The 63,718-nt window shown below is 45.7% G+C and overlaps 2 protein-coding genes across 9 annotated transcripts in view; both read left to right on the top strand.

Moving 5' to 3' along the window:
* The first annotated feature begins 4,539 nt into the window (after nucleotides 1–4,539).
* EIF4E3 (eukaryotic translation initiation factor 4E family member 3) lies at nucleotides 4,540–27,350 on the top strand. The gene is made up of 7 exons (XM_032985681.2): nucleotides 4,540–4,650; nucleotides 14,974–15,046; nucleotides 17,607–17,701; nucleotides 19,690–19,750; nucleotides 22,878–22,944; nucleotides 25,337–25,492; nucleotides 26,015–27,350. The coding sequence occupies exons 1-7, from the start codon at nucleotides 4,553–4,555 to the stop codon at nucleotides 26,044–26,046; spliced, it is 582 nt and encodes a 193-aa protein (XP_032841572.2). The 5' UTR covers nucleotides 4,540–4,552; the 3' UTR covers nucleotides 26,047–27,350.
* Nucleotides 27,351–58,963: 31,613 nt separating this feature from the next.
* The window catches only part of FOXP1 (forkhead box P1), a 390,943-nt gene continuing 386,188 nt past the window's right edge, over nucleotides 58,964–63,718 (top strand). For 6 of the 8 annotated variants that reach the window (XM_042799335.1, XM_042799341.1, XM_042799336.1 and 3 more), the window contains exon 1: nucleotides 58,964–59,177. The gene's annotated coding sequence lies outside the window, so the exon portion shown is untranslated. Of the gene's footprint in view, nucleotides 59,178–59,696; nucleotides 60,079–63,718 lie in introns of those variants that run through there. The other 2 variants (XM_042799338.1, XM_032985747.2) reach the window with 2 other exon arrangements.

The raw sequence follows: 63,718 nt of genomic DNA, 5'->3' as shown, positions 1-63,718 counted from the left end.
TCCTGTGAATCATTTTACAGTATGATCAGTTATGTAACAACTTTAAGTGTAAGGTTTTACTTTTGTTTGACTTTTACTTAATGCTCAGCTGCTATTGGGCAATTGGGAATCTTGCTGCCTTGGGAGACTGCTTAAAACACTTTCCTTTGGATGCTGCTCTGTAAAAGCTGCACAGCAATTCCCGTGACAGTGATTTTGGAACCAATTTTGTCTTTCAATTTTGTTTTCACTTTTCAGGCTGAAGTTTCCACACAGTGTCCGGGCGACAGCTGATTTGATTTTGGTTTATAACTCGAGCAAGAACTATTCCATTGATTTTGTTTATGTAAAAAATATGTATTTACCCGTAGCATGTGGAAAAGAATTCTTGCACTTTTTAACAGCTCCACGGATAAAAAAGCAGATGTACAAATTCAGCACGCACATGGTCTTCTCTGAGATTTGTTCTAGCATCACTCACAGACAGTAAGTTAATAGGAGTCCTATATATACAAGGAAGTCATGGACACATGTGGGATGCCCATGAGCACATGAACTTTACTTTTATGTAATTGTGTAGATTTTGGGGTTTAGACTTTCACAATGTATATGTAGGAACTTATTAGTAAGGAAGGAAAGGATCTAGTTGAACTGTACTTTTTTTTTTTTTTTTTTTTTGGACTAGTGAACGGTTATGTCAGTTCTTCAAGCTAAGGAAAGGACTCCTTGCTTGACCTTGGTAGGTTCATGAATTTGGAGGGAGACTTGTATGAAGAGGAGCCTGCAGGAACCGGCTGTGTGAGGAGCCTCTCCCGGGCAGCGCTGCTCGGTACTGTGCGGGAAACCTTCTGTCCCAGTCAGGACTGGACTCAAGCCTGCGAGAAAAACAGGGGCAGCCAGCCAGTTTGTTTCTAACAAAACAAAGTTATGCAATATCATTTAGTTCTGACATGTTCCCAATATGCAGCAAATGAAGAACTCACTAAATACAGTATCTCTCTGGCCATATCATTTGAATATAACTTGTTTCCATGACAACCTCTGCTTAACAGCTTGGCTGATATGAAATCATTCCTAGATGAGGGAGCTTTTGCCAAAAGCATTGGGATTCAGCACTTTAAGATCATGTTTTAGGTTTTAAAAAACATTTATTTAAGCCTCTGGAAGCAAATATCAAATAAAATCTCTTCATCCTCACCTCTGCTTCGGCTCTCGGCTGATCAGTTTATCTTCCTGGGAACCTCTCAGAAGCAGATCTCGTGTTACTTAATATGCTTCTGAAGTCCCAGGCAGTGTTTCAAGATCAAGTGATCGTGACACCAATATTTGGTAGAGAAATTATATCTCATGGCAGTTGGCTCAGCCTGCGAGGCAGCGGGGCAGCAGCTGGGCACAGCAGCCAAGGCTTGTGCTTGAGCCATCCCTCAAGTCCATGAAGGTTTATGCTCCAACTAGCTCTGCCTTGGAGTAAAAAAGAGAAGCTTTGGCTGGAGAGAGGTCTAGCCCAACATTTCACACAGCTCATTTTGTATCAGGAGCACTGAACAAACAAACCCAGGTTATCTATTCGATGTTTTCTAAGGTGCGGTACCTGTCACCTCAGAAATAGCTGTGGAACACTTCCAGGGCAGAATGCAGTACGACTGCTCATATAGTGCTTGTTCCCTTCCTCCTTTCCAGGTGCTACATTGCATTAGAATGTAGCTAAAATAAGCCTAATGCTTTCCTAATATTTCTCATGCACGCAGGCACTGCAGTTGCCACAGTGATGGTACACAACTGGCAGCAGGAGAAAGGATGGTCCTGACGGTTTGAAGAGGCAGTCTGCCCCTTTGAACCTCTGTTGCTTTATATCACAGGGATTTCCTGCACTAGCTGGGAGCAGGGGCTCTGGGAAAAGCTACTGCAACAGACAAATAACGTTTCAAGCACATGTAACGTACCCATTTCTGTCAAGATTTTGGGATCAGCAAGGATTATAAGAGGAGGGATTTAAATCTCAAGTAAAACCATGAAAAGAGTTACGAAGTATTCATTGTTTCTTCTGGCTGTAATGTGGCTTCTTCAGCTCTAATTAGCCCCAGCATGGAGCGACTTGGGCCTTTGCTGTGCCAGAGAGGTTCAGATGCCTGAAACCGGGTGCAGGCAAGCAATGCTAGGAGCACACAGAATGGGGCAGGACAGTATTTTCCACTCCAGTTGTTTGGTTGGTTGTTTTTTCTCTCCCCAGTTGTTACCTGGGAAAATTTCAGCTGTTACCCATCTGAAATCAGATGAGCTAATCTACTGGCTGACTGCTGCTCTCAGCCACACAGTCCTGCTTTATAAGGCCTTAGCAGAAAGTTACATATTTACCTGGGTAACTCTGCAAGCAAAAGGAGAATATGGCTGGGAGACAGTGTAAGGAATAGAACTAGATGTCCCTTCTGTGGTGGTAAGCTTTAAGCAATTCATCTCACCTGTGCACCATTCTGTAGCACAGGCTTGCACCATAACATAGTGTGTTTACAGTAAATCTGCTTGAGAAAGTACAAAAACACAGGAGGAGGCACCACCAGGGTTTCTTTAAAAAGGAACCTTTCAGATGTGCAACAAATATAAATTAATTAAATTTGTAATTAAAGCTCTATAAATATCTCTCTGAAAATGCTAATAATTTCCTGGGATTTTTAATTTCTGAACTGATTTAATTCAAAGTGTGCTGGCAGTGTAAGGTGGTTAAGCAGAATCAGGATGCTGTTCTTGTGATCGTTTTACCTTGTGCAAACCATCTCGGGAGACTCGTTTTTGCCTCTGTGTCACGACTTCTTAGAAATCTCTGTAGGCAAAGGCTGTGCTAATTCAATGCATCCTGTGATTACCCTTCCTCCACAACCAGATTCATTTGTTGTTAGTTGAGGTTCCCGCAATGTACCTTGTGCCACTGTGAAGCCTGGTATTTACTGATGTAAACAAGAAATAAACAGAGGCTTTACATCTCTCATTTGGAATAATGGTACGAGTTCTGCTGCCTGGTACTCGCTCTGTGTCTCGGAGGTGTGGGGGTTGTACTTCTATATTGTTCCATGCAGCTCAGATTGTTTATAACAGAATAAGTTGTTTTCAACCTGAGCTATAATGTTTTAAATGATGAGCAGCTCTCTAATAATGGAATCTGGAGGTTTTCACTGAAGCGTGTGGTTCCTGTCAAAGACAGGTGCTAGATTCAAAGTTAGTTTTTGTAATATAGTCTAGGGGGTTTGGCCTTATTTTCAGAGCGAGGCTGCTGCATATCCAAAATGTAATACTTTGTTGGCAAACTCAGCAGATGACACCAAAAATGTATTAGGTATGGAGGCTGTCAATGGCCATCACAGAGGCAAGATGTGGCCCTTTAGGGTTATAAGAAATTAGCATTCTCCTCCTCTCCTCCTGTCTTCTCCAGCTCTTCTGAGAAAATCTGTGCATAGATACAGCCATTTATTGTGTGTTTTTTTTTTTTTTTTTTTTTTTTTTTTTTCGGGATTAACATTTTTGGTGGGCTGACCATTAAAATAGAAAACGCTCAGAGTGGGCATACCAGTGAATTTTTAGATTCCAAGCTTTCCCAAACGGTCATTATCTTGCCTTCTATTTAAAGAGCAGTAAATTAAATTTCAAGAGATGGTGCAACTGGTTTTCCAGATTTTATTTAATTTGACTCAGCAGTTAGCATTTTCCATCTGCACAACATAATCATTAACTTTTTTATTTCTTCATTGTCCCTGTACAGACTGCTTTTTATGGGTGATCTCTGCCCTTTCTTACTGTTAGATTTTTCTTTCTTTAAAGGAGTGTGTCTTTATTGATTTTACTTTTAGGATGAAGTATATATAAATTTATTCATCCTACTAAATGTGCTTGCAAGGAAACCTCTGTGATTCATGGTCTTTGATCCTGCTATCACTCATGTGGGTGTTTAACTTTACTACTGTGCATAGTCCCACTGGGGAGAATCTTAGTTTTAAAAATACTATTACAAAAATAATGTGAGGTTTTTAGCACGTGTCCATGCTGGATTATGAGGATCATCTCCCTGTAAAACCAAACATGTGAATTAAAGAGGCTGAGGAGAAGATGAGAAGACAGATCGATTATCCTCTCCAGGTCTGGAAAGGTTTATTGTGTCACTCTCTCTGCCCGTGGTCGGTTTGCGTGGTACTTATCCCTCCATTTTGTGAACGCTGAAGGGATTTGTGTCCTAAACCGTGGGGGTTTTAGAGAGATTTTGTTTTCCGGCCAGCATTGCCGAGCCAAACTGAGCCCGGAGGTTCTTCCCTCCAGGAGGGCAGCCCCGGAGCCCCGCCGGGCCCGTAAGCTCGGAGGGTCCAGGTCAAGGTCACCTCTTTGGGCTACGCGGGTGGGGGCCCCCCACCCGTGCCCTCGCGTGGGCCGCTGCTCCCCCCCCCCCCCCCCCTCCCTCCTGTCCTTCCCTCCCTTGCCAGAGTCCCCCTCGCCCCCCTCCATCCCCCTCCGGCGTCCCTCCCCCCGCCGCGTCCCTTGTCCCCTCCCCGCGGCCCGGCCCGCCCCTCGCCCCCCCGCCCCGGGCAGGGAGATGGCGCTCAGCCCCCCCGGGCGGGAGGCGGCGGGCGGGCAAGCGGCCGAGCCGGCGGGGCTACCGCTCCACTCGCCTTGGACCTTCTGGCTGGACAAGTGAGTGGGGAGGTGGGCGGGGGGGGGGGGGGGGGCGCGGACACGGCTGGCAACAGCCCCGCGGGACGCGGCGACCCGCGTGGCGTGCGGCGGGGAACTTGGAGGGGAGGGGAAGGGGGGGGGTTCCCCCAAAAGCCAGCCCGTCGGAGGCATCAGTTTCGCTCGTCGAACAAACAGATCGGGCAGCGGGAAAGGAAGCCTGAGCCGCACATGGGAAAAGCGCCCGTGTGACGGGCAGTTATGTCTCTTCCCATCTGAGGGGGAGCGTTAGCGTTTTCGGGGGCGTTCGTTAATGAAATCGCATTCGGAAACGCTTTCGGTTTTTGTAGTTCAACAGATCCAGGCAACGTCGGTAGTGTCTTAAACTCTAAATTTAGACGTGACGCTCGCAAGCCCCAGAAATAGAAGGCTAAAGGTTATGCTTTGCTGCTGCAGGGTTTGTACATCGCTGGGCTGTCCCTGATGCCCCGAGTCCCACCGACTCGGCTGTGAGATGTCAAATTTCATAACTCTTCAACAGTCAGGTTTGACTCCTGTAGATCAGCAGGAGATGATCCTGTAAGGCCAGGTTGGAGGGGGCTGGGATCACCCTGGGCTGGGGGAAGGGGGCCCTGCCCGGGGCAGGGGGGTGGGAACAGGTTGGTCTTTAAGGTCCCTTCCAACCCAAACCATTCTATGATCAGTTCTTGAAATCAGAAGTGATCTGTTTTGAAGGCTTAGCTAAACCTTATTATTTAACTGCGCTGTTCATATTACGTTTCGTGTGCTTGAAGCTCTAGTCTCTAATGGTGATGGAAAGCGGCAGCAGAGGGAGCTCACATTTGTGGGGTATACAGCTAGGCACAGGGGGGAAAGGACCAAAGCTAAAACTGAAATAGAAAGTTTAAAACCAGAATTTGATACTGTTTTTCTTGTGTGTATTTTCTGGCATCTTGTTTTTAGTCTTCTACATCTATATTTTCTCAATTTTCTGTTGTGTTTCTCCTCTTCCCCCCACTCCGGAAGGAAAGTTCTCTCCTTTATAAACCTTTCTACCACTCAGCATACTGCCTCATACTATTGGTCAAATGGTCAAATTCTCTTTTTTTTTTTTTTTTTTTGGTAACTTTTCAATTCATGACAGAAATAGCAGGAAACTGCTGAAAGCACACAAATATTCTCTGGTCCTGCAAATCAAATCCTATAAATAAACCCACAGACTTTTTTCTGGTTAATCCTTTTGAAGTCGTGGCGTAGTTATGGTCAGGTTCAGGATCCGAGTTGTGTTTTCTGTTTGTTTGTTTTTAAAAAGCACCATTTGGGCTGCTGTTTAAGCAAGCTACCATCCAGATCTGTTTGTTTACACAAGCCATGTGGAGATAAGCATGTCTATCTTTTACAATCAACGTCGTAAGTTAAAATGAATTTCAAGTTCCTGAGTTGCCTCATGATTCTTTCATTTATTTATTTATATTTATTTTTCCTGTCTCGGTTCCACTGTAATTTAGACTCTTAAAATTCAGTTATTATATAGATTTTTTTTTTTTTTAACTACTTCTTTCTGATCACATAAGTGCATTTAGTTAGGTAGTATTGTTGTTCCTTAATTTAGAGAACCAAGAGTGTATATGTAAGGAGAAAAAGGTGGTACCATATATACACAAAACTGAGTTTTGTTTACCAGCAACAGTGATAGAATAATGGCGGGAAAAAAAAAAAATAACAGCAGACAAGGCATGCTTCATACATTTAAAAACCACTTAAGGCATTAAAAAGCACACAAGAGATGCAGCCATGAACTTAATTTACTGTCATGTGTGGAGGTTTGCATGTCTCCACAGAGTCCCACAGAAGCAGCTGTGACATTTATTGGTGCACTCATGCAGATTTGATGGAGGGGTCATTGCTTTGGCTTGTACAGGATGGGCTTTCCATAGAATATGACTGTGGGCACTTTTTAACTTGCTTCAGTTAGTACATGGTGCAGAGCAGTGGTTTCCTCATGAGATTATATTGATTTTTGACTGCTACTACATTTTACCCTGGACTTCGACTGAAAAGCAGGAAGAAGTGGTGCTTAAAGATAAATAGACGTTGATATGGATATGTAGTTATCTTTTTCTATTAAATTACAGTGAGAGTGATCCATAACGTACATTTTAACATCTCAAAAATGTATCTTTTCATTAAGCCACACTGTTCAAATAAATATCCATCAGCTAAGCAGTACTTCTATAGCAACTAGTGATATGCTACCAAGCGATTCCCTTGGGGTTCATGACCTTGCTTTTATCATAGTGTCACTCAATACGTCTCTTGCTTTAGAAGTAAATGCCTTTGCTTTATCTACATCAGCACTAGTTTCTGTGAATGCCTTGGCACAGGCTTAACATCTGGAGGCTGGGATCCTGTGACCAGGTTCTGGTTCACTGCCATTATCTCACACGTGTCACGGGGCATCTGCGTTTCCCGTAAGTGCTGAGCCTTTCTTGGTATGTGTGTCTGAAATAGTAACCATCTGATATTCCTCTCTTGTATCTTTCCCTGAATATGCTTTAGGAAAGTGAACATGATGAAAGTGTTTGGGAGGACATTGTTCACCTGTTTGACAAATAAGGTCCCATTTATGATCTTCAAATGCTCGCAGGTCAGCAGTTTCAGAGAAGAAGGCAGAGAAGCTGTCAGGTGTTTTTTCTCTTGAGAGACAAGATTTCCTTTTTAACTATTAAAATATTTTAAGGTCATGTGCTAAAAGTTTTGAAACCAGGAGTTTAGATCTCCTATTTCATTTTTCCATTCTGCTGGTTTCCAAGTTCATACCTACTTGTCTCATTCATGGTACTTTTGCATGCAGTGATGTTGCCGGGCATGGGGAATTTCACCAAGTCTTGCAGATGCCTTTTGTGCCACATTGGGAAGGTGCTTCATGCTGGTGGCTCTTCACACTCACGTTTGTTTTGGTGAGGCTCTGGATTGGTGCAGGGTCCTGCTTGTAATGGCCTCTGGCTTTGAAATTAAAGAGTGACTTTCTAGTTTTTGCTACACTGTGTGGTTTTCCAGTTTTTTTTTTTTTTTTTTTTTTACAACAAAATGTCAATACGTATCAGTGAATATAACAAATTATAAAACAAGGATTACAAACCTGGTCACTATATTCATGTTGTGTAGCACCTTCAAGGGTGGGGTTGTGCAAAAGGAGAGATCAAGTGAAATGACAATCAAATGCTGGGATGTCCTGGAGAACAAGCCACGTTAGGCGCTTGAAACCATCCCTTAATGGATCTGGGGTTGCAGAGCTGGCTGTGATATTTGTGCAAATACAAAGAGGCGAAGATGATTATTTGCACCATGTCCACATGTACATCAAAAAGCATATTCTACTTTGTAAACCTTGCAAATCATGGTTGTTGTTTAGCCTGGGTAATGTATGCCATCTTTTGTTTAATGCTGCACCAAGTAATCCTTTCCCTACCCAAAGAACAGAGGGAATGTGCTAGTATTAGTAGCTGTCTGATTTTTCAGCCTCACAGTGAGAAGCTGGAGGTTTTGTCAGTGGTAAGAGTTGTTGGTCCAACGTGTGAGCATGCACATGCGATAATGAAGATGTTGCACATCCCTGCAAAAAGCCATGTTTTGAAGATCTGAGTTGCCAGTGCTGCTGACAGGCCACTTTCAGACGACGGTGAGGAAAATCCAGTACCCTTCTATACAAATTGGTGCTATCACAAATTGAGCACTCATCACACAAAGGCCTAGTACAGAAGTCCTATTTCTAGACAAACTTTGCCAAAGATGCTTCCATGGAATTCTGAGTGTGCAGCAGGGCAGATGGCGATGCAGGATCATGGCTTGCCTGCTTTGTCTTCTTGCCTAACTTCTAACAGTGTTTTTTAGGTAATTTTGTTTCTATTTTAAGAATAGTTTAACTCTTCTCTATCTTTGTGAGGGGAAGAATATGCTTATAAACATTGTCAAATATAATGTAATGTTATTAGTCTATTCCAGGGAAGTGGAAATATTCTTGCATAAACAAATTATCCTTATGTGCTGATTTTTCTCTCTCCATGTTTTACTGATGAGTTTATATAAAATAAAGTTTGGTAGATAAATTCTGATAACTGAACCATTTTCATAATAGTTGTGAATCTTCATAACTGAACACATCAGATATTGGAAACAAAACTTAATTTCCCTTCCCTATAGCAAAATCTTATTTATCTAGAATCATCTATTTAATCTATTAAAGCTTCTGAGTAGGTGGCTTACAATGAAAAATTACGGTTAATATTATAAGAACGTTCAACCTGGTAAATGCATTTTGACAGGCTTTGATGGCTTGAAATCAGTCTTTGTATTCAGAACGGATTACCAGATTTATTTAGTTGCCACAGCATGTTTTTCTGTTTATGCTTTGTAAGTAAATATTTTGCTTGCTTATACCAAAAGCAGTTGCAGCTAAGTAGTTACAGGGGTATTTTCAAATGTGCTTGGCAGCTTTTAAAGCTCCCGCTAAAGCCATGGTGAGATTCCCACTGGCAAACAAAGGCCAGTGTGAGCACATATGAAAAAACTTCTATCTGTAATTCTTTGCAGGGAAACAGAAGAGCTACAGTTCAGCATCAGACATTAACATAAGCACAACCACCTGGAGGTTTATTCATGGATAAAACAATGGAATTTATCTTTGTATCCTTTGTTCTTTATTCATGCTGGAATAATGAAGGAGTAGTGAAGCAAGCTGACACTAGGATTCAGTTTGTGTAGGTTATTCCTGATTCTGTGCTCCAATTTTAACTGATGCCCATACAGCTTACTGTGAGGTGCTGTGGGTCTGGCCTGATTAGGCAACTCAATTATTCCTGCTATTGCACTAAAATTTCTCCCATAAAGATTCTGAAGATTCAGAAAAGTGGCATCACAGGGTGCAGAGCAGGAGACCTGTTGAATATTTTATGTGCAGACTCTCTAGGGGGAACCCATATGTGCATTTGTAAGTTGTGTGGTGACAGAGCAACCATCTCCATCCCCAGAAGAGCTCTTGGTGCCTGGCTGATGCTGTGACTCATGTCCCCTCCTGTTAGCATGCTCATGGGGTTTTACAGGGCCTGTTGAGTTATTTGGAAATGAATTGTTCACTATGGCAATAATTAACAGGTCAGTATGGCATATTGGATTAATTTAATTGATGGCAGTAAACTTATCCAAAAGGGAGGAATCCTGTAGTGGCTTCTTTTCAAGGGTCAGTATTTGCAGGGTTCTTGTTTTGTAGTAGCATGTGTACTGGGGTTTTTATACAACCATCTTACTTTATTACTCCTGACTTACAATGTAAGTGTTTGCTGGAAGAGTTGCAGAAGCAGGAATTTCTACAGATTCCTTCACTTGGACATCATCTGCCATTTCTGCTAATGTAGTTTAAAATTATTCTGTGTACTCAGTTAAAAAAAAAAATAAAATCACCATTTCATGGCTTTCAAGACAAAAACCTCCTTCATTTCTCATCTGTGCTTATCTGCTGAATTTAGGGGTGGCTGGGATACCTAGCTGGCTGCACACTGGGTACTCCTCAAAGCTGCTCTATCACTCCCTTCCTCAGCTGGGTGGGAGAGAGGGAATAGAACGAAAGGCTCGTGGGTTGAAATAAGGACAGGGAGATCACTCAGCCATTACCATCATGGGCAAAACGGACTCAACTTGGGAAAAGTAGCTTAATTTCTTGCCAATCAAATCAGAGTAGGATAATGAGAAATAAAACCTAAATCTTAAAACACCTTCCCCCCACCCCTCCCTTCTTCCCAGGCCCAGCTTTGCTCCCGCTTTATCTGCCTCCTCCCACCAGCAGCGCACTGGGACGGGGATGGGAGTTGTGGTCAGTTTGTCACCCACTGTCTCTGCTGCTCCTTCCTCCTCAGGGGAGGCCTCCTCACACTCTGCCCCTGCTCCAGCGTGGGGTCCCTCCCACGGGGGACAGTCCTCCACGAACTTCTCCAGCGTGAGTCCTTCCCCCGGGCTGCAGCTCTTCCCGAACTGCTCCCGTGCGGGTCCCTCCCGTGGGGTGCAGCCCTCCAGGAACGGGCTGCTCCAGCGTGGGAACCCACGGGGTCACGGGTCCCGCCAGCAAACCTGCTCCAGCGTGGGCTCCTCTCTCCACGGGCTCACAGGCCCTGCCCGGAGCCTGCTCCAGCGTGGGCTTCCCACGGGGTCACGGCCTCTTTTGGGCACCCACCTGCTCCGGCGTGGGGTCTCCCCCGGGCTGCAGGTGGGCATCTGCTCCACGGTGGAGCTCCACGGCCGCGGGGCACAGCCTGCCTCGCCGTGGGCTTCATCGTGGGCTGCAGGGGCATCTCTGCTCCGGCGCCGGGAGCACCTCCTGCCCTCCTCCTCCGCTGACCTTGGGGGCTGCAGAGTTGTTCCTCTCCCACATTCTCACTCTCCTCTTCAGCTGCCATTGCTCTCCCACAGTTATCTTTCCCCTTTCTTACATACGTTATCCCCGAGGCTCTACCACTGCAGTTTGGATTTGTTAGCAGTCTGTAATTTTGCAGGGCTTTCTGAGCTTTTTCCTCTGTCTGTGATTAAAATACTGTCTCTGCCTTATACTCATCCATTAAGCCAAATTTGTGCAGGTGTAATTTCTGCAGTAAGCGATCCTGAACTTTTAAATTGACGCATGTCATCATTTTCTCATTTGCAGTCCTTTCGGTAGTTTGTTGGGCTTTTTTTTTAACAAAAAAGTTTGGGGTTCATGCTCATACCTATAAACCACTGACACTTTTCAGAGCTGGGTGAAAGACTGAGATAATGCTGTGTGATCTGGTGGGCATGGAGCACTTGCCAGGCAGGTTACTAGACATAAATGGTCACTCACCTTAACTTTTAAAACAGACAATTTACTGGTTGGCTGATGTTTTCTGCCAGCTGATCACATAGTTTCTCTGGAAAATGTTATTTGCAACTATCAAAATGAATCATTTTAGAACTTCAGAGTGGAATATTCTGTCTCTCTCAGCTGCTCTTAAATTGCATTGAATTTGCTAAATAGCTACTGTGATTATCTAGATAACCTTTGAAGGCTATCCTTCAAGAATAGATTTTAATCTTTCATTTGAGTAGATCTTACTATCAAAGCATTGCAGTGGCAGTATCGGTGTGAGTATAGAGAGCAATGATACTATATGTTGTACAAGAAAGTTAACCCCATATGTATTGGTGACTGCTAAGTTAGCAAGCTGTAGTGCCTAAGAGAAGTAAATTCTTGGACAGTGGTGTGAGACAAGAGGCAAAGTTATCTCAGGTTTTGCCTGTTTGTGTTCTATTATACATGAAACAAAGTGTTAGTAGAGAGGTGCTACTTCTGTCAGTAACAAGGGGGAAACAAAAGGGTAGTTTGTTGCAAATCCAATACTCTCTACTGACAAACACCTGATAAAGTTTTAGTCTGTTTTAACTTACTACTTTTTTTTGTGCATTCAAAAGCCATCTGACTGTTTCTGTTAAATACTTTGATTTTTTTCCTTTTGTTCCTTAATGCTGAATGTAGAGTGTAAGAAAAAAACCAAACCCAACCCCAGACCTTACTATGATAATTCCTTTTGAGCAGATTGATGAAAGTTTTGTTTGTTGCTGTTGTTTTCAAGTTGTCAGTTTTTCCATGGGAGTTTTCATAGTTCATGAGCCACAGAACTAGAACCTGCACCATAGTGATTTCTTGGGAGGATTTTTTTTTTTTTTTTAATAACCTCTAGTTACAGTGATTTTTGAGATTTGGACATGTAACACTGTTTTCTCACCAGTTCCTCTGTTGCAATGTACTCTCCTCCAGTGATCAACAGGCAAATAATAAAGCAGATGTTAGTTTGTCTGTTCTATATTGAAAGACTTGGGAGGGATTTCTCTGCTGGTTTTGTATGTATTTTAAAAGTAGCTTATTACAATAGGAGCCTTCAAAAAACCTTGGAGCTATTACTAAAGTTTTGAAGATGTGATGCTGTTTCAGTAGTTTTGCATATTAAATTTCTTCCTTTATATGAGTATCTGTTTTTTGCCCCAGAGCCTGAATTCTGTCTGTAACAACTGAGAGTTACTTTAGTGTTTTCCTATATTTCATGCTGATCAGATGTATCAGGGCAGATAGCCACATTGATGGGAGGGTTACTGGGATCTGGTTTGCCCTTATCCTTTCATCAGCAGGTACCTGAGCAACAACTATTTTTTTTCCCCTGTTTCTTTAAATCTCCATTGCTTCTGTTTCCAGATTTAGTCATTTTACACATTTTTGTTTCATCTTCTGAGATGCAATGGGAGGTTTGCTTTGTCTTTGATCTTCACTTTTCTTTAGAAATCCTACTTCAGCTTCTGAGGTGGGAAAATAAGTGTTTCCAGTTCTAACCAACTGAACGTGCCTGAGCAATTTTGACCTCATTCCTCCCAAATTGTGCCTGTGGGGGCATGTGCTGGGGATTGTAAACTGGGTGATATGATGTGCTATTAGTGCGGTGACAGGAGCCGGTGATGTCTGAGGACGTGGATGCACCCATCCCACGTCGCATGCACTGAGGAGTCGTGATGAAGGTTATAAATAGAATCGTAGAATCGTTTAGGCTTGAAAAGACCTTTAAGATGATGGGGTGCAGTCGGTGCTGTGTTTGCCTAAAGGGAGCAGCTCCGGGTGGGAGTTGGGAATAGTCAGTATGAGGGTGAGCTAGGGAAGCTCAGTTTATGCTTTTGAATGAATTAAGCTTCACCAGGTATTTTGTAAAATATTTTGATTGAACAGGTGACTTACTGGAACCCTGAGGTCTGGGCAATGAAACCAACCCAAATAAGTGCTGGTGGTGGAAGGGCTGACTGAAGTCTGGGAGGTTTCCTGCATGTGTGGGGCTATATGGCCCACTGGAGAGTGAGCTGTCCTCTCGTGGGATGTGTCCCGCTCTCAGCCCACACGCGTGTCCCGTCGGGGGTCCCGAGGGGCTTGTGGCGGGGGCTGTGACCAGGTCTGGTGAGCGCCGTGCTCGCAGGGCCCTGCAGCCCCCTGCCCTACCCCCTGCCCTCAGCCCCTTTCCCCCACCCCCTCCCTGCATTCCCTTCTCCCTGCTGGCAGCCCCCCCCCCTCCCAGCCCGCAGCCCCCTGCCCCTCTCCCTGCAGCCCATTTTCCCTGCCCGCACCCCCTCTCTCCCTGCCTGCAGCCCCTTTGCCCTGCCCGCAGCCCCCTCCCTCCCTGCAACCCCCCCCCCGCACCCCTTCTCCCTGCCTGCAGCTCCCCCCTCTCTTCTTGCCCGCAGGCCCCCCCTTCTCCCTGCAGCCCCCCCCCTTCTCCCTGCAGCCCCCCCCTTCTCCCTGCAGCCCCCCCCTTCTCCCTGCAGCCCCCCCCTTCTCCCTGCAGCCCCCCCCCTTCTCCCTGCAGACCCCCTTCTCCCTGCAGACCCCCCCTTCTCCCTGCAGCCCCCCCCTTCTCCCTGCAGCCCCCCCTTCTCCCTGCAGCCCCCCCCTTCTCCCTGCAGACCCCCTTCTCCCTGCAGCCCCCCCCTTCTCCCTGCAGCCCCCCCCTTCTCCCTGCAACCCCCCCCTTCTCCCTGCAGCCCCCCTTCTCCCCGCAGCCCCCCCTTCTCCCCGCAGCCCCCCCTTCTCCCCGCAGCCCCCCCCTTCTCCCCGCAGCCCCCCCTTCTCTCTGTAGCCCCCCCCCTCTCCCTGCAGCCCCCCCTCCCTGCCTGTAGCTCCCCCCCATCCCTGCCTGCACCCTCCCCTCTCTCCCTGCACCCCTCTCCCCGCCTGGAGCCCCCCCGTTCCCTCTCCCTCCACCCCTCTCCCCGCCCCCCCCCCCCTCCCGCCGCTGCCCACGCGCGCCCCCTCGCGGCCGTTCCTCATCCCGCAGCCTCCGCGCGTGACTTTCTCCTTTCTTTTTAAAAAAATTCTGCGGCTCCGGCTGCACCTTCACACGCGCAGAGCGGGGCCCGGGGTGTAGGAAATGGGATTAAAAAGAAGTTGGGGGGGGGGGGGGGGGGGGCAGGAGCTGGCGCTGCCTGGAGGTTTCCTCAGTGCCCAGCAGCAGGGCGGTGTGGGGTGGCCCTGGGAAGGAGCACCCTTACTCGTGGTTTAAAACTCCTAATTCACCTGCTGAATCAAAATACTTCACAAAACACCTGGTGAATCTTAATTTATTCAAAAGTATAAAAGCACTTGAATTCCTATCTTTAAATGAGTCATGGTAATTGGGGTTGGAGTTTATTATGCAACTTTGACGTGTGAATATTTCAACTTTGCACTCGTGATTCACTTTCCCCATCCATCTCCCTTCTCCCTGCTTATTAATAAATATTTTTCTTAATCTCTAATTTGTTTTCAAGGTCACTTCCTGGTTCGACAGCGGCAGAATATGCGTCAAATTTGAAGAAGATTTATACAGTACAGACAGTACAGGTGAGGTGTAGAGATTTGCTATAGGAGTTGCACCGTTATTAATGTAACTTCACACCTTACGTTTCATTTTTCCTCATGTGGATGAGTCACACTTGCAGCTTTGCTTACCTGTGGTATGAAACGTGTGTGTTTTTGCTTGTGTGTGGTATTGCTTGGTTGTTGCTTGAATTTTATTTTGGTTTCCAGGCCAGAAAAGGAGGAAGCATATTGGATTGATCAGTGAATCCACCTCTTCATACACTTACCCAGGTTTCCACCCGAGCCTCCATTGGATTGTTATACTTGATGTATTTTAAATATTTTTCATGCCTTTTCTCCATTTTATTTGTTTTTTTGTTGTTATTTATTTATTTATTTATTTATTTTAGAATACAGAAGATCATTACACAAAGACTAAAGTTTACAGCTTGTGGGTTTTTTTCTTCTTTCTCTCCTTGAGTATGAATTTAAAAAAAAAAAATTCTAGCAAACTGACTTGAATTAAAGTATTTTTAAATCATGCAATACTTGCAGCAATGGGAAATTCTGAATATGTCTCTATCGTCTGCCAGTGCCAAGCAGTGGGCATCTCTTACAAGTAAAATTGCATTTCTGTTTTAATACCACAGTTAGCATGAAATATAGAAAATTGGTATCTGTCTCACCTTAATGCTAAGCTGACTCTAGTTCACTAAATCTCTGAAATTCTAAGGTAATGACAAGCCTTTCTCTTTGGAAGAGCCCAGCCCTAGTGATCTATTGAAGTTTTAAATAAGACTCTCATTAACATCTGCACAACTTGTTACATTGCATGAGATGTTTCTTCCCAGCTAATTGGCCTAAGAAATTAATTGGCTTTTGGAGTTTTCTGGAGCCGAGGTTATCAGTGGAAGTTTTTTGGCATAAAGGATGGAAGTGTCATGCAGACCCCTGGGAGATGTTCCCTTTCAACTCTCTGTGTCAGCAGAACATCCCCATCGGTCACGCAATGAAGTGACACTCTGAAGTTACAGCTGACGACAGAAGTGGGGTTGCTTCAAAGCAGGCTGCAACGGTTCTTGTTGAAAAAAGGACAGCTTAAGGCCATGGACTGGTGTGCACAGTATGTGGTGTTATCTTTCTCCCCACTCTGAATCTACTCTTCATTATTTAAGTGATTAGCTTTTATTGGCTGAAAAACTTGAGGTTTTCTTCTCATCAGGTTGGGGTTTAAAGTGGAAAAATCTCCTTCAGGTCCTCTGGGAAGACTCGTGGATGAGGTTGTCGGAAGCTAGCGGCGTGGCCCACAGCACGCCTTACTGTGCTGTCGTACACATAATATGATCTTCCTTGAGAAAGGAAACCCAAAATCCTCATTGACTTCATCACTGCCCTTCATGGGCAGTAGCTAGTCAATAGGCAATGCCAGCCAGCACCTCCTGAACAATGTTTGGAAACCAAAACCCTCTAAACTAGGTCCTTGATTCAGGACATAAGAGCTCTCAGATCTTTCCACGGTCGTCTGCTGGCGTAGCTCTGCTCCTTCTACTTCTGTTGGTGGCTTTAGGGCTTGGCCACACAAACAGGTAAGAGTAAAATGAAAGCTGAAATGGGTGTTTCATACCAAGTTTTTATATTTTTAATAGTCTTCCATCTTTTCTTGTGCCTGGGTAATGGTGATGACTGGTAGGTAGAATTGCCAAGGGCCACAAAATTTTATCATGTAATGTAGCAATCTTTGTTTCTAAAGTTGTGCTAATGATTAAGTATTAGATAATGAGTTGCACTAATGCTTAATATTGCATCACTGCATGTTGATGCAATGTAAGTCTTTAAAAATCCTTTCTTATTCCCAGCTGTTGGATAAAGAAGAAAGGGGATTGGGATCTTTTCAGTCATCCTTCCCTGTTGCTCACCACTGCTTTTGAATGCCTTTTATCCACCCCAAACGTGTATGACAGCTTCTGCTTTTACCAGCAGAAATGCCGGGACATAATCCAATGGTTCCTGGTAACCTGGATCTTCTGATTTCTCCTCCATTCCTGTATTAATATGTTCCCCTTAAGTTCTTTGCATCTGTTTGAAACTTTTCACTGTGATCTAGACGAAGTAGTTGGATTGCTAGTTAGGCATTTAGTTCAGCAGAATTATTGTTTGTGGTGTTTTTGTAACTCAGGGTAATCATAATGAAGTTTTAGACTAGTCTTAAATGAAATAAGGTCAATATTTGATAGAAGTATATATTATTAATATGCTAAGAAAATTTTGAAATGTACTCGTTTGTTATGACATATTTAATGTAACTCTGATTTTGATGACTTTTTTTTTTTCTCTCTATTCCTAAGGACTTTGATTTTAAAGTAACCCACAGTTCAACTGCTTCTCTTCTTTCTAACTCCACCTTATGCAGAAATGGCATCTGAAAAAAAAAGAAGTATAAGTGAAATTGCAACAAGTTCTTTTCAGAGCATTTTATTATAACATAGAAGGTGCCAGTTGTCTAGGAGCAGGATATGTAATTGTTTTAGAGAGAATGAACAAGTAAATCTTCATGAAACTTTCTCTCTTGTGTTAATGCAACTAATATTTTTTTCTTTTTAAGGATTTCTGGAGTGTCTACAACAACATTCCTCCCGTGACAAGTTTGCCTCTGAGAAGTAGTTACCACTTAATGCGGGGAGAAAGACGGCCGCTTTGGTATGTGTGTTATAGTTGGACATTTCTGGGAATGGGCAGTGCAAAAACCTGAAGTGGTGAAAGGAAGCAGGTGTGGGATGGGAGTGTCTCGTTTCTCTTGCCTGCAAGTGCCTGAACTTAAGAGACCTACAAAAGAAATATCCTAAGGATATTGTTAAGCCTAAGAGTGACTTGTATTAGAATTTTTATTAAAAACACAGACTGTAATTTAATTGTTCACCTCTGAACATAAATGTAAGAAAGAAATTAAATTATGGAATAGAAGTTAAGAAATTAAAAGATTACTCTGAATTTCAATTCAAGAATACACAGAATATGTTACTTCTGTCCGAATTATTTTTAACTTGCAATTTTTTTTCTGTCCACTAAGGCTAATGTAATAATGATGCAAATGAGTGTTGGTCCTTAACTGTTCTTAACCTGTGCAAAAGTATGTTTCATGTGCATATAGATGCACACACACCTTGGATTAAAACTAATTTAAGGCATTATGGAGTGATTCATTGCAGCAAATTCCTACTTGATTGTAGGATTGTAGGATAGTAATGGCATGTTTTCCTTTCAGAAATTGAGTTTTGCATGCCTTCTTCCTGGTGCAGTTCCATCACATCTCAATTAGAGATCCTAAGTGCTTCCTGAAGACTTTTGATCTTTTTAACACCGTTTGCATTAGAGTTCTTTAACTTGATCATAGTGTGTCTAATTGGGTGGTGACTTACTGTAGGAGATTTATGTCCTAATCTACTGAAGAAGTAAATAATTTTTCTCAAGTGAAATACATCTGGAAGTCTACATTACTTTTCTAAAAATACTGTGACTGGTCTGGATAGCTGAACTGGGTTTGAAAAAATGTTCGTGTTTGTATAAATCAACTGGACTGTTGTGTGCAGGTCTTGGTGTCTTTGTAAGAATGAGTGAGAACATTTGGGGGTTTGTTTTTTGTCTTTTTAGTTTTGATTTGGTAAGTGACTATTAGAGGTGTGAAATGCAAAGACCTCTTCTAAAAATTATACATCTATTTTAAGACTGTCAAAGTAATTTTGTATTTTAAGAAAGGGATTGTGAGATTGATGTCATCAGTTATCTGCTAACTTTTCGGTACTTACTGCCAAGAAGCTTTTCTCAGATTAGAGTTATAGTATACTGGCTAATTGCAGCATTGTTTTTTAGGAAGAAAAACAAATTCTGAAGTAAGAAATGAGGACTGCAGATTTTAGAAGATGTCTTTCCAAAGCTTTCCCTCTCCTTTTCCCAGTGTTTCTTTGGATTGGTGGGAGACCATTGACCCTGGGGAATCTCTATAGGTCTTATACTGGGCTTAGATATTCCAAAGATGAATTTTAGGTTATTCCTTGAACTTTGCTATTACAGAGTTTTAACAGGAAACTAGAACTCTAATTAAAAGTACTACAAAAAAGAATTATGACAGAATAAACTTGAAGCTCACAGGTTTGTATGCTGTGACTTTGTTGTTATGAGGAAGTTTAATGGTTTTGTCTGCCCTGACCCTGGGCAGCTTCAGCCTTTCTTTTAATAAGGGCAATTAATTTCTAGTTGTCACAAAACTGAAATGAAGTGCTCTCATGTACTTTTGTTAAACTGGATAATCTTGAGAGTAATAAGCTGCTTCTGTGAAAATATGCTAGAGTTTTTCCAAAATACAAGGTTACCATAGTAAAACATAAAATTGCTTTGTGGCTTGTTCCCATATAGTGTGCAGCCACTTCAAAGACGGTCTGTAGTCAGGGAAAATGTAAGTATTTTCCAACACACAAAACTTAGGAAAGGGATTAGGTGTTGAGAGATACGCCTCATATGAACAATGAACAAATTATCTCTGATGTCAGAAGTCATAGCTTGAGTCATGCTACCTGGAGTTAGTAATTGCATTTTAAATGGGATTTTTCTGGGAAAATTAAACGCCAAGCATAGGTTTATCTAGATGTGGATATGAATGTTTACTTTACGGATCTATTTTCCATAACCAGGGAAGAAGAAAGCAATGCCAAAGGAGGTATATGGAAAATGAAGGTCCCTAAAGAAAGTACGGTATGTAATATTGACTTTTTACTTAGACATTGTTTAGTAAGGGGGTTTCTTTAAACTCCATCCGATAAAGCTGTTGTAAAGCTTCTTAGCTCTGACATCACTCAACACCATAACCAAACAACATTTTAACCTTTTATTTTAAGACAATGAGCAGAAGTTTCTTTTCAGGTAATTCCGTACCTCTTGCTTTTGATAACACTTGTTGATGTATTATCAAGAAAATGAAAGCTATGGTGCTATATTCCATTTCCATTTGGAAACACATTATTCTCTAATCACCTTTGTTCTCAAGACTGTTTGCTTACAGGCATGCAAAAAAAAAAAAATAAAAATCATTTCCTGATAATATTATATGCTAAATTATAGCCAGAACCTCAGTAATGCTCTTCAAAAGTCAACACACAGAGTCCAGCACAGCTTCCAGAGTTTCACTGAAATGCTCCTAATCCCTCTGTCAAACCCAGGAGGATTGTTTCTGCTTGGCACTGCTTGTTTGCACCTATGCGTGGTGGTGAGCAGCGCTGTGATTTTCTGTAGCTCAACATGGACTAGGGCATTGTTTCCAGTGACAGCTAATCCCAACCCATAGTTGGCTCCCAGTGGAAGATGAAAGATCTTGCTCATTCTTGCTCATTCTCTTCTGATCCCTCTTGCACTGGTGCTCATCAGATTATTTTGTGAGCCAGATTAATGCACTCCGATGTAAGAAAAAGTCTCTTATTTATTTTATTTTTAATTTGAATGTATGTCCAGGAAAGCTTTTTTGATGGACATAGGGGATAAAGGAGAAAGAAGAGTGGGATCATCCCTTTTGTCAACAATGAGTTGTCAGATCATCTTGTGTACATCTTACAAAACTGTAGTGCTGCTCAGTTTTTTTGCCACCACAGCCCTTTTTTTTTTTTTTTTTAATTGTGAAAGATAAAATCCATTCAGGCACGTAATTGTTCTAGCCCTGCTGAAACAACTGGGTTTCTCTTTGTGCTCCTAATCAAATGCATGTGAGGAACTTCTTCTGTGAACTGTCATGGTGAGGAGATTTGACCACTTCACATGTGGTGTTTATGTGTAAGTGTGTTCTGGATCAGGCCTCTAAACACAAAAAAGTGAAGTGTCAGAAAAATGTGACAGCCTTGCAAAAGGCATTAAATGCTGAAAGATGGTACTTGAAATTTCAGCCAAAAGTTAATTGATTTTTGCCTGTGGGCTTTTTCCCCATATGTGAATTGCAGCTTTCCTCCCCTGCAGTCCCAAGGGATCACAAAAGACTGACATTTTCTTTTTCTTCTTATAATCCAAGGTGTGAAGATTGTCAGAAGTGACAAGTGGTTTGGGGAGCCTGCATTACTGGGTGGTGAATTTAGGGACCTCAGAGGCCTTGTTTTTCAGAGGCTGAATGAAAGCCCCTTTTTGAAATGAAGGTACTTTTTGATCTCTCAGACTACGTACCACATGTCTCAGGTCAATTCTGAAAGGTTTAACTGAAGGTGAACTTCAGGCAGCTTTTAGTGCCTCTGTAAATAGTGTAAATAATACCTTGATGCCTGTTTCTCATTTTTTGGCTTCATTCTTCATCACGTGTGCACACAGCATCTCCTTGGCTAAGATGAACCATCTTGTACAGACCTAGCTCAAAAAGATGATACGCTATAGCAGCTCTTGGTGAGGATGTGGAGGGAGGAAAATGTAGTTTTTTCTAAATACATCACTCTTTCAAGTGGTACGAAAAACTGACTGACAGAACACTGACACTTAACTCTGCTCCGAGCGGCTCGCTGGCGGGAGGAAGGCTCCGTCCCAGAGGCTGCGGTGCTGGTGTCCCCAGCCTGCCTGGGGAGCACCGGGGGGGCCTTCCTTACGACCACCTTAAAGCTGCGTTGGATTAGATGATAATGAGTCACAGAAGTCCTTTGTATTCTAGAAGATGGTTTAGGAGTACTCGGAAACTGCCGTGAAAGCAGTTTATTAGTTTGTCATTTTCGTGGCTGCTTGCTTTTTGTTTTAACCTGGTGCATTTGGTACGTTGGGTTTTTTAATAGTGCTAAATCTTGAGCTAACTTCATATAGCAGAAACACGTTCATTAAAAGTGTCACGGAATCATAGAATAGTTTGGGTTGGAAGGGACCTTTAATGGCCATCTAGTCCAAGCCCTGCGCATCTTCAAATCGATCAGGTTGCTCAGAGCCCCGTCCAGCCTGGCCTTGAATTTTTCCAGGGATGGGGCATCTATCACCTCTCTGGGAAAACTCTTCTAGTGTTTCACCACCTTCATCACAAAAAATTTCTTATTTATATCCAATCTGAATCTACCTTCTTTTAGTTTAAAACCATTACCCTTTGTCCTGTATATGAAAAAGTCACTGTGATAATATAGACAAATATTCAGGTTGATGTGTTCTTTCAAGAAATAAATAAAATATTCTGTCCCTATAAACCCACACCTTGGACCATTACATTGGTCCAGATGCAGTCGAAGTTTTGTATGTGCTTTGATTTAGATGATAACAAGTGTGAAAACCAAACAGCAGTGTAATTAGTCTAACAGCCAGAGAAAAGTGGCAGTTAGCTTTTCCCCCTGTTTTAATTCTCTAGAGAACATCTCAATTTGTTGAAAGATGGACTTATTTCATAGTCAAGGCAAATTAGAGATGATGTTTAAATAGAAATCAATTTACTGGTAGAATTTTCAGGTACTTTTTCTTAAAGTGGTTAGTAATTCTTTTCTGTAGAAACAAATGATCACAAATGGAGTCTTGAGGTCTTTTATCATGGGAAATTCTTGGGAGAAATCTACTTTCATGCTTTACAGTAACTAGTGCACTCAGGATGAGTTGTGGACACAGATACAGTGAAGGTAAACTTATTGTTAAATATTTTAAATATTTATTAGAACAGTTCTGTGTAACTGTATTTTCAGGGTCTAAATTCATCCTCCAACTGTATTGAAGAAATTAATTATATAACACAGTGTGTACTTACAATAAATGTTCTTTTTTGAACAACCTCCTAAAGAGAATCCATTCAAAACTGAGCTAGCAAACCTAACTTTAATTTAAAAAATAATAATGTAACTGTAACTGGGTTGTTTTTGTTTTTTGTTTTTTTTTTTTTTTCTTTCCTCCCTAGGCTGCAGTTTGGAAAGAGCTACTATTAGCAACTATTGGAGAGCAGTTTGCAGACTGTTGTGCAGCAGGTAACTTGAAAATGATTGAAGCTACTATGACAAATTGAGTTTGAATGAAGAACATGGAAACACTTATGAAAATGTGGTACAGGGCTGGAAATCATATTCATACCCATTGTCATTAAGAGGAGGACAAGATATTCTTAGCACAAGACTCAAGCTCAGCAGCTTGCATCCCTGGGAAGCCAGCAGGTTTTCTAGTTATTAAATATCTATCTGTTAGCCAGCATTTAAATGATTAGTATTAATTTTATGGTGCCAAGACTCTGGAACTCCAAGTGACATGTTTGTACTATCACTGTTGGAAGCAACTCAATTAGATGGATTCCCCCTTTAGCCCTCATAGTCCCTTTCGGTTCTCCTAACAGGGTTAGGACTTGTCGGGGAAGCACTAGTGCAGACCTGAAGCAGAGGGAAGCTGCATGGTTTGCCTGGAGTGCCATTAAAAGTCCATGGCAGGGTCATAACACAAACCTGGCTCTCCTGAATCCCAGCTTGGCACTCTACCCAGAGGCAATTTTTTCATTATCACTTAAAAGTACTGCTTAGGTCAAAGCGATCTTTAGTGTAATTGAATATACATAAATATTCTTAAAATACCTTGCTGGTTTACTGGAAAACAGGCATTAATCATCCAGAGGCTCACATGTGATTTTGGTCAGAGGTAATAATTTAACAAAGCCACTTTCAGAATAAATATCTTCTCTAGGTTTGCAAGGTTGCACATTTCATTTGGAAATGGACTCTGGGAAGGGAGTGTGAACAGCAGCAGGCTTAAGATAGATCATCAGATGCTGCTTCTTAGTCATGAAGAGCGAGTGCAATTCTGTGACCATTTAACTCGTTAAGGTTGGCTGACAGAATTGTTTCTTGCTTCTGAGTGAAGTGAATGATAAACTTACCGATCCATTGGCCTAGAGGGAAGAAGTTCTGGGAACTGGTTACTCAACTAACTTTTCAGTTGAAATGACACTTCTCCATCATTTCTTTTGACCGTATTTACTTCTCTCCTAAGCATGAATAGCTGATTAAACTGGCTGTTGCAGTGACAGTGGATATCCCATGAGGAGTGTTTCTTCACTGCTCAATCGTTCTAGAGAAAAGAACTGTGTTTCTCAGATTTGCAGAGCTCTTCAGCAAAAACCTTTCAAACAGCTTCTCTTAAACCTAGCTAATATGGTTGAGCAGACATATTATAGTAGGCTGCTGCTGGTATATTCATCTTGGTGGTTTTGGTTTTTCTACGAAAGTTTTGTTGAGTGAGTTTCTCAAATAGTGTATTTCTCTCGTTGCCTTCCCAACTTTCAAAATCGGAAGATAGAGGAGAGAAGCCTCAAATCCTTGAGCTGTGAGAGACATTGCTAAGAGTTGCTTTTAAAAATCTGTAATATGCATAACTGAGTTGGTGTCAAGAAGGGAGTGTTTCTGCCGTTTATACTGATAGGGTGGTCTCAGGGTCAGTTTAAGCAAATACATGATATTCTGCTGCCTACAGAGTTGGGTTTTCCCCTTGGCCATGTGCTCTTGACACCACCTTTGTGTTATCTCACCTTCCTGGAAGGGTTCAAGGGCAGGTTGGACGGGGCTTTGAGCAATCTGGGCTGGTGGAAGGTGTCCCTGCCCATGGCAGGGAGGTAGAACTAGGTGATCTTTAAGGTCCCTTCTAACCCAAACCATTCCATAGTTCTATGATCCTTGTTACTGACCCATTCCTTTGGATGCTCGGTGCATCTGCGGTGCAGGGGTCACTGCTGGAGGCAGCCACCACTCCCAGCCACAGCATGGCCTTAGGCTGAGCTCTTCAAAGCTGTATCCTGAGAATTTCACACCAAAAAGGGCTACTTCAGCAAAGCACAGAGTTACCAACACTGGCAGCAGCAGCCTGACTGGCGCTTTTTTTTTTTCCCCCCCCTGTTGCTGCCTTGATAAAATGTAAAGGAAAAAGAGCAAAATCTGGACAAGTTGGTGTCTGATCTCCTCCAGGTGCTGTTCCTGGGGTTTTAGTTGTTTTACCCTCACCCCCTCATTTTTGCTTATAGACTAGATTACTATAGGTAAATTATCTTTAGTCGTTTGTATTACTAACCTTACTGAAGGCAGTCTTGTGATTCTCTTTTAATCAAGTATAAGAGTGCTAATAGCAAAGATGAATAATCATATGGCATTTTATTAAAACCAGTATGAAGTAATATTTCCAATAATTTCTACAAATGCAGTGTTTGTTTCTTTTTGGTAACTATTTTGTCTAGTTTGAACATTGGTATTCTCCTCAATGGAGATTGCTCTTTTTAATTTCTTCAGTTTGTTCAGCTTTTGGGCAATGTTTCATAATACATAAGTATCAAATGAGACATGTCTCACTTTTAAAGTATTCTTTAATGATGATTCCTCTTCTGTGCAGATGATGAAGTAATAGGGGTTAGCGTCAGTGTTCGTGACCGTGAAGATGTTGTGCAAGTCTGGAATGTGAATGCCTCTTCAGCAAGTGAAGCAAAAGTTTTAGAAAAGATACATAAACTCCTGCCACACACATCTTTTAAAGTGGCGTTTTACAAATGTAAGTATTTTGTACTGTTAATTTCCACCTTCATTAGAGAAACAAGATGCTGTGAGGGTATTTCCATAGGAATATCCCATCTGAGTCATCATTAACCATTTGGAAACGTAGCCTTTCTCATTGAATTAAAATTATTACTTAAAAAATGTACATGGTTTTGTCCCTTCAGTGTAAAAGTTAGCTACCATTCGAAACATAAGATATTGTTAGTTTAAGTGTAGAATATAGTTGGTTTCATGTTTAATGTGTTTGATTTGTAAAATGAGTGAGACAAATCCCTTGCTAACTCCCAAGACTACATGCTGTTCAATTTAAGTATTCATTTAGAGGAACAGTTTACACTAGGATTTTAAAGGATCTCTTATTTTAGGTTCTATATAAATGTATTATCAGATTATAGTATTCCCGAAGATCACTCATTGGCATGTGTCTTCCTCGACTGCTTTATTCATTGTTGTCTTCTCTTTTTTAATCTTTTCAACTCCTTGACAGAGTTTGTTGTTTTTGTTCTTTTTTTCTTAGCACACAGAGAGCATCGTGCTTTTGAAGGCTGACGGGGAAAACATTAAGAGCAGACTGTGCCAAGCTCATTCATTATTATTTGGTGTTTTGAGGTGGACTGGACAGGGAGAAGGATGGATGGAAGCCCTGCAGAAGCACTACTCACAGTGGCTCATTTGAGTTTCTAACATTTCAAACTGAGAAAATGAGGAAAAACAGTTGCCTTGACTGCTAAACGTGCAATTCATTACTTCTGGTTTGGTTGTTTTTTTTTTGTTTTTTTTTTGGGGTTTGTTTTTTTTTTTTCATTGTTTCTTTAAAAAGATATTTTGGCCACTTTTTTTTTTTTCAATCAGATTAGTTTTGTTCTTATTTCATTAAGGTAGCAGGCTTTCATTTCTTCTGTACTGTACTTAGTTAAATGCAAATGGGCACAAAGATGGTTTGCTGTAGAGGAATACTGGCTTGGTGAAATATGTTTTGAATTTTCATTTTAAAACATTCCTATCATGTTAAGATTTACTCACTGGTTTTGTCCCAAGAGAGAAAGAAATTGCACTGCATTTATTCTAATATTCAACGTCATCTGGTCTTGCACTAAGAATGGCACACGTACTGTAAAAGCAAATAGCAATTGGGACTAAACTTCTGTGGGATGATCTTAATGAGTGTTTTAATTGTAGTGATCTCAAAAGAGCCCCTGTTCAGCCTAGAATGAGACATCTTTCAGTAGGAAACCCCGCAAACTCCACACCTCTTATTTAAGAGGCGATGTTTTTTTTTTTTTAATGTTCTTATATTGTATGCTTTCTTATGATATTTTTCTGTACATTCACGAAAGTGCCATGAATAATTTCTAATGTATTAGACTAACTGGATCCATCCTGCACAGTTCTGTGAGTATTTTAGACCCACGGCTGTGCCCACAAAGGTCAGTATCAGAATTATTGTTGACTTCAGTGCAAAGGAAGAGATTCCATCATATGGTTCAAGCCATCGTGACTTCCTAAGTGACCTTTTTTTTTTTAAAAAAAAAAAAACAACCAAAAAACCAGAAAAGAAATGGATTTTGTGTTGCAGTGTGAATATGAACAGTTATAAACAGTGTTGTTAATCTTTAAACTTGTGTCTATATTAATTCTTTGAGTTGTTGGTTTATTTTAATATACTACCAAAGATTGATGTAGTTCCTCTTATAAGAAGCTGCAAGGTAGGGATGAACATACACTCCACTGAGCATTACTTCATTGTTAAGAGGTTTTTGCTTGGCAACTGTTCAACTTGCACTGATTTCCACATCTTTAGTATATTAAGAGGCAGCCATTAAAATCAAATAAATTTAAAAATAAGAATTGCACATTTGAGACTTTTTCTTTTTTACAACTTTATCTGTATTTATGAATTAAAACTATGCAGTTAATGAGCATTATTAATTAAACAAATTTTCTAAAATCCAAATGTCTTACTTCTGTAATTGCTTTTTGACATTAAATGTTATTGGTCCTGCTTTTTCAAACCTGTGTTTTTCAGTAAAACTCATTGTCTTAGAAGCTATTTTTTTCATAGTTTAAAATATTTCTAAATTTTTGTTTCTAAATCAGAAAGAAGGCCTGAAGTTTATTAGTAGTATCTCCTGTATGTATTCAGTTAATACTTGAGGTGCTTTTAAGTTGCAGTTAAATTTAATGTTTCAAAATTAAAAGCATAGAGACTATTACCAGTTTAATTGTATGATGTTTATATCTATATCTACATTGCAGTGACAGTATATGAAACACTCCAGCTAGCCTTGCTTAGATTAATTTTTACCACTGTATCTTTTCCAAGATATATCTAATGCTGCAAGGATTACTTTTTATGATATTACTCCCTTTGGATTACCTCTAAATTGTCTGAGATCCGTTAAAAAAAAAACAAAACCACATTTATATTTAACTACAAACAGTGTTGAAACTCAGTGTAGTTTCTCTTGTAGGTACATCATCACCCATCAGCTCCCACGTGGAGATACCCAACCTCCTTGAGAAATGAGGGAATGTAGGACGGTGCTTCCCCTGCGAGATGAAACGAACTTGTTGCCGTGGCCTCCACTTTTATCTGCAGTGAGTGGGGTCCCCCTTTCTCCAGGGAATGGGTAGAGGGGGGCCTCGGGACACCAGCTACCCGTGAAGTGCTAGCTGGTATTTGCAGGTGTGAGGTACGTGGACAGCCTCCAGGTCTGTGTGAGAGTCAAAAAGTGACTTTGGAGAAGCGAGGGGCAGAGAACTTGAACAAAAATGTTTTCAACAGCCTGATGAGCAAGATTTCTCACTTGAAATACTTGCCTGTCTTTGGAGGAAATGTGAGTGGAATACTAATGGAGAATTAATCACATATCTCACCCCCTGCTTGCCTTTACTTCTGGAAACAAGCCAGAGCCTCTTACCTCTCCTCCAGGTTTGTTTTGAGCATGACCATTGACTTTGGCAGAGTTGGATCTGTTGGCAGAAGTGGTCGATCTGATGATGTCACTGGAACTGGCTAATTTAAGATATTACTTTATTTATCCTATTGAAGGAAATTATTTTTATGTAGATGCCTTGCATGCCACTAATATTAAAGACCTCTCTGCCTGAGCATTGGATAGAGATTGAGAGAGACTTTATCCTGGCCGTAGGGTAGGGTAGCTGCATGTTGACTACCAAAGTCCACATTATGAACTGTTGTCAGTTTTTCATTGTTCTAAATCCCTAGTCTATAAAACTGGGGATTTTTTTCTGTATGGCTTAATTCTGATGATAATTTTTGATGACTATCTTCTGGCTAAAATTCAGTATATTGTATTCCACAATACAAAATTGGGCTTGATTCAAAATGGCTAATGTAAGCTTACAGGAATATGAGAAATTACATATTGGAATTTTGCAACAATTAATTTAAAAACTTTGTAGAATTTTTGAACCATCCTTTCATTCCTACTGATCCACATAGCACAGATATATTTATACCAAACGATGCTGAATGGTTAATTTTTGTAGTCTTTTAAATACTTATTATTTTCACCTGGAGATCTGCTTTATTGAAATTGCTTAAATGAACCACCTCCCCCCCCCCCCCAGCTACTTCAAAAACATATCAGTTGTTTAAATGGTTATCAAAGGAGAGCCTACAACTTCTTAGCAAAATTAATTTCTGCTGGTATTTCAACATAAAATTAAAACATTTAACTTCCATGGTGACAGACAGCAAAGAAACACCAGATTGCTGCATTAGCTGAATTAAAGAAACCTGCTCCTCTCTTGGGATGGGTAACGAGCCCCGGCTGCTCCCTGCCCACACCGGGACGGTGCCCCTGGGCTTCTGCTGGTGGGGCAGGTCACACTGAAGCCTTTCACGTAGTGGGAACACTCATCTCCTTTAACCAGGCTGCTTTTATGAATTCTGTGGGAACTTCATATCCTCCACAAGAATTACCCTCTGTCCTTGGCAGCCAGGTGAGGTAGGGGGAGAGCTTTGGCTGGCTCCAGAAAGGTTCATAGCACCTTCTAAAAGGTGCTCATGGCCTCTTCCCAGAGAAAGCTTTGATGCTACGTGGTGATAAGTGGAGGATGGTGGTGAGATGGCTGAAGGAGAGCTGCTGGCCTCTTACACGGGCCCAAGCACGGACTGTGCCCAGGGATGGGAGCAGCCTGGGGACACAGCGGGACCACCAGCCCCAGGGGAAGAAGAGATGCTGGCCGGGCTGTGACTGAAGCCCCCAGGGCAAATGGAGCCAGGAGAGACAGCTGAGAAATGGTAAGAGGAACGGATAGCTTTTTACTTCTGAGTATTACACTTCTTGTTTTGGTTTGCACCTTCCCAGGCCTGAAGATGGCCAGTGGCCTCAGGCGGGAGCCGAGCTCTGATTGTTCCCCCCCCAACTTCAGGGGTGTCTCTAATAGCTCTGCTTGGCTCCCCAGGCTGAGACACAGCTGCTGCTGGAGGGATTAGTTGGGAATTTCACTTAATGGGGATGAAGGGCTGTCTTCTGGGGCTGGCTAATTAACAGGATTCTGCTCTGGTAATTAAATAGCAGTTTGTTGAACACAACTTAGTCGATGAAATCTTTGGAAAACATAACAATTAGCAGGGAAGGAATGGCAGCTTTGCCTCAAAAGCCTATCCCCAACCAGTTGCTGGTATGGCTTTAACCTTTCATTCTCCAGCAAAGATGGTATTGACAGTTTATTTGGTTTTGCTGCTGTCATTGGACAGCTTGTTCTCCCTCTGTTGCAGCAGCTGGTTCCCTTAGGGTTTCATTTCAGCTGCAGGGGCTTGAGATGTTCCACTTGTTGCTTTTTCAGAAGACTCTCTGGTTCTGCCTTCTGGAAAGCCAAGGCTGGATGACAGGAGTGTTTGCCTCTCCAAGAATACTTTGCCTTCCTGCTGCAGCAGTGATGCTGGGGCTGCTGGCTCAGCCGTGCATGCCTTTGAACAACCTGGTTGTGCCTCTTCTGCGGGGAGGCAGGTTTCCACCATGGTTATTCCACACACAGCAACATCTCCCTCCTCTCTGAGCTGTGTGTGTTGGAGAGATTGCACGAAGCATGGGGGGTTCCCTCACCAGCTACTGGCACCAATTGCATGCACTGAAATGAGCTGCAGCTGTATATTAAGACCTCTGTGCTGAGCTCTCTCACTTTGTACTGTTGTTTGGTGGTTATTTTATTTTTTCCTTTTTTAACTGCCTTTGTAAAGTGCTTCAGGAAATGAGAGACATACCAGAATGAATTATTTTGATCTACGGTTTATTTGCAGCATGGAGATGCTTGTAGAGTTTTGTTGTGGAGAGCAGTGTTGAAAAAAATCATGGGTGGAGCAGGAGCAAGCAGAGGAGAAGGTGGTTTCATGTCGCGTGGTGTGCCTTGGTGATGCTGCTTGATGCTGCGGAGGAGCATGCCAAAGCATCTTCAATTTAAAGGCATTTCATGCTATGGGCTTTACTTGGTCTTTTGTGTGCTTTTACTTTAGCGTGGCAGGTTCAGGACAGGTTGGCACAGTCTTGTCAGTAATAATTAACTAAATACCTCAGAGTGAGGAACACAAAAGCTCCACGGGTCAGAAAAGGCTCAGTCAATGCTTTGCCTTTGTCAGTTGATGGGAGTACAAAAGAAATCACTTTTTACGTTCTTCCGAGGGCAGGATTGACCAAAGGGGATGAAGCTTAACAGTTGTCTTTAAACACAAACATGACTGTGACAGAGGAAAATTACTGATCCCGAGCAGCTTATATAAACCCTCTTGTCTGCACCCGCACATGGAAGGGAGGTGCTTTCAACTGGAAATCGTTCATGTCTTCATCTTTCTACTTCTCCCTCTCTTGTAATGATTCTCTTAGGACAACAAAGATGAGGAAATTAGATTAGACAAACAGTGGGAGATTCCACGGCTTGCTATAAAAGCCACCTCCAATCTTCACTATACTTTGACAGCTCTCAATTTCTTAATTTGACAAGTTAATGAAGACTGGATTATTTCAGAAGCCGTACGTAGCACGCTGCTGGGGAAGGGGGGGCTGTGCTCTGCACCGGGACCACCCACCCCAGCACCTTCCTCCCACCCAGGCTGCAAAACCCTCGTCCCTGGGAGGGAGGCAGCTTGTGCTGAAGCCTGGGGCCAAGAGCCGGCGTTTGCAGCTGCGGTGTTAACGCAGGGCTCTGCAAGATGCTCCCGCGCCAGGAGACAAGCGGGCTTGCCCCGGGCGCGTGTGTCATCTCCGAGAAGCCGTGCTGCAGCGTTTGACCTCCTGATGTTTGGCTTGGCTGGCTGGTACGTTGTTTCCTACCGCTCCCCCCCCCCCGAGGCTGTGTGCAGGCTGTGGAATGGGCTGGCCAAGCTAAATGCAGCAGGAGACATCCCGCTCGCACCCCCCAGGCACAGCATCCTCGGAGCGGGCAGGCGGGCATCCCTCCAGCCTGGTGCCCAGCTCCGAGACACGGGGTGGGAGAAAGGGCTTTAAATGTGGTAGAGAAACTACCAGCTGTTGGGAGGAGCGTCAGTGGGAAGTGCAGCAGTTCTGGAGAGGTCCTGGGGTGTCTTGGCACAGCGGCGAGGCCAGGAGCAGCATTTCAGGTCTTACTGCTCCCCCTCCAAACTGCTCGTCGCAAGCCCAGTGCCCACGATGAGCTCTGTCCCATGGACAGGCTGGGAGAGAAGGGTTTCTGTCAGTGCATTGAGGCTCCATAAATAAGCAAAGTGGAGCAGGCTGGAAGTGAAGGGCAAAGTAGGTGTCATTCATCATGCAAGGAGGCCTGGAGTATGTTCTAGCTCGTAACGCGTAAGGGAGAGCAGTGTTATGAATAGGCATGGGATGAATCCCCTTCTTTTTGGATCATGATTCTGTGTAATAAACATGCAAGACAATTTGTATAAAATACTGAGGATTCTTTCCTAGAGAAGTCATTTAAAGCTATATTTGCACATCAGGGAACAGTTCGTAGGAATGTTTTTGTAGTTACATTGCCATACAAGTGTGCAAAGAGAAAACAACGTGGCCAGCAAGTTATGGATGGTGCATGTAAAGCTGTGCAATGCTGTGATCATCCTGGGCTGGTAATCCCATTGCATGGCCTCCCAGGATACTGGGGAAGCATCCAGCCTAGCACCCCGTATCCCCGCTTCCCCCCATAGATAGGCTATCAGAGGTGTAAAGTGGATCACATCATAAATGCAATCTAAGGTAAAAGGGATTTTTTCCCGAGTGTCATTTGGTCATACAACAGTGTTTTTGGAGTAGAAAAATCCTGACCCAAATGTATTAGCGCTGCTAGCTCTTAGCAACCTTTACAAATAATATTTGCCTGTAAAAGGAGGGGGTTGACCTGCCAGGTAAAATGCAAAATGATCCCACAATGTGCAGCACAGGCACGGCCTGCATAGAAAGCCTGCTGACTTTTTATTTTTTTCCTTTGGGATAACTTTTTGAGGGGAGTTTTTTGTTTTGTTTTGCTTTCAGTGTTTCCCAAGTAGCTTGTTAGTCATTCCCCACACCCTGCAGCAGCAGCTGCACCACTCTTCTGGCTTTGTGTCTCAGATCCCCCACCCTCTCGCTGCTGCTGGGTGGCAGGGGGTTACCGGGTGGCTTTCCCAGGGTTTCTCCCAGAGGGACACCCGACCAGAGGGCCCCAGGAAGCCCCCTCTCTCTGTTTTTGGAGGCAACCAGGGTGATGTTTCTCCCCCTGGAGCCAAGCCAACGACAAAAGATGATGTGAGCACCCTTGTTGCCCTTGCTTCCATCCCTTTTTCACCATTTCTAGCAGCTCACAGACTTCATCCCCCCTGAGCACCCCTTTCTCCCTCCTTCACACATTTCTGGAGTCAGCCTGAGGACTCTGGGGCACACGGTCACTGCTCCTTCCCTGCCTCTCACCTAAACCAAGGGAGAAACAAACCCTCTGCTGATGACCATGCTGCCCTGATGTGCTTCCAGGAAAACTCAGATTTTCTGGATAATCCAAATCCTACTGGACCCACAGTCTTGAGAGTCGAAACCAAACCAGAAGGATGGATGCAGCCCTAGGGGCTGAGCCCAGCCTCGGTAATGTGGAATACCTAGCTGGGAACCCTGAGGGCAGGGCAGGGTGCTGCACCTCTTCCTCTGTGGTTATTTGCCCTAATTATTTTTATCAGACATAGACCCTGGGTTTTTCTGAGGAGGGACCTGTTGACCTGGCTCTGACATGGAGGGCAGCAGACTCTCTGCGGTGCTGACAGCCCATCTCCCACCCTGGCATTGACCTTTGCAAATGGGATCCTGAGCTAGCTAGAAACAATATCTGATTTTCCTGGGTTTTGCTTGACCAAGCAGAATCCCCTCTAAGCCAGTTCTGTGTGTGCTGCTGCTCCAAGGAGCAGAAAGCTTCCCTCCGCTGCTTGAATCCAGACTTTAATCTTTGGGATTAGGTCTCCCTCTGATCCTCCTGTGAGGACAGGACGAGCGGAAGCCTTGAAAAATAGGTCTTTTGAAAGCGTGGCTCTCCCGGCACACCTAACCAGCTCACCAGCATGCCACGAGACCAGCAGCAGCATCTAGTTTTGGCATCTGCTCATTCTGCTTCTCCTCTTTTGCAAAGGAGCCGTCCCTGGCTGCCTGGACAGGGGTGCTCCCACTGTGCACCCAAGGGTGCAGGACGGAGCAGGGGTTGCTCGGTGTTAAGTAGCCCATGGGCTCTTACTATTGGAAACTTCTCAGAGCTGTGAGGAGGTGGGAGTGGAAGTTCAACATTTGCAATAGTTTTACTGTTCGAAGCCTGCAATGACTTCCAGATTTAAGTATAGTTTTTATCTTCTTTTTTTTCCTCTCTCTACTAAAATAAAGGAGTCATTAGAGTTGGTCTGTAATATGGAAGACACATGTTTGTATAGTGTTACCACTTATATAGCAGCAGTCTGGACTGGAAAGCTGATCATCTTCTAAGAAAATAAATTATCTCTGCTGCTTGTGCTCCATCCCGGAGCTTCCTTTGAAGGTTCTTAAGTTTTGCCCATAGAGTTTTTGGTAATTAAAAACTTATTTAATCTTTGCCTTGGTTTTTTTTTTTTTTTTTTTTTTTTTTTTGGAGGGTTGATAAATTTAAAACCTTAACATACTCAACCAGAAACTACCTGCAAAGCGTGGGAAGGGAAGGGATGCTCTGCGAGAGGCTGGCGGCGGAGCTGCCGTCAGATGGCACTGCGAGCTCGAGCATGGGGCGAGTCCGTGGCTGCTGCAGCCCCGGGGTGCGGGGAAGCCCCTTCCTCCTGGGGAAAAAATGCCGAGGAAGAGAAAGGACTTGTGTAAGGATAATTTTGCTATTAGTCAGGGGGAGCTGTCGTGGAGCCGTGTCTGGACTGGACTTTTCCTGCTTACACAAAGCACATAATGCTGTAGGAATTCATGTATAAACAGTGCAAATGAGAGGGGGGAGGCTATCTAAATTATGAACAGCAGTAAGGAGGTGGATTTTCTTTAACTGTCACTGGCAAATTCAGAAAGTCTTTGATTTCTTGGTGTGTGTGTGTTTCTGAGCATAACTGCATGTTAAAAATAGACAAGGTATAACTTTCTTCTAGACTTGTGTGTCCCTTTCTTTGAGCACACACAAAGCTTAAAACAAGCTGGAGGAACAGGGGAGAAGCTGTCGTGGCTGGGCAGGTTTGCAGCTAAAGCAGGGGCTGGCTGTGGCTGCAGAGGCATCGCTCCTTAGGGATGGGACAGGGCGCCTTCCCCCGGGGGTCTGGGTCACTGGTAGCACGTGGGAAAAGCACTTTGTGTCCACACCAGGGCAAACCAGCATCCTCGTCATAAAGTGCCACACAGTACTAGCAAAGCTCTATCATGTTGGTGACGTTTCTGACAGCATAAAAAACCTCAACCAAACAAACAACAAAACACTCTTGAAAAGACCTTTTGACAACCGTTTTGCCCAAAGCCAGACAGAAAGCATAGGGTGGAGCATGCTACAATTTCTAATTAATTGCAATTAGAAATACTAAACCATGGAGGAGGCCTCTATAAACTCCAAGTGGCTTCTTCCCTCTCTGGAGCTGAACTGAATAGCTGCCTTTCCCCCTCCCCACCTAGAAATATGGTTTTTTGGTGCTCAGATAGGGCCTTGGCTGTATCAAACTCTTGGAAAGTAGACAACAGCACACCAAATACATTTCTGCAGTCAGAAAGTAAGAGTGGGCTGCATCTCCACGGCTCCCCAGCGGCACTGACAAGGTCAGGAGCAATTTTGGAAGAAACCAGCAAAACCCAGCCACGTGAATGGGCTGGGGGTGGTGATGCCCTTTTCCTGCCCCACAGCAGGGGGAGAGTTTGGTGAGTGGGGCCAGCAGCAGGATTTTTTCCTGCTGATTTGTTAAACTGCCATCGTTAGCTGGTGGTGTTAATAACCTGCTGCACTGCCTGGGTGTTTGCCCAGCACTGGTGCCCCTGGCAGTGGTGGTACCAGGGCACAGGCAGTGCTGGGGGGGCAGCTGGACCTGTTGCATGAGGATTTTTTAATGCTGTTACAACTCCAGGATCCCCCCAGCTCCTGCCCACTCCACGGTGCCAGGCAGACCCCTCCACCTCCCAATGTGTGCTGATGCGCACCCCAAAACACCCACCGAGGGGTACTCATGCAGACCAGCCAGGGGACCTGCATTTTCCTGCGTTCCCGATAGGAAAAGGTAACTGTAGCCCGGTACTGGGGCCAGCTTGTCAGCCGAAAAACTATTTCGTGGCTGTAACAAGTTGCAGAAATCCACCTGAGCTCAGACTTCATTACTGCAGCTGCTGATTGAGGTCTGCTTTTCCCAAGCACCGTGCTATCCCTGCCTGTTACATAAAATGCAGTCGATAAAAGTGGCTTCTTTTACCTGATCCACATTTCTCTGAAGTGCCTTTTCCTTCCTTTTTTTTTAAACCCCAACACCTGCATGTCAGTCCCGACAAGGAGCAGAGGCAGGACATTTCTCCTTCCCAGCCCAGCAGCCAGCACTGCGCTGGGCCCTCCAGGCACTACTCTGGTGAGCAGCCAGCTAACACATAGACTGAAGCATGGTTTTGGTGTGTTGTTTTTTCTTTTTTTTTTTTTTTTTTTTTCTCCAAAGGCACAAAACTTAGTTTTTAAGGGTATTTTTTAAATGGGACTTTGGGGAATAATTGTCCTTTATGCCACTTCAAAGAAGTCCCCAGCATGCTTAGTTTTACCCTCAGAGGACCATGCCTGTTAGGAAAATAAGCTAGCTTAAGCATCCTGTAAGTAATACAAACTTTGACTGATGGTACTTAGTGCAAATGGGCCAACGGTCACATGGCTGAGTCTCCTAATGCCATTCAGGATATTGTTGCACCAATTGCAGCCTATTCATCAAAATAAAATGCCAATAAGTAAAGCATTACAATGCTTTCAGAGGGGAGTGCACAAAGGAAAGTAGGTGAATTCTGCCCCCAAATGGATATTCAATCTTATAACAAGTATTGTGTATTAAAAAAGGGAGCGCCTTGGCTCCTCGCCATGCTGCAAGCGTAGGGCTAATGCTTTATCTCCATTATCTTTCAACTGTGCTCCTGCCTCTGTTGCATGCGGACACTGAAACGAAGTAACTGACGGCCAGCTAATCTGGATCTATTTCATTAGATTGTCCTCTAAAAATGGTCACCTGTGTCCAGTGCCCCGATAAGAGCAGGGTAGGATGCTGCAAGGACGGGAGCTGGGGCTGAGGGGGCTGAGGGAACACCCTGAGGCAGCTGAATTTCCCTGGGAGGTTACTTGCCTTGGATATTTTTATTTAGGGATTGTAAGGAGCAGGGTGTGAGAAAGCAGAGGTGCTTCAGGAGTGCCTCCTGCTCGCATGGCTGTGAGCAGCATCACCCAGCTTGCTCCTCCCCGGGACATGCTGGAGCTGTGCCGTGCTCAGCCCCTCTGGTGAATGGATTAACTGAATATTTCTCCCTTCCTTTCCGTACAAGCATCCAGCCACGGTCCTGGCCTGGGTGCGTGGTGTTTGCCTGGGCAGTGCAGCCTGAGATGTCTGGTGGGGCTACCTGGTGCTGCAGGGAGCTGAGGGTGTCACCTAAGGGTGAGGAGACCCACAGCTCAGACCCGTTGCAGCCAAACTCAATAGAAGATTGTTTCTAAGAGCGTGGGGGTTTTGCTGTCTACATCCTGAGCTCCTCTTTTCCATCTTTTTCTCCATGATTCCAAGGATGCGGCAGGTACCCCTCCTATTTTCACCACCTCTCCCTGAATCTTTTTAAGGGGAAGCCAAGAGCCTTGGCTGGCTGATCCCAGGACGTGGTGCTTTAAAGAAACGAGTTACTTGCAGCGAAGCCTGTGGGAGCTGGCAGCACCGTGGTGGCAAGCCGTGGGGTTGGGATTCACCTGCGGGGAGGAATTGCTGCATGCAAGAGACCTTCGGCTTCACAGCCGAGCTGCTTGCACGTACCTGGCAGCAGCGCTCCAGAAGTTGGCATGGGGATTTCTGGTTGCTGTGGTCGTCCCGTGGAGGAGCTGATGCCACTGTACAAAGGACGGGTGTTGAAGAGGATAGGTCTGGCACGGTGAGGGACCCAGACACCCACAGGTGCAAATGGCAGGGAGATGTCATGCAGTCAGGTTGCAGGGATGTGTGGGGGACCCCAAAATCGAAGCCCACCAGGGTTTTGGATGGGAGGGCAGGAGTGCAGAGAAGCAATTCCCTGCGCCAGATCATTTCTATCCCAGTCAGTCCTGTCCCTGCTGCCGCCACCACAGCAGGGCCCTGGCTCATCACACCCATATCGATGTGTATGTTTTTTTGTTTAAACCATTACAAATGTAAATGATCCTTCTCAATTACAAAAGCCTGTGCAAACTGGCATCTTTAAAGGAAACTCTGAAAGAGCTCCTGGCACGGTGCTTCTTCAAATATTTGGAAGCTTTGCTAAGTCTCCTGAAACAAAGGCAGGCGCAACCTCTTGCTCCTCCGCCGCCCTCCCTCCAGCGAAGCCAAGCACTCTGTGAGCGCACACCGAGAGGCCGTCGCCGCTTGAACAGAAACTGGGTGACACAAGGGGTGGCAAGGGACAGAGAAGCCACCTGCCTGGGACAACAGCAAGGGCTGCGGCAGCCTGTCTCCTGGCTGCCCCGCCCACACAGCGCTGCCGCAGAGCAGAAACATCTTCCTTGCTTCAGCGCTGGAGTTTCCCTCTGGATTTTCATGCTTTTGCCCTGCTGCTGTGGCTTAAAATTCTCCTTTTTTTTTTTTTTTTTTTTTTTTTTTTTTTTTTTTTTCCCCTTGTTCTCCAACACAGCCTCTCTCAGGTAGCTGATTCTGCACCAGAGCTGTCCCGGGGCGCTGGGCTGTGGCCGTGCTGCTGCCCTCGGCTCGGGCTGAGCCAGCGGTGGCCGGGCGCTCGTGCCGAACGGATGCGTGCGAGCCGTTCGAGCAGCACATCACCCGGCCAGACTGGACCAGATGGAAGTGAAATGAACAGTTAAATAAATGCGGTAGCTGCCTGTACACGATGTGATAGTACTTCCAAAACAATGAGACGTATAATTTTCGGTTTGATATCTGCTATCAATTGAGTTTGAAGATATTGATCCAGGCTGATTGCTGGGGACAATCAGAAAGTGGAAGGGTAATTGACTGTCATGTCCCTCATTGATCAGGCACCACAGTTCACAGCAGCCAACATTATTTTCAAGTGCTTTGCAGCATCTCCTCTAATAAAGAAATACAGACTTTAAGTAACAAAGTGTCTTACATGCGCTGCCATTTAGAGGGTGGGTGAGGCCGTTCTTAGCCAACACCTCATTGCCTTAACCAAACTGAAAGGTTGTCAACAGGAGAGTGCCAGGGGAGGAAAACACGGGTTTATGTTTGCACGTGTGTCACTGTGAGCCAGCATGGTGCTGCAGGACCGTCTCACTCCTCGCTGCTCGGCGGCAGCAGGTATTAAAGGAGAGCCTCCGAGGCGACGAAGGCACGGCACGTAGGCCACGTGCCAGGAGAACGTGACCTCCTCTCTCTAGGTTGTTTAAAATGTTAAAGCAACAGCTATTTTATACCATGTGTTCCACCAGGGCTCGCTAGCAGCTGATCCAGTAAAACTGTCCTGGGAGAAGAGCAAATTGGGAAACATCCCAAGTTGCTGTAATCAAATCCACAAAAAGCTCATATAAAATTTTTACATATAATCAGAAGGATGGAAAAATTACCTTATTCCCTGCTGTGCACTTCAGATTAATATAGCCAAACATTATTCAGTCCTAATACTTATGGTGACCATGAAACATCTTCCTGTACTTACTAGGAACAGGCAGATAAGATGGCTTTTCTCCAAGAGGACATGTACCTGCTGTTGTTTTTTAATAATCCATACTCCCTGACATTCCTGCTCCTCACCTGCAAGCTCTTTCAGGTAGGGACTGCTCCCTATGAACAGAGATCCAGTGAAATCAATGGGATTTTGTTGTTCAATTAGATTCTTGTGCCTAAATACCTTAGTGAGCCTGATTGTGGAGTGGGTTCAGGGATAAAGGTCCCAATTTTGGCTGCACAAAACTCCAAGCCTTGGGGCACCCTGTCCTCCTCAGCTGTGAGGCAGAGGGATGTCTCAGGTGCTGCTTGTCCTGGATGTGCTGTGCAGCTTCTTCAGGGATGCTCTCTCCACAAACCCAAACCCCAGACAAGTCCCAGCTCTGAAGCAGGACTCGGTGGGAGCACTTTTAACCAGCGGTGATTGGTACAGTACTAATGCCAGGTATTGCTGTGTTTTTGTGCTCACTTGGCTCCAGCAGCACGGCCAGACCTGCACGGCATGGGGGCTGCTGAAGTCTGTATCGCAAAAGGAATCTTTTGCTGGTCCATAACGTTCAGCTGATGTGGCTGCTGTCTCCCACCACAGCCCAGCACAGTTCCCAGCACTGCAGGTGTCCAAGACCATCCCAGAACTGGTTGCATTTCACTCATGGCTCAAGCAAAGCAGGCTGAAGAGCAGAGGGTTACCATACATGCAGGTTTCCCCTGACATTTTTCACCTGAACGTTGTGTACAGGCAGATTTGGAGGCTTTTGTGTGTTTGTCTTGGATTTCTCAATGCCTGGCAGCCTGGTGGGAGCTGCCAGATGTCCAGAGCTGCTGACCTTGCCCACTAAACATGCACGAGCTCTTCCACAGCAGGCTCAAAGCAAGTCCAGTGCCTCCAGCATCACGGGGCCGGCTGTGCACATGCTGTCTGGTCCTGCTAAGAGTGTGCAGGAAGCCCAGGAGATGCCAGGGCTTCTGCCTACACACCGTGACAGCGGTACCGCCGGCTTCAGTCGGTGTGATGCATCCTGAAGTCCTTGTCCTGGTGTGCAGCACTATTTGGTCAAGTCATTTCTGAAGTGTTTCAGGAGCAATATATTGGTGGAAAACCATATGTAGGAAGAAGCCAATGGATTTTGTGCACATGCATAAAGCATTGCCTCCCAGAGATCCGTGTCAGTGCAGAGCCTCGGCTCCTTGAGCGCTTGCTCTAAGCCCCAAGGTTGGCATCTTGTTTATAAATGGGACTTAATGAGCTGCCCTTGACTGTACCCAGATTTCCGATTTCCTTCCTAGGTTTCAGATGGTCAAACTCTATTTCAGTGAGTTTTGGGCACTTCTCACCCACTGCAGTTGCTAAGCTGAGCCGAGCTGCCTTCCCCGCCTTGGGTTTCAGCCTGTTAAACAGCTCAGCCCAACCAGCTTTTGATTGGCTTCATCTTGACTTTTTGGTGCTGCCGGTGAACCAAAACACCCCCCCCCCCCCCCCCACTCGCTCGCGCCTTGGGGCGCAGGCAGGGCTGCCTGGGGGAAGGCGGCTGAGCCACCGAAATTTCACAGCGACGGGGCAGCAGCCCCGCGGGCATCGCTCGTGAGTCAGCCGCCGCCGCGCTGGGCAGCCAGGGCGCCTGAAAAAGTTTCTCATCCCACCCGAGTTTCCTTTCCTGGGAAGCGAGGTGGCTGCGCTGGGGCGCGTGGGCTGCGCGAGCTCCCCGGGGAGTCAAACCCAAACTGAGCTGACGGAATAGCTGTAGTCTCGAGCACCCAGAGAAAAAGCCTCCCGTGTTAGAGGCTTAAAATGCTGATTAAACAGAGCTGGCTGGCCCCAGGTCACCGCCGAGGTGCTGGCTCAGTCCACAGTCAAATGTGAAACAGAAAAAAAGTGCTCTACTAGATCGAGTCAATGGATCAGTCAGTTCAGAGAGAGGTAAACCCTGCAAACAGCAGCCATGTGCTTCTTAGCCCCCCCCTCCCCGCCTCCAATTTTGCTGCTAATCCCAACAGTGCCATACTGGTGGGTTTATGGAAGTGTAGGACTGGGATCCCCTCTGACATCTCTTCAAATAACTTCTAAGAGGGCTCCGTACATGTTTCTGAGTGACGAGCAACAGCACTTTTCCCATTACATCTGCTGGAGAGAGAAGGAAGAGAAGGAAGAAAAGGAAGGTTGGCTGAACAGACAGTTAGCACTTAAGGACAAAAAAGTGAAAAATTAAAATGTCACAGCATTAACTCTCACAAAATAAGAAGCATTTCTCCTTAATGAGTGGATATATTGCAGGAATATATTGCGGAACAAGCATGGCAAACTCATGCCACAGCTTAGTGAAACAAGAGTTAAACAACATCAAATCATTCCCTGTGATGGATCATTAAGAATGTGGAGCCTAAATGTGCAGTAAGATTACAGCATCGTGCAGATGTTCGTATACCAGCAGCTTGTTTTGCATATTGCAAAGCATACAGGTAATTCCTAGTAGCAAATGCACGCAAAGACTGGCCCGTCCTATGGTGAATGAACGTTTCGATTGTTCTACCAGGTGAATTTTGTGGGGTGGAAAGGACCGATCTAAACTACCGTCTGGGATTACAGCTGTCTTTAACTGGCAGCGGGACATGTCTGCCTGCGACCTCTGCACCTTTGCCCAGGCGTGGTTTACAGGAGAGACAGATAAACAGGGACTGAGATGGATTAAATAAACAAGAGAGGAGCACTAAGTAAGTAAACGCTCAGGATTTCTATTTTTTTACATGTATATATTGTAACAAAATTTAAGGCAACATTCCTCCTGCTAATTAGTGTTTCCACCGCACTGCAAAAACTACAGCTGTAGAAAGAATTCAGGAAAAGTAATCAGCAGCACAATTAAGCAATCTGCCATAATGCCAGAACACAACATTAGGGTAGAATAATCAGAAACATATATACTTTTTCTTCTTGATTTTCATTTCCCACCCAATGATTTGCTCTTGCAGGGTGTATATAAAGCAATACCCCATAGAAGAAATGCCTGTATTTATTTGCTACAGCTTGTAGATCTTGCACCAGTGAGGATGCCCATGTCAGTTCTTGCCAAACGCTTGCATCTCATGTTATTTTTATTATATTTTTTGAAAACCCAATGTCTGACCTACTTTCATCCTAATTTTGCCACCCTGTCTGTCTCATGTAAATTCCTTTAATTTAAAGGGTCCAACTGCTTTAACTGGGAGGTGTCAGTCCAGACAAGAAAGCCTGGAGCTGAGGTCCCTATATTTCTGCCAGCCATCCCACCCTAGGAAGCAGAGCAGGGAGATGGTTCACACAGTGTTTCTGCAATCACCAGCTCTTGCTCAGGAGAGAAAAACACCTACACCTGCGAGCAGGCAGCGAGGGAACGGGCCTGACCTGCTTCATCTGCACAAGCTGTTTTCTTAGAGCTACCCAAGGCTGGAAGAGCCCATGAGGAAGGTAAGCTCCCCTCTGAGGAGGGGAAAGGGAAATACAGCCCCTGAAAAGGTGGGTATCACATACATTTTGGGTTTTTTTGCTAGTTATGCATCAAGGTTGGATGGATTGAAGCCAAGGCAGACAGGGAAAATCTTGTGTCGCGGTGTTGAAGTAAGTCTTCTCCTTGGGCTTGCTGGCTGTGCAAGGGAGCTGCTATGAAAAACTGGGAGAGAAGCAGTTTCGGTAGAGCCAGGAGTGATCTATGTGCCCTGGGTTAGCAGTGGGGCTCGGGGAGTTTTGTGGTGGTACTTCTAGGTGGTTGGATGTTGAGGTGGTGCTACTGGAGAAGGTGGGAGCGCTGGTGCTGCTGCAGGGCCCTGGAGCTCTGCTCTAGGGGCATCAGGGGCTTGTGGCTCAGAGAGGGAGCCTGTCCTTCCAGGATGGTGAAACACGGGGCATTGCTGCTGAAGGTGTCTGGATGGAGTCCTCAGCATGGGCTTTGTTCAGTAGGGTCATGTTGATGCCCTGTTATCCTCCCACAGTCGTATTTCCTTCCTCTCATTCACAGATGGGGCTTTGGTTTATTAGTGTCCCTTATGGAGAGGGTTTGTTGGCCCTAGAGCTTCTTGGGAGAGGTGGCTCAAGTCTGTAACTTCTGGTGCAAGGGAGGGCCTGAGGTGTTTGAATTTACATGTGGCTGCTAAAATCTTCGCTTCCGTCAGAAATAAGCTAGAAAATGTAAATATGTTCCATTAATGAATCTTTATAAATACAATCATCTGTTTTGCATTCTATGTAACCTAATGAGATGACAACTATAAAGTTAAATATTTTTGAGAATTAAAATATCATGATAGTGTGGTAAGAGCAGCTGGGAGCATAGCATCTTTATAACCTGAATAAACTCTTTTTTTTTTTTCCTTAAGGAATAAGTTTAGGATAAGAGCTGTCAAAACCACCTAAGACTGAGGAGAGCCCAACAGCCCCTGACGCACAGGAAGATGTGGGTTCCATCTTCTCTAGGCACTACTGAAAAATCTTAGTGCTACTCAAACCAGTTCCTGATATTTGCTTTTGCATGGCCAGTACAGATCAGGTGTCTTGGTGGCCAGATTCTTCTGTCACTCAAGCTGGTGAAAAGCCACATTACCACCACGCCTTCCAGAATAGCTCTTGGGAGTTCAGAGCTGCCATTATTCCGCATGTTCCTTTTTCCTCTGGGGGATCGTCTCGCCAACACGCACGCACACACACATGCAGAGCTGTTCCTCCTTTTCCCACATGCCCATGTAAGTGGAAATCATCGAGCACATCAGGCCCAGGGCGCAGAGATATGTCTGCAAAACTTGCCCAAAAAATCCCAAACCATGGAGGAATGCTAGGTTAATTCTTCATCTGAGTATCAGCTGAAAGTAATGTATACCCCAAATTAATGTAGACAATGCCTAGTCTGGTCTGCAGGCCCTCTGTATTTTTGAATTCTTTTCTACTAAAACTGAATAAAAACATGGGGGTGGAAGGTGCTGCTGGGAATTTGCATTTTGTTCTGCTTAAGTGCTGTATTTCTCAGCAGTCTTCAAGTTTCTCAGCATGAAGATATTGTTACATTGGAACTACTGTGGGTTTAACACAATTCTCAATTTGCAGGCAAATGGATGTATTGTGTTGGGGCTTATCCACAGAGGACTGTGAAACTACAAATTACCACCCAGCTGCATTCTCTTATCTGGAGGTTGGTTTTTTTTTTTTGTTTTGTTTTTTTTTTTTTTTCTCCCTCATGTGCATAAGTGGAATGTGCAAGGAGAAACTTGAGTGAGGAAGAGGCATAGGCCCAAAGTCAAAAAGGACCCTGACAGTGCAGAAGATCCCGCCCGTGTCTGTGGATGCTGCATTTGGATGGGAAGGGGTGGCTGGTGCCTTTTCTTAGCTGGATGGTGGAGCTACAGTGTTTGATACTGGCAGAGGATGTGATGCCTCTGGATTCTGTTTTTGTGATTGCCTGGGGACAATTTCTGTAACTCTCCCTAAAAAACTGAGGCCGACAGGGTAACAGTCAAAACACCCACTGAAGGGTTCTCCACTGAGGAGGAAGTGGGTTACCCTTTCTCTCAGATGACTAAATAAAGCATTAAATCAGAGGGCCCACCCATTTAACTTTCTTAGGTGTTCCTCATCCTTAGTTATCTTTCTTGAAGGGAACGATAAACCCCCGACAGGTCCCTATGGGAGAGGCAGCAGGTACTTGTATTCTACGGGAGTTTGAGATAAAGCTTTACCACCTCTTCCTAGCCCCGGGCAGGTCTTGTCTACTTTGTCACACAGAGCTGAGGCCAGGTTATGTACCAGAGCCCTGTGCCTGTGAGCGTGGGCACCCGGTTTGGAGACAGTCCTGGAGCAAGCCAAGTCTACCTGGGCAGAGATGCTGCACCACCGAGAGCTGGGAGAAGCTCTTGGCCTCCGTTCTTCAAAGCAAAGGGCTGTATGACCTGATTTTAGTGACATTCTGGACACCTGCTAGCCAGTAATAGGGTGAAAACTCAATGGCCCCTCGATAATGTTGTTATGTTTATTTGCTTCCTTTCAAATGGCTGTGGATAGGCAGGATGCTGACAAATGGGACCTGAACTCATGCATTTAGTTGACCAGGAAATAAATATATCAGAGTGACAGTACTTCTTTGGACTCTTTTGAGACTTGAGAGTTGCTGGCCATTCTGTTTGTTGGCTCAGTTTAAGCAGCAGAAATGTCCATGTGTTCTGTCAAAGCACTTTACTTGTGACAGGCAAAGTGCTGCCCTGAACTGGAAAACCATTCAGAGCAAATAAATGCATTAGTTCAATGCAGAGTGTCTTATATTCAATACACACCACTTCCTAATCACTTTATTGAACATCTGGATTGCCTTGAACTGAAACCAGTGCTGGCGTCATCTTCAATTTGGACATGGGATCCATTTCTGAAGCCTTTTTCCAGGAGAGAGTCTCCTGGATCTCAGTATCATTTAGGTTGGGTCCTACAGGTCTAATCTAGAGTAAATACAATTAAGGGTTGCTTCAGTACTGAAGAAGGACAGAAAGTAGTACGCAGTAGCCAGCTGAGCCCTTTGGTACTTGTAGTCCAAATTGTAGAATCATATTAAAAAGTGCAGATGTTAGTAAGGAGTGGGGATTTTTCATGTGTCTTTGAAACAAGGTCTGTGCCTCTTTCTCTTAGGGAAGTACCCAGTACAGGTGTGTTCTTGCAGAGTAAATGAGAATAATTAATTGCAACTGTTAACGTGGCGTACAAGAGACTGAAATTAAACCCATTGTGTTGGTAAAAGATGTGAAAGAACACACAGCGTGCAAAGACACTGGCTGCTCTGTGTGAGCGAGTGAAAGGCGAGAGCAAAGGGGATGACATAATGAACGAGAGATGCATTCGCATCGCTGCAAGTTGAGCTCGGCTGAACAACAGCAAGAACTATTTGCAACATCTTTTTGTCAACATCTGTTTGTCTTTGAGTTCATGCAAGTGGAACAAATCTCATTAATTTTTTTTTCTTGTGTTGAAATTTTGCACGTTTGTTTCTGTTATTTTGGCAGCCAAAATGATGCTGGAATATTTCACCTTCTTTTTCCAAGTTTTTGAGCTGAGTTGTTCAGTTGAGGTTTGTCACATAAATCATGAGGTTTTACTTCTGCTGCTAGCCAAATCATAATCCTTATATCATAAGCCTTTTGTTGTTTATTTTTTTTTTTCCTTAAAGCTCCAGCTTCTGGAATCATGAGAATGCATGAAAATCTCTACTTCTGCTTTCTGTCATGTGTTTGTTTTTCCTTGAGTTTCTAACACCGAGAACTGTGGAAAAACTTTTGGGTGTCATCTGAAAGATGAAAAAACAGAATTCATTAAATTTCTTTTTTTTTTTTTTTTAATACCAGTTAGATAATTTTTTGGAAACTATGACTCATGATTTTGAATGTTTAGATTTGGCAACGCTGTAGTTCTCCGTGCCGCTCCCCTGTGACCAGGAGTGTTGGAAGAAACCATGCGGGGCTTGCCTCCACGGACAAGTCGCAGCACAGAGAGCCGGGGTGTGAGATCACAGTGCCCTAGTTACGCTGCGCAGATTCCCCACGCGGATGCAAAGAGTGCGGCGCCTGCCCTTCGTTCTCAGCCCATGCCCATAGGTGTGTAACGTATGGCGTGCAGTCCGGAGGGCCCCAGACCTGACAGTGACGTGCTCCAGCTCACGGACTGGAGGTAGCACGACCATTTCATGCTTCAAACTACACTTCTTGGCACGGGCACAGCTCCGAGGCGATGCCCCTCCCGGCTGTGCCCGTGCCATGGGGTTATGGTGGGTGGGATGCCTGCCGGGTGCGATGCTGAGCCTCCTCGGGTACCAAGGGCTGGCTTCTCCCCGTAGCACCCATCACGTGTATCTCGAGGAGGAGCTGGATGGCTGGTCCATTCTCTGAGCCTGTTGGAGGGGAAGAGGGTGAGGACCCGTGGCTCTGGAGCTGGCCTTTCCGCTCAGCGGGATGGCAGGCATGTTTGACAGTACCCAAGGGCCACGTAAGGAAAGAAATAACACCTGTGTGACCCCCGGTGGGCTTCCCGAGCCTTGGGTGACTTGGTTCAATGTTGAAACTTGCCTGTGGGTTCCCCATCTTCAGCGGCTGACTGACCACGAGCATGTCTCAGCTCCTTGGAGCTACAGGGTAGGCACCAGTGGGATGGGGAAAGGCTTGGATGCTCAGTGGGGAACACACTGGACAAGCCTGAGGAAGCAGTTTCAGGTCCCTTCTGGCTGTCCACATCAACCGTGGAGAGAAAAGGGAAAATGAGCCGCTGGGGTAGACTTGGTAAGGGGGACAAGGGACAAAAAGCCACTTGGGAATAATCCAGCTGATGGTCAAGGAAGAGCCGTGCTAGCTGTGGGGTACTTGCTGCATCCAAGGTCAAGTTCTAGCACCTGGCCGGGAGGAGCAGCTCCCGGGGTAACACCCAGGAGGGGCAACTGGTGCTGCCTGAGCTGCTCCTCTGGCCGGGCTGGGCGGGAGGGAAGGAGCTGCTGCTCTGCCGTGGGGAAGTCAGGATGCCGCAGGGCCCGCCGGGGCGGAGGGCGGCTGGGAGCGGGCTGAGGTCTCTGCCCCTCAGGAAGCTGTGAGGGATTTGTGTGTTTTCCAAGGCAGCAGAGACAGGATGCTGAGGGGTGGGAGAGAGCCAGATTTCCTTCTGCTGTGAATAGACTGGGGGGTGGGGGGATGGCGTCTCCGATTTAACCCTTGCCTGTTCCTTTCACCTCCAAAACGAAATGGTGTCTTAAGAAACCACTCCAAGAAACTGCAAAAATTAGAGGCATAAAAAGTACAGGGTTGCCGGCACCGGGGTGATGCTGTGAGTTTTATTATCCCAGTTCTCTCACCCCCAGGCGTGTCTCCCTGGCTCTGGCATTGCTTTTTACTTTGAAGTTTGTTTGTTCAGTGGCATTGCTCTGACCAAAATGAACACCGGCGATGCCAAGGGAGAGGCTTACGGGACATTACCTTGCGTCACATAGAGGCAGCTCGTGGGAGATTGTTGCAGGTTTGGGTGCTGCAATAGATTTTCCTCAGGAGCCTGAAAAAGACGGGATCTCATCTGTCCCCTACATCAAGGGTGGGGAAAATATCTTAGGAGTAACTCCTGAAATGGGTCCCCGCTCTTGTTCAACAGCGAAGGCTCTTCTGCATCTATTGAAACGTGATTAACAGGGCGACCTAGAGGAAGTGGGGGAAAACCAAACTACCATCAACTCCTACCACCACCCTCCAATCTGAGGTCTTGGAAATGCTGCGGAAACAGGACCTGCGCGAAGACCTTTAGGGCATGAGTATGTAAGGACATTTGGGAGAGGTACCTGGTACAAGGGAAGCCGGGGAAAATGACTTTGTTTACTGCCCCAGAGTGTCCCAGAGCAGCGGAGAGTCCACATGGCTGAAAGTTGGCAGCCGGGCTGCAGGTGTGGTGAAAGAGCCGTGTTTTCTAAACACACTAAATACTTATTGCTCTGGCCTTTTGTAGATAAAGATCAGCTTTGACTTTAAAAGAAATTGTAGCAAAAGTGCTTGTATCTGGGAGGATAAATACCTGCTTCCAGGTTGGGCTCTGTAGAAACGAACTTCATAAACAAATTATTTGATGTGATTAACCAAGTCAGAGGGTTGATGGAACTGTGCCTCTGACTCTCACAGTATCGGGGTGGAAGCTGTGATGTGTTAGCCAGAGAATAACCCTGCGTAGGAATAAATAGACATAAGGTTGTTGAGCATGAGGTTTCCCATTGAAATAATTTCTTCTCTCTCTGAAAAACCCACAGCAGAAATAACAGCCCTCCTGAAAGTCTGAAATTTTGCTGAGATTCAAAACTCTGTCTTTACTCCGCAGACATTTGATGTGCAAAGATGGCAGAGAGCAGTTGTGAACCACCGAGAGCCAAAGAATTTGCAGCAAAACATCTGGTCTCTAGCCGACCAGATAAAGAAAGCTTTCAGTAGCTCCGATAATGTTTCTGCCCTATGGTTGTGCTAATTGCACTAGGAAAAACAGTCACTCTACTGACCTCATTCAGTTTTACAAAGTTTAGAAGTTGGAGTACAGAGATATCAGCCTACTTGCCCCTATGGCAAATGTGACTTTAAAAAAATTTAAAAACCCCAAACCTTAAAAATAAACCACAGGAACTGAGTGTGTTGATTATGATGTAGGCAAAAAATACCAAAAACAAAATGGAAAACATTTAAAGTCTGAAATGGAGTGGATGGCAAGGCAAACTGAATTTCTTGGAGCCTGCTCTGAGAGATGAAAACATTTCCTTGTGCCAAGTGTGCTCTCTGTGTGAGCTGAGTTCGCTCGGTCTCAAGCTGATGACAGTAGTTTTTGCTGCTTTTGACAAAACAAATAAGGAAAGGGGAAGATGATTCTGTGTCAGGAGAAAGTTTTTTTTTCTTATTCTCTTTTTTTTTTTTTTTTTTTTTCCTTCCAACTGGGATACCAGGTCCCTGCCTGGTGTCAGAGTTCATTCACAAACAAGCCATTTCACCCAGGATGACAATCCTACCACAGGTGGGGTGTGTAAGGGTCGAATGAAACACTGTTTTTTTGCTGTTTGGAAATTGTTTTCTTGGGATAAAATTGTGTGTTTAGGGGGAGATTTGACACCCCCGGATGGGATTGATTACCTATGCTTCGGTGCTCCCAGCAGCTGATAAGGAGGCAACGATGGGAGAACGTGAAATACTATGTTGTTGCCTAAAAGCAGAAGGGTAGGCGAGAGGCTTGCAGGCAGATTTGTGCCTGCAGTGCTCTTGGTTTTGTCTGCATGGTCTGCGGCAGGAGAACCTGGGCTTGCTCTGTGTGTCCTGCAGAAGCTGGGTGGCCCGGCGCCGAAGTCTCAGCAGCCAGCTAACGGCATCGTGTGGCCCCCGTGAGCCGGCAGCGTGGGCAGAGGCAATGCTGTGTGGAAATGCTGTGGAGGTGGCTGTGGGGGAGCCGTGGCTGGGGACAGCCCCCCCCCCCCCCCCCTTGGCACAGCTCGTGGGGGCTGCGCAGAGGCCGCGACGGGTGCGTGGGACCATCGTCCAGGTGACGTCCCTCCCCCCGATGAGCACTGCCCGTCCCATCCGCGCCAGCCGCCGCTCCCAGGCTCGAGCCAAAAGTTCCTGCCCCATCCGATTGCTCCAATTAGTCCAGTGGTTTGTTTTCCTTTATTAAGAAGGTTGCTCGAGACCTGCCTGTTTTTGAGCCCTGCTCCCTTTAATCTGTCCCTACCATCATTGAGGTTAACTGAGTTTCCTGCCCAGCAGCTCCTTTGGCAAATTAGAGAGAACCAGCAGGACACTGCCAATAAGCTTTCCACCGTATAGATTTTGTCCGGCGGAGCCTGAATAAATTAGGTCATGCTGCCATATGTAATCCATGCGTTTGAGGTTTGACCTAGCTCCTGTGAAAACTAGTGGGTAGGGATGTGACTGGAAGCTGGACTGGAGCTATGACTGGGACAGCTGAATTTTGAAAGAGCTGGGGTGGAGCTGTGCTCTTCATTTTTGTGGACCAGTTTCATTTGTACGGAAAGTATATTGATGTCTTCCTGCAGGAGCTTTTGTCTGTGTCTCAAACAACATTGCCAAGATACCTTGGGGCTGGGCTAGGTAATTATTTTGTGATTAGATGCTGAAATAAAATAAGTTAATAGTTTTACAAGTTCATAAGAAAATACATTTATTTAATCTGAAACTTCTTCACAAGGACTATGCATAGCTCTGTCACCTTCTGCATGACATTGGCCTAAGGTCTAATGATTTCCCACCAAATGACTCACTACCTTCCCGTCACCCTGGCAATGCAAAGTCACCTGTTTAGGAGGCAGGATTATTCTGCTTGGCTCTTTTGGGCAGTCGGATGTCAACCCTGCAAGTGATGGTGATGGGCCCATGCTGCTGCTGCCACATCACAATTCATATTTGCAGCACAGAAAAGATTAGTGCACCAACAGGGGAGACTCCTCTTTTGAAAAGAGGCTTTAAATGATGTCAAGAACCACCACAGTGATATGGTTTTTACATAAATAATAATTAATTACATGTAAATCAGACTTTTCCCCACCCCTTCCATTAGTATCGTCTTTGCTAAGCTCTCTGTCTTGTTTCTGTCCACTCACTTTGACTAGCTGAATGGCAGCAGACATCATTTGCAATGCTAACGTCAGATACGGGTCAAAATGGACAAGGAAAACACAACCCGGGGTTTTATCAATGCAATAACAACCAATTCTGCCTAGAAATGGTAGCGTACTGGGGTTTAACCTCTTCGCTGCCACACAGCAAGAACCACCATGAATTTACTTTTAATGGTCTCCTCTTCTGCTATTTCTAACTTATTTTCAGCCCTTTCCTTCGCCTGGACACTTTCTTTCCCCCCTCCCCACCCCGCTCCCCTTTCTGGTGTTTACTAGAGCATCTGGTAGTGTTTATCTCCCAAGACACAGGAGACTGCTGTTTTCACAGATATGTAACTAGAGTAAAAGCTTTAATCTTTGTTGATGTTGAACTTTTGGATTAAAAAAGAGTCATAATAGTGGAAAAATTAAGATGAAATAATATTTCAGCATAGTACACTTTTGAGACGGCATCGACAGAAAATTCTTCACAGGGAAAGTTGCAATTACAGCATTTCCTTCCCAGGAGGTGCTTAAGCTGTGGGGAGAGCAGGGCAGGGGAGGGAGGAGACCATCTCGCTGAGATGGGTCTGGTTGTCCCTCTAGAAGCTGAAAGCGTGGCATGTCCTTGTGGGGATTTCTGTGTGTGCTGCACAGCAGGAGTTCGAGCAGTCCCAGAAACACCAACAAGACGTGAGAAACCCATTTCTATCCCACACTGCCTTCCAGGAAGGGCAGGGAAGGAGCTGGTCTGACCTTCAGCAGAGTCGGACTACTTATGACCTGGGTTTTGAAGCCCCTATGGAGCAGAGGCTGTCCTGGGAGCCAGAGGAGGAGATGGTGTTTTGAATTTGGTCTCTTGCTCTAGAGAACCACATTGGTTTTGTGTGGAAGCTTCCAAGATTCTGAGACTGGGTTAATTAGAAGTTGTCAAGACACAAGAAGAAGGGGTGCTGACATCAGAGAGATGTAGAAAGCGTTACAGAAATCTGGTAGCAAAAGGCAGGTAGGTGTCTGTTACCTGCAGAAGCGAAGCAGGCCTATGGTCCTTGCAGCAAAAATGTTTTTGTTTTTTGTTTTTTTTTTTTTTTTTTTTTTTGTTTTTTTTGTTTTTTTTTGTTTTTTTTTTCCCTTCCCTAGGGACTAGGCACCATCCCAAACCTGCAGCAAAATCAGCTATGCTGGAAGCAGGCATGCAAAATCTGGGTGGCTGATGGTTTCACAGCAAGAATATATTCAGTTGCTAATATTGTAAATGCTTTGTGGTAAATTTTTATAGCAGTAGCATTTTATGTAATTCAGAGATTTTTAAACTAAACGCCTTATTTCAGGTGCTACATATTCCAATTTCCACCCCTGCCCTCCTGCCACGTAAGGGGTAAACCTGACTGAAAGCTCTCCAAACTTCAGGGAAGAAAACACTTTTTGAAAACCCTCACTTTGGGAAGGCAGCGAGCCGATGAAAGGGAGCTTAGCCTGCAGCTTCGTTAAAGGTTCTAATGAACCTGGCTAATAAATTACCTAACGTCACCTTAGAACAGGTCCGTGGCCGCTTGTCACACAGCAGCACATCGAGCCAGGGACGCACAGTTGGTCTCTCCCAACCTTTGTACCTCCCCGCTGCTAACCAGGGGGCTAGTTCTGGAAAAGACCAGGCCTGCGAAGTCCTGCAAACCGAATGGTAAAATATTAATAAGCCGAAGAGGAGCTGAGAGGTGTGAGCGAGGCTCCGTCGCAGTGCAGCCGTCGGGGCAGGGCGCTGCTGGCCTCCGCACAAAGGGAACGGCAAACAGGGCTTCTGCGCGGAAAATTTCACCCAACCCTTTTTTTTTTTTTTTTTTTTTTCATGCAAAAATGCAGATTCAGCAGCACCAAAACGGTTTGTGCACACATGCCAAACTTGTCATTTATAAAAACTCAAAAAAGCTCTGACAAATGCTGAAGCTGTTAGTTTTGACACTTCTGACATGAAACACTTTCATTTTTCATTTTGAAACTACTTTGTGTTCAAAATGTCCTTTAATTTTATTTTCAAGCAAGGGTGTGTGTGTCTTTTTTCTTATTCCCCCAAAAAATCAAAATTGAAATGAAATCTTTGGATTGACTCAAAATGAAATTGTTCTTGGATTTTTGGTTTCACCTGTTTTTTTTTTCTTAGATATTTGTGTTTGGCTTTGAGTCACTTTTTTTTCCCTCAAATTTGCCAATTGGTTTATCAAGAGCTGCAGCAAACATCAGCCCCTTTGAAGGGGCACAACTGGCACAATAGAATTTTTTTTTTTTTTTTGTGGCTGTCAGTTGGGGAAAAAAAAGGAGCCTTGCTTTTGCTTTCCAGGAGATTGAGTTCATTTTCTATCTGACTGGGATAAATAATAAACAGGATTTTTTTTTTTTTTTTTTTTGCTGTGAAGGATTTTGTTACGTTATCTGTTTAAACATTCCGTTATGTTTTAGTAATGTGAATAATGATTATTCCTGTGCTTCTGAGCTCTCCCTCTTGGCTCGGGCGCCGGAGGTTCAGGAGACACCTGGCATTGTTGACAGAGCGTTGAACTTGAACGCCTCTCACTGTGACAGGGCAAGCCCAAATATTTTGGGAAGAGTCCTTGTTATGTTACGACAGGGGTTGGTAGCACTGATGCTGGGGATGGGTTTTGCTTCAGTACTGGGCTGATTACTGCTTTAGTGTTGGAGGAACAGCGCGAACTTTGGCAGGCGGGCCGCTGTGAGGAGGGAGGATTGGACTTGGGCATTTCTTGTTTGTAGGATGTGCTGAAGGTCTTCCAAAAGATGCTGGGTCTCAGAAGAGGCCAGGAATAGGAGGCCCTGAAAGGTGTTTTCCTATAGGTGAGAAACCGAAAAAATAAAGCTGTTTTGCAAGAGAATACAAATGCTTAGTGTCGTCCCTATCTAGACTAATACCTGGGGAAGAGCTTGTATTAAAATACCTTTTTAATCACATTTTCCATCCCTGAAGGCATTGTTTGCTTCCTGCAGTGTACATCTTCCCCCTGTTAGTGGTTTCCTCTCCAGCCCTTCTCCTCTCCTGAGGTCAGGCTGCATCTTGGTAGTGCTTTGTGCATCTTCAGTACTGCACGAGTGTCCAGCCTGTGGTGTTTAATCGGTCATAGACTCTCAACAAGATTGGATGGCTTGCGGTGTTTGCCAATTCACGTACAGCATGTAATTATATTCAGGAAGCAAAAGGAATTAAGTGACATTAATTTCCATGAATATTCATTTAAAAATCTCTACCAAGTTCAGGCAGATTAATAGTCCAATGCAAATACGATGGCTATTCATTGCCCCCACAGGAAAAGGAAATATGTATACTCGGGCAGCTCAGGACAAATGGAAATGTGCTGTAGAAAAGTTATCTCTGGGTGGCTTCAGATTCAGCAGCGGTTGGAGGGGCACCTCGAGAAGTACAGAGGATTAGCATGGGTACGGACATGGGGAGGCTTTCCCATCTGCTGAGAAACCTGGAGGAGCCTGGCGTGAATCCCAAACTCATGTCTCTGCGCTACCAATGCAAATCCAAAGCAACTCCGACTGCAGGGGAGCTCCCGACAGAGCAAAATGCAGTTTATTTGGTGCCCGACTCCTGCTGCCCTGTGCACGAAGCCGGCCCGCTCCTCCGGGATGATGCTGCCACGGGGCAGAACAGCAATTTGTCTTCCTCGTGAGCAGCAGTAAGCAGGCTGTGCTGCTCACTGCCTCCTCTGCAGCTGCCGGCGTGGCTACCAGGCGGGCACGGTGTGGCTAGCGGGCGGGCATGGCGTGCCTGTGGCACACAGAGCCCCGGTTCTGCTCCGGCTCGACCTCTTGGCACAGTCCAGGACACGGCTTCCACTGTGACCAGGGAAATCCAGAAAGTCTAATAACAAAAGCAGTCCAGGGGTATGAACAGGTTGTCAAAGCAGGCATCGGAGTTTGGGATGCTGAAAAAAAACCCCAACCTTTTTTTCATACGGCTGATATAGTTTCAAAAATATTTAGGTATAGTTACAGTCCTCATTTGGAAGAACTGTCTTAGACATTTCCTTCTGGCAGGCAAACCAACTTGAGACCTTTGCTGTGTCACCTTACTTTTATCTTTTGTGGGATTTCCCCAGTTGGAGAATGGATCATTCTTCCACTAAAGCTGGTGCAAGCGTTGCCAATAGCATTGGGCTCAGCCTTTAAGCTGCATGTTTATGCCTTTTAAAATTGCCCCTCGTTACCAAGTCAACCCTTCCCACCCTTGAAGTTCTCTGGGCGAAGGAAATGGCTGGCATTTTTCGCCTTGTACGCGTACCATATGATGGGCAGAGCTGCATCTCCTGCCTTTCTGAAGGGTTTCTACTGCCAGACTGCTCCAACTCTACGCAGAAAAGGCGGGGATGTGGAGGGCAGCAACCACTGGCTTCCCCAGAACGAGCTGCAGTACGAGGGTACCCACAGGTTTGCCTCCTGAGAACATCGGGCTTATTTGAAACAAAGTCAGAAAAATCATTAAAAAAGGCTGTGAAGCCAACGTATGTTTCTCTTTAATACATCCACCAACTTTTTGGGGCAGTACGTAGTATATATCTCAACTTTTTGTGCCCGATGTAAAAGGTAGAATAATAGCTGAGTATCCACGTGGGTTTTGCACCTACGCAGGAGCGCAGTGTGGCCCAGGAACCAGCTGTGCAGCTGGTGATGTGCTCTGCAAAGCCTCATAAACCAGTGACTAAAGGGGAAAGGACTCCAAGGCCTGGCTCCTGGGACATCGGAGGTGTGGCATTACAGTAGCTTGGAAAACATTCTGACTTTAAAACAAGTAACACCTATAATTACAGAGGCGTCATCACCTTCATAATTTTATTTTATTTTTTTTTTTTTTTTTTTAGCTAACAAGCTGTACTTGTAGCTTGTGTACACCCTTGCCAAAATCTGCCAAGCATTTGCTCTTGGGATGGTTCTGGTGGTGGTGGGAATATCAGGCATCTTTCTCCAGGCACTTGTAAAACAATACAGCAGTAAACAATTCAAGTACAATTAGCAGCTACATTGGCAGAGGGGGAGGGAGAAGTCCCACCGCTGGTATTGTCTATGGAATTAATCATGTTTTACAGAGTTGATGTACTGGTTTACATTTGCGGAGTTAGAAACAGGAGACAAAGAAGTTTCCAATAAACAACATTTATTCCAGGATGAAATGTAAACCAAATATTTTTTAGAACAGTAAGGGGGGGGGGGGGAGGTGGGTGAAATATATAAAACCACATTCTTTTAATAGGTTCATCTCCTTTTTCTTCCTACTGAACCAAAAAAATCTAAACAAGAGAAGCTTAAGATGAGGGTGAAGCATTTCTCTTTACAGGTGGCAGTTCCCTCACAGCCACCCAAACCCCGGTGTCACCGGTGGGACATTTGGGATGGCCGGGTTGCGGAGGGAACGCGACGGGTCGCGCAGATAAAGCACGGCACAAATATTTATTTGTGGCGATATCCCTCTTGCTCCCCACCCTCCTTTTAATTATTTAAAATATAATGAATTAGGCATAAGTACCTTGCCATTACTGCAATTTAAGGTGTTAATTGCTGGCGGAGCGGTTCCCCCGCCGATGGAGAGCTTTTGCCAAGAGATGGCGCCGCGGTCCCGGCCCTGCGCGCCGGGGCGGGACGGGGCGGGTTGCGCGGCTCTGCGCGGATGGCCCCCGCGGGAGCGGTTTATGCGCGGTATCGCTTTTGAAGGTGGTTTAAAACCAGCTTCTTGCCCCTCGCGCCCTCCCCCCCCCGCCCCCGCCGGGCCAGGAGGTTTGTGTCAATCCTACGGGAAGCTAAACGCGATCGCCAAAATTTATTAAAAAAAAAAAAAAGAAAAAAAAAAAAGAAAATAAAAAAAAAAAGAAACAACAACAACAAAAAAAAAAACAACAACAAACCAAAAACCAAAGTAAGGGGAGAAAATGGGGTTCTCGCAGGTCCTCGTGGGAGGAAGAAAAGAGTTTTTTTCCGCCCCCCCTTTCCCCCAACAAAGTCGGTCGGTAACTCCGCGGCTGCCCGCGAACTCCTGCGGTGCAGCGCCGGGCTCTCGCCGCCGCGGCCCCGTGGGAAAGGCAGGATGCTTCCCGCTCCGCTCCCCCCCCCCCCGCCCCGCGTAACCTCCGCGTTCTCCGGCCGCCGGTTGCTCCTTCTCCGGGCTGAGGCCGCCGGTGCTGTTAAACTCCCCGGTGCCGAGGGCAGCCGGGTGGTCCCGCCTCGCCCGCCCGTCCACGGGAGCCCCGACGGCGCGGGCGGGAGCGCAGCCGCTCCGCGCACTCACCGAGATGAAGAACCCGCGCAGCCCCCGCGGAACCGCGCCGCGCTCAGCCCCGGCCCTCGGGTCGCTCGCTCCCGCTCAGCGGCCGGTGCGCGCCGCTGCGCACCCGCGCAGTGTTTCTAAGCAGTGTTTGTGCCGACAGAGGCGTGCGCTGCGGGGGGGGGGGGGGGGGGGGAGCGCAGGCAGCGCCCACCTCGCCGCTCCGCGCAGGTAAGGCGGGATCTGCGGGCATCCGCGGAAGGCCCTTGGAGGTCACTCTCAGCACACTCCCACCAACTACGCGGGGCCGCCTGCGGAAAAGTTGCGGGGGGGGGTGGGGGGGCGAGGGGGGCGCGGCGCTGCCCTCCGCCGACGGGGCGGCCCCGGCGCGCCTGCCCCCCGCGCTTAATGTGCGCAGCGCGCTCCGCGGTCACTTTCGCTTCCCCGCGGGGCTGCCCCGCCTCCCCCGGCCCGCCCTCCCCCCCCCCCTCCCCCTCCGGCCGTCCTCCGCGGAGCTCCGCACCGGCGGAGCTCCCACCCCTCACCCCCCCCCCCCCCCCAGCTCCGCGCTCCCCCCCCTCCCCCCCGCCCCGCTTTTATTATTTTATTTTTTTTATTATTATTTTTCCCTTGCACCGAGCCTTGTTTACCCAGCAGGTGGATGTGACGTCAGAGACTGACAACAGCAAAAAATAACAACATCTCCCTCCGCGGGGGTGTCGCGGGCCGCCCCCGGCCCGCCCGCGCGGACGGCGGCGCGGAGCTGCGCGGGGCGGGGAGGGGGGGCCGCGGGGCGGCGGCGCGGGGCGGGGGGCGCGGCGTGCGGAGGCCCCCGCGGGCGCGGCGCCGAGCGGAGGGCTCTATTGTTATTTACCGAGCGGCGGAGCACGCCGCCGCGCCGCCCGGGCTCGGCGTGCCGGAGGGACGGGAGGGAGGGACGGGACGGAGAGGCAGCCCCGCGCCGCTCCGCGCCCGCGCCGGGGCCGCGCCGTGCTGGGCAGCGGCAGGCCGAGTCCTGCGGGTGAGTCCGGCGCCCCCCCGACACTTTCCCCGCTCCTCCGGGGCTGTTGCACTTTTCCCCCCCCCCCCCCCCACCTTCGCCGGCCCCACGTGTCCGGCCCCCCCACCCCCCAACCTCTCTTCCCCGCCCCCCCCTTCCATGTGTCCCCCCCCCCCACTCGCCACCGGCGCGGGGGGTTGGAGGGGGGCAACAACGCAGCGCTGCGCGGGTGCGGACCCCCCCCCCCCCCCTCCCCTCCCCCCCACCGGCTGCGGAGCTGCCCGCACTCCCTACCCGCCCACTTTGGAAACTTCCCCCCCCCGCCCCGCGCGCATCTTCCGCGGAAAGTGGGATGCGGTGCCTCCCGCTCCCCCCCCCTTCACCTTCCACCCCCCGCTCCCCGCACGTTCCTCGTGTTTCCCCCGCGCAAGGGGCGCGCACACCCCAACTTCAGCACTCGGGGCAAGAAGTTCCAGCGGGGCCGCTCCCCCCCCCCCCCCCCCCCCCACTCCCCCATCCCCCCCAAAACTCCGCGCTCCCCCCGCCTGCCCCCTTCCCCCGGCACCTGTTGCGGCTTTCCGCCCGCGCACTCCCTTCCGCAGACGCGGAGCTCCGCGCCGCGCATCCTCCCCCACCCCGGGTCCCTGGGGCTTGCTGCGCCCATCCCCCCCCCCCCCTTTTTTTTTTTTTTTTTTTTTTTTGGAGACGGTGTTGAATAAACATCCGCGCCTCCCCAGCCCAGCGTAACTTCTCGCTGCGCGGGTGCGGACCGCGCATCCCTCACGTGTGTGTCGTGTGTGTGTGTGTGTCTGTGTCGTCCCCCCCCCCCCCCCCCCTCGCGCAGACCCGCGAGTGCGGAGCCTCGGGACGGAGCCGCGGTTCGCTGCGCGCCGCGGAGCCGGGGGGCGGCCGCCGGCGCCCGGTAAGTAGGGCCGCGCCGCGCTGCGCCCCCCGCACCTGCCGCTCCGCGCACCGCCGCGCAGTCCGGGGAAGGTGCGCGCTGCAGGCGGCGTCCGAGCGGCGTGTCCGCGCCTTCCTCCTCCCCCCGCCCCGCGGGGTTTTTTTTTTTGTGCTGTTTTTTTTTTTTTTTTATTCCAGGAGATTAAAAAAAAAAAAAAAAAAAAAAGAAAGCGCGGCGGCGGGGTGCGGGCAGGGCTGCGCGGGGCGCAGCGGCGGCCCCTCCGCACCTCCGCGCAACTATTAATTACCCGGCGGCCGCGGCGCGGAGAGCATCGCCCGGCTGGCTGCGGAGCGCCTCGATTTTAGCGAGTCTTCCTCCTGCCACTTCGCTGTAATGATTTTAATTGCGTGTTTTTTTGCTTTGAGTGAACTAAGCCGAGTGTGATTACTTTTTTTTTTTTTTTTTTTTTTTTTTTTTCCCCCCCCTCCTTTCCCCCCCCCGATCTCCCCCAAAGCCTGCCAGCAGCCGCTCTCAGCCCTCCCGTCCCTCCCCGGGTCTCTGCCGCCTGCCAGCGCTCCCAGAGCCGCTTCTCTAGAGAAGCTGGAGCCCAACTTCTGTGCTCAGAAGTTTAAGGTTTCATTTTTAGTAACTGTTCTTTGAGTGAGTAATGTCTCTATACTGCTTGTAGCGTGTCGTCTACACAATGTAGCCTGGTGATTTCTAGGGTGCTGGATGGTTACAAATATTAAAACAATTCTTTAAACTGTGTATCCTTTCCATATAGTTTTTCTAAACTTGACGTTTTACCTGCTTTGACCAAATGTTAATGTCACTAATGACAGGTTCTTTAATTAGACAAAGTTTCAAGAATGTCATCGAAGAAACTTGCTGCTTGTGCTGTTAATCCATGGTTTGCTTTAATGTTTCGGCAGAGGGCAAATAGGCATTTCACTCGATTTAGTATTATTTTTACAGTTTCTGTTGCTGTTGAGAAGCTCCTACTTTTTGTAAGTTTGAGAGAGCCTGCAATAATTCAAGTTCTCAGAGAAGCGAGTGTAAGCAAGGAGGTACCGTGCATCTTTGCGACTGGATTTGGGGGAAGAAGGGGAAATCAGGGCTACTGGTTTCAATTTCTCTCCTCTGAATCTTTTTCCTTGCACATTTTATTTGGACTATCTCACAACCATATTGAATGGACCAGGGCACTGGGGGAGGAAGCTCTTCACTAGTTACCATTCAAAAGGTGTCGGCTAAAATCTCATTGTAAAAAGGTATTGTAGCTTTAACATCTTGCATTGGCAGCATTCTTCCCCCTTAGTCTTTGGATTAGTCATTGTATGAGAGACAGAAAAAAAAAAATCACTTTTTTTTTTTTTTTTTTTTTTTTCTGGAAAAAGTAAAGTAAACAGCCTCCAACAAGTGAACCTTGACAACCCAGATTAAGGAAGGCAGGAGAGATCAAACAAAGCTGCTGCTGGGCTGTTGTCAGGAGCTGCCTCACTGAAAGCTCTGGACTATTCGATCAGGCAGCAAGGCTATATGTTCACTTATGCAGAAATGGACCATTACAAATGCTGATCTTTGTTGTGAAACCAAAGGATAACTTTGAGAAAAATAACTACTATTTCAGACAAGGCTTTCTGTTGCTTACGATTTTGATTGCAAAGTTAGTTTTTTGTGCATGGGCTGGATTTTTTTTTTCTCTCTCTTTTTTTTTTTTTTTTTTTTTTTTTATTTGAGTTGATAGTGACTTGGAGTGCATTGTATACACTTTCAGAGAGACTTAGGATTTGATTTTATTTATGCTGTCTAGAGCTGCAGAGAAGAAGGCGTTTCAGTAGTGTAATGTTGAAAGCCGTAAAAGTTCTGTGGAATTCAGCTTTTATTTCTGGATCTCTGAATTGTAAGGAAACATGGATTTTTTTTTTTCTCTCTCTCTGTGTAAGTGCTGTGCTTATGTATAATAGAGGAGTTTGGTTGTGATTAAGCATTGTATGTTGTATGACTGCATTCCTAGAGTTTAGAAAACTTCTAATACCTTTTCTGTAAACATATTACCAACCAGTCAGGATGGCAGCTTATTTTTGATATGCCAGGCTTTTTGCAAAACCGTGTGTAATAACTTGTCTTCATGGCTATATTAGAGAGACACTGCTACTGTGAATTTTTTTTTTTAGCGGAAATAATACTAAAGAGTATTAACATGAAACTTGATTTTACTTCAGTAAACAATTAGGATTTAAGTGTTAATCAAACTTAACCTGTGGGAGTTAGGTTGTTTTTGTTACTTGACAGTTTCATGTTTGTATTCAAACACTTCACTGCAAACTCTACAGATATGCCCCCTCTTTCATTTCTTTAAAGTATTCCAAAACAATAGAAATACCTATTAAAAAAAAAAAATCTGAGGAAAAGGCTGTTACCCTAATGTATATTAATCAGGAGGCAGGCCAAGTGCACATCTACAGAAGAATTAAGAAATCCAAAACCTTTTTGCATAAGTATTTCTTTAATTAGCAGTGCAGATCACACAATAAGTACTTTATACTTTTTATAAGGTAAGGTTTCATAACCATCCTGCATAACTTATTATAAAGCCTCTAGATTTTTATGGTATATACTTTAATTAGACAATAAAAAGTATGTGTGTTAAACATGCACATGTATGCTATTAAGCCATTTTGGGTAATGTGTAATGTTTTTTAACATCTATAAACATTTTCTGCTTAAATCAGTTCCACCGGTAATCGTAACGCAGCTAGTTTTTGTACTGGTAAGAGAAGGAGCAGGAAAGTTGAGCAGAGAATTATGCATTGGACATTATTGCGCAGCATGTGCTGCAATATGATTTTCTCTTGGAGTGGATCACCTTTTTTGAAGAGCTGAAATTTGCATGATCATCTTTGGTATGATATACTGTAAACATTTGTAGCTCCAGAATTATTCCTGTTTCACGGCATTGTAAAAATTAGGAAAAAGGCTGGTAGTAAAAAGGCGAATTTATGGAATGCAGCTTAGCATTTAGTATTCGTACTGCTTGTGGTCATTTATATTGAGAGATTGACCCGGATAATGTAATTCCTTTTGTGAAATGTCTGTTGAGCATGTATTTGTGTATTGAATGAAATAACATGCACACACATATGTAGGATATGTATGTAAAATACAGTTATTTCTGCAAGGCTGTCCGGTTATTTATAGGGCATAATGATACTTCTGTCATCTTAAATTTTCTCCGAGAAGCTTTAATAAATTTAAATAGATTATATGCTGTCAGAAAATAGTATAAATTTTGTTTACGATTCACTTGCTTTAAGGTACTTATACTAAAGAAGCTCATTTAACCCCAAGACTGAGTAGCATTAAGTGGTGAGAGGAGTCTGCTGAAGAGCTGCTACTGCCCTTTGCTCTTGTGATAATCTTAAATTACTACAATTTAATTGCAACTTCAAGGCACTGAGCTGAAATATTTTCGTGCAGCTGAGGCAGGGCTGAAGAAGACCTGGTGAGGTTTTCGCAGGTAGCTGGCTTTCTCCGCGGAGGCGCAGCGTTTGTTCGGGCCTCGCCCGCCTTTCGGAGCGCGTCCAGCCCAGCATCGCCTGCGTGCGTGGCCACGGCGCCCCGGGGGGAGCTGTGCCCCGGGGGGCCCCCACCTCGGTGG

The sequence above is a fragment of the Tyto alba genome, unplaced genomic scaffold (genome assembly GCF_018691265.1).
Source record: "Tyto alba isolate M040663 unplaced genomic scaffold, T.alba_DEE_v4.0 Super-Scaffold_3, whole genome shotgun sequence".
NCBI classification, from domain to species: domain Eukaryota; kingdom Metazoa; phylum Chordata; class Aves; order Strigiformes; family Tytonidae; genus Tyto; species Tyto alba.
The sequence above is the reverse complement of the archived record's forward strand: the minus strand, read 5'-3'. Positions and strand labels throughout refer to the sequence as shown.

Bases quoted from the DNA above. Each gene is read 5' to 3' on its own strand.
- EIF4E3 (XM_032985681.2), top strand. From the start codon at position 4,553: ATGGCGCTCAGCCCCCCCGGGCGGGAGGCGGCGGGCGGGCAAGCGGCC. The intron at 17,702-19,689 runs GTATGTGTGTTA...TTCCATAACCAG, and splicing joins GGAGAAAGACGGCCGCTTTG to GGAAGAAGAAAGCAATGCCA. The intron at 22,945-25,336 runs GTAACTTGAAAA...TCTTCTGTGCAG, and splicing joins TGCAGACTGTTGTGCAGCAG to ATGATGAAGTAATAGGGGTT.